General features: G+C 39.5%; 1 protein-coding gene and 1 long non-coding RNA gene across 4 annotated transcripts; both read left to right on the top strand.

The window, feature by feature from the left end:
• The first annotated feature begins 6,400 nt into the window (after nt 1-6,400).
• LOC148337949 (pro-neuregulin-2, membrane-bound isoform-like) lies at nt 6,401-57,299 on the top strand. Of its 3 annotated transcripts, XM_088294786.1 has the most exons (13): nt 6,401-7,376; nt 7,463-7,790; nt 29,388-29,550; nt 30,624-30,742; nt 32,630-32,753; nt 38,387-38,445; nt 43,000-43,023; nt 45,582-45,684; nt 46,923-47,052; nt 47,733-47,860; nt 49,674-49,886; nt 52,187-52,370; nt 54,500-57,299. In XM_088294786.1, the coding sequence occupies exons 1-13, from the start codon at nt 7,218-7,220 to the stop codon at nt 54,974-54,976; spliced, it is 2,211 nt and encodes a 736-aa protein (XP_088150912.1). In that variant the 5' UTR covers nt 6,401-7,217; the 3' UTR covers nt 54,977-57,299. The 3 variants fall into 3 exon arrangements, with proteins under 3 accessions (XP_088150912.1, XP_088150910.1, XP_088150911.1); XM_088294784.1 differs by having other exon boundaries at nt 7,219-7,790; XM_088294785.1 differs by lacking the exon at nt 43,000-43,023 and having other exon boundaries at nt 7,219-7,790.
• Nucleotides 57,300-65,615: 8,316 nt separating this feature from the next.
• LOC148337950 (uncharacterized) lies at nt 65,616-68,095 on the top strand. The gene is made up of 3 exons (XR_015842786.1): nt 65,616-65,693; nt 66,233-66,291; nt 67,583-68,095. It is a non-coding gene; the product is annotated as an uncharacterized LOC148337950 (long non-coding RNA).
• Nucleotides 68,096-72,089: the final 3,994 nt, after the last annotated feature.

The raw sequence follows: 72,089 nt of genomic DNA on the forward strand, positions 1-72,089 counted from the left end.
AATAATAACAATAATATTAAACATTGCACAGAAAGAAAAAGTAAATAGCCTCCTATGTTCAAGTTGACGAACAAGACTGGTTGAAATATATATAATTGCGTCAATAGATAGATAGATAGATAGATAGATAAGGTAAACCTGGCAAATTGCCCAATCCTATATGGGCATCTGTGTTGAGTGTTTCAGCACCGCGGACAGCGACCGTGGCAGACTACGTGGAGCACGTGTGCGTGTGGTTCTGAGCTTGAGTGTGGTGGGGGTGTCAGAAGAAAATTTCTGAATGACGAGCTGAGTGGGAGTCTGCAGGAGTGGGTGGTGAAACTCCACGAATCATTGCACTGTGATTGGACTTGTGTGTGACTCTTTTATCAATGGGAAATTATTAATGGCCTCATAGGGATGAATTGGCACAAAGGGAAAGACTATGAGTGATGTGTGGGGAAAAAAACAAACAAACCCTTTCATATCGTCATCAGAATGCCATGTTCCAACAAGTGGGCCTGCAGAGAACATATTCTAATGAAGAACAGTTTTGGGTTGACTTCCCCTTTAATCCAATCAAAGACCAAGTGTGATGTAAACTTGACCCATTGTGAGTAATGAATCTATTTTAGAATAATTAAGAATTATTATTTTTTTCAACACAAACGTCCTAGATTCACAGTTAGACCCATAGCAACGCCCTAACAATAAAAATGCTTTTGTTTGGAAATCATTTACAGAATTATGGGTCGCCATTCGCCATTAAAATGCATTGTGGATTGTCTGGTGAATTGCTCAACTGCCATTGTTGTTGCATTATTTGGCAAAAAGCCTCAGCGCCATGTAGCGACAAATTGTTCACATTCTGGGAAGCATCTGTTTGAGTGGCCAAAACAAAAAAATAGGGCATGTAAATCGACAAAATTCGTTCTGGCAAAGAGAGGGAATTTCAATGAAAGTTCTTTGCAAAAAGCACTTTGAAGATGTCTATTTTCTCAATCGTTTTGCTTATGATAAAGGGTTTGCAAAAAGGTAGGTAGAATTTACAATCCATTTTGAAAAATGTGTGGTGTGTTGTGTGTATTGTGACAGCTCGTGTGTGACTGACGGCTGTGATGCATACTGAGTGCGCTGAAGAAGAACGGTGAGAAAGGTGGAAAAAAGTGTGTGAACAAGAGTTGAAGAGAACGAGTGGGCGCTTGGTGAGTCTAACAGCAAGTGTGCATATATATCTTAAATACCTATAGCAATGACAAATGTAGGAAACCAACCCACTATAACATGTAGCATAGCATCCTATAACTATTATCATTCTTCCAGTCTTAATGAGTCTAGTCTCCACTCCATGTCAAGTGCTCTCCCAAAATGTCCTGCCCGTGCAAATCGTCCTACCAGAGGCCGATTTGAGAGCCGCAAAATATTTTTGGTCTTCTGAGCATCTGCCTCATACATGTGTGGTCCAACCAACATAAGTCCAACAAGCTTCTCTTCTCCCAACTCTTCAACTACCTGGATGCCCTCAAATACGTTTGAGATTTCGCTTTGTGAGTCAATTTCTGACATGCTCATTACACTTTCTATGTTGAGCTGTGCCATAGTTGTTTTGGAATGATGTTACACTGCAGCGGGCAACCCGAACTGCGAGCACACTGGTTTTTAAATAGCGGGTGGCAGCAGCAGGACGTAATCCGCTGGAACAGGCACTGGTGGCCTCTCCTCATAGGAAATAATTGGAAGGTTTTTTTTTTTTTTTTGTTTGTTTTTTTAATATTAGTCTTTTTTGTTGGTATTATATGAAACAAGGAATGTAATTGGTTATCTCCTCAGTGTTCCACTATGAAATGCTATTGCTCGAAATGAATCATTAAATAAAATAATTAACCTATGTTCAGTCAGGTTGCTGATTGCGTGTTTGTTGTCATTTGCAGTGGTGTGAAATTGCAGTTCATCCATTTATACTTCCCCCCCAAAAAAGTGCTGCATTTGCCTTCATAAGAATAAAGCAGGAGAAGTCAAGCCCCACATTTTCTTTACAAAAATATGTTCTATGCAGGTCCACTAATCCAAACATGGCATTCAGATTAATATTGCATTTGTGGCTCAGGTAACACGTTTCTCCTGTTTTCTGAAGATGAGATATGATTGTTATCTCAGCCCTGAGCAACTGTTATGTCATTTTCAGTTGACGCGAGTAACAAAATGGAAATACGAGTGGATCTCAAATTCCAGAAACACAATATTAATCAGAATGACATGTTTAGACTAGGGAAAGTGCGTAGAACGTTTTATTGCAAATAATTTGTGGGGGTTGATGTCCTCTTTAAGCAACAATTCAGCTTTTATTTTCAGGTATTTACATATGCATATGGTACACGGATTATATAATTGGTAACAAAACAATAGAAAATGGTGATTAAGACTTGATACTTAGCAGCAATTATTTCATTGGGCCTGTGACCCATAGATATTACCAATTTGTATTCATCTTCTGCTTAGAGGATTTTCTGGAGCCTTTTAAATTGGTATTTTTTGGGGGTGGTTTCTCCTGTCAGTTAAATACAGTCCATGTATGGTCTAAATCTAGAGATTAACTTGTCTGAAACTTTCCTCGAATTGGTTTTTTCTTCATTAGGTTTTATAATTGTTCTCTAAATTGGCAGTCAATATATTTCTGGAGACTTATGATTTCATCTTTCTCATTATGTCATAATTTAGCATTTAAGATTAACGAGCCAATCTATAGAAGAAGGCATGCAAGCCCAAGCCATGACATTAACTCAAATGTTTCACACTTGAGCAGATGTAATTCTTCTCCAAAGCCATGTATCTAAGTGTGCATATGTACGCTGCAAATCTGGTGTTATTTTTAACACTGGCAACACGTCTTTATGCATCCATACTACTCTGTGCTAAACATTTCCTAAAGTGTCAAATGTTTAGAACCCAAAAGTGTGTTACATCAACAAAATGTGTATAGTGCAGCAATGAGGACAGTATAAGTGTTTAGATTAACCCTAATGAGTGATCATACCAACACTATCCAGTGTGGGGTAAAATACCCCATGCCTCACTCCCTTGAATAAAACACCTTACACAATTTACGCATTACACAATCACAATTTCAATTCAAAACACTTTTCTTTTATTAAATCCAATTCAGGCAGCTCATATAAAACAGCAGTAGGGCACAATGTATGTTCTTTCATGCTTTCATGATGCCAATAAAATAAGGTCAGACACTCTAATAACAGTGAACAAATCCTCCATTTTAAATCAAAACCCAGAGTAATAACATTTGTGGTCAAAAGAAATGTCATGAAGATATTACCCGTTTTCCTGAGCGTAGGGAATTCATTTTTAGTTCTCACACATACAAACATTCCATTGTGGTATTCAATTCCATAGTTTTTCCATCCAGGAGGTAGTGGCAACACTCGACATTACATATTTGACAAGACCCTTACACCTGGTCGGATAGTAGCATCTCTCATTGTGTGAACATTGCCTTCATTTTGACACTCAGACATGGCTTGTTCGCCAAATATTTGGCCTGGGACACATTTCAATCATCTGACAGCTGATAAAGAGATTAAATACCTAGTGTGACGTAAGTTCGGAAAATGTCAAATAAATCAAGTAATTACACCTAATACAAATAATAAAGGATGAAAACAATTTTTTATTTGGTATATTTGACATAATAATCTTTTTTCCAAAGTGAGATTCTGCCGAGCGACAAACCCATGGACTCGCCTCTCGTTGGTCGCCTCTCACTCCCTCAGCCCTCCTTCTGAACGAGGAACGTTCCTGGCACTTAAGATCCCTCATCCTCAACTCTTTCCCCATTCATTTGTGCAACTTCTATCGGGATTCCTTCATAAAATGGTTAGGGCACCGTATTTTCAGTTGCTATGGTCCTTTAATGTGTCACGTCTATTTTGTCATATAAGATTGGGTGTGGCCTGTCTCTCAGTATTTATAATTGAGTCGCTCAGTTACACGTCAGAGTATCAACCTTTTTTTTCATGCCTTCTGCACCCAGACCTGATCTTTGTTGTTTCTTCGCATTTTTGGATATAAAGACTCTCTGCTCTTCCAAGTCCATGTCCTGTCTGCTTGTGGCTCCAAATTCTGCTCCTCACATGATATTAGACACACTTTTAAAAAATGAAAACTCATTTAAACAATTATGGTTTCGTGTATTGAAAGAACAAGCACAAGTGATACAAATATTGCACAAAAAGTATGAAAAAATTAAAAAATAAATTTTTTAAAAATCAAAATGCAAATCCAATCTGACACAGTTGTCAAATCCGGGATGTAAAGACTGCCACACATTTTCTTTAGCTACAGGTGCTTCTACATAACAGCTTTTTTACCTACCAGTTGAAATAAATACAAACTGTGGCAGTCTTCACATTATGGACCTGGATTTGACTATTGTTAGAGAGGAAGATTTGTATTTCTGCCGTCAAAATTTGCAATACCTGGTATTTGAAAAGTGAACTGCAATCTGGGGTCGGGTTACTCTACTGAAAGATAATAAAGCGAGTTAGAAAGAACAATCAGTTCGAATAATCTGAAATGCAGGCTCACTGGAGTTTGATTTAATTTTATGATCGGGTGCACTGTTTTCATAGACACTAAACATACTGATCCAATTAAGACTTGTGTGTTCATGCATCACACTTTTCATCAGAACAAATTATTTTGACATGCGCAGCTTGACTAAATACCGGAAATAGTAGTAGTAGAAGAAGAAGATGCAACAAATTCCGCGTTAACAAAACATTGCTCCGTCCAATTTCCTCTTTAAACATGAGCGTTATTTGTAATATTTTTCCAGTTCGCGCAGTTACATTGAATTCATATTTCTGAATGGAGCTGCAAATTTACCATTTCAGTCTTGTGCCCACCATGTCCATGGCTGATCAGTTTAGCAATCACTATAAACCACCCCTCTCGTTCGGAATAAAATCTTGATCAGGTGGGAATAGGGTGTGTACATGAAGCATTCTAATTCCCATCAGGCATTTAATCAGAATAAATGACTCCATAGAAAAATAGCCACTGTGAAGCACTTCACCTTCTTACCGCTTTTCCTTCTGAAATGTATTGATCCCACAAATTAAAGTTATAGTCAACCCACCATGTTTACCAGTAATGGGCTGATATGAATCATTTGTTTAAAATAAAAAAAAAAAAAAAAATACAACTGTTTTTTGGGGAGGTTGGCATCAGCCTGTCCATCCATCCATCCATCCATCCATTTAGTACAGCACCTGTCCTCATTGAGGTGACTGCTGAACTGGCGCACACCTCAGGTGACTTTTGGGTGAGAGGCGGGGTATGCACTTGACTGGCCGCCAGCCAATTACAGGGCATGTATAGATTAACCATTCACACACCTATGGGCATATACAGAGTATTCTTTCCCTTTAATCATCTGGGAGAATAATCCAAAATGACCAAATCTACACTGGCAAACTGGGGAGGTTTGCACAGAATGTATCACAGACTATATTGATGAAGAAGAATGATTTGTGAATGAGTAGACAGTTGGGTGGAAAGCGGAGGGGGGGGGGGTCACTGAAGTAATTCCTGGAATTGGAGCAGCAATCCCAGTAATGTGGCTTTTGTTTAATTAATTGCGATTTGGTCGCATTTTAGGAGGATTGGTAACACCTTTTACTGAAAGCGCTTTATTAATTGGATCTTAAGGAGGGCACACAGACCTTCAACTCAATGATTTTCCTAAGGCCTGATACTGTATGTGATTGGGGTGTTGGTGCAGAGTACTAAACCTGTCAAGCCCTTTCAGAACCCTGGCATCCTGCTCTGATGTGAACCTCTTAATGGTGATCAGATGGAGGAGGCTGCTATGTTTGTGAACACGCATGATATGACCTTTCCTGCAATTTCCTTATTGTGTCCCCTGAATGACAGTATATTCATCTCTCTCAGGGTGGACATGGAGAGGCTTTCTGACCTCTAGCGAAGGGCGCTCTGGACAGTGTTAAGGCTATATGTCATATTTGATGGAGGCAAAACGATACTTGTGGCCACCGTACACATCCTGAATATATGGCTTAAAATACATTGTTTTGAAAGAATGTTATTGTTACATTTTTTGCATGAGCATGAGTTGTGTTTTCAACATATAAATTCATCCTAAAAGAGCAAATTGTGCCTGAGCTGCTGCTGTGTCTCTCTCTGTACATCACATCCTGAAACCGAGGACCCCATAGGAAGCATTTCGCAGCGTTACTCATCGCAACCGCAGTGTAGCAGGGAGCATCGAGAGCCACATTGGTCACCTACACAAGAGGCTTGGCAGCACGCTATTGTGTCTGTGCACTGCGTGATTCCTACTGCAACTATAGGCTCGAGGAGGGGGGTAGGGTGGGGGTGATGATTGACCACGCTGGTTACACATGAATCAGAGGTGCAGCTTCGTAGCCGTTTGTCCGGATTCTAGCGTGTTTGCGCAGGAAGCGGCAACTCTACTCCAGTGACCGGGCAGGTGATGCTTGCTCACGTAAGGCGCACGCGTGTGATGAGGGGCGCAGGGGACGCGACTGGAGGGTGCGCGCTACTGTTGCACCGCCTCACCGGATAACCGCTATCTCATCCTGTCTGGTCTTCCCCGGGTTCCTTTCTACTGACTAACGGATTTACCGGACAGAGAATTTTCTTCCTCTCATTTTTTCCCCACGCCAGAAGTGGATCAAGGGCCTGAGCTAGCGTGGAGTGTTTATCATTTATTGTGATTCCCCTCTGTAAGCGCACAAGCTTTTTTTCCCCACCTGGAGAGGCGATGCGCCCACCCATGCGATGCTAGCCTATTAGCTGGAGAGAGAGAGAGCGCGCGCGGGAGGTGGGGGGAGAGAGGGAGAGGTTTCAGTCGTGGATTCAAGCGAAGACTAATTTACGAGTCTTGCTTTGCCTTTCAGGAAAGAGAAGACGAGGCGGAGGGTGGTTGGTAAAGGAGAATGCAGCAGTCACATTTTTTAAGAATGCAGGCGAAGCGGGCCGTTTCCGGTTCTTAGACTGGTGTGCGAGAGCGTGTGTGCGTGCGTGTGTGTGTGTGGTGTGCGTGCGCGTGTGCGTGCGTGTGCGTGCGTGCATGTCTGCGCGCGTGTGTGTGAAAGAGCGTGTGTGCGCGCGCGTGCGTGTGTGTGAGTGTATGTGAGTGTGTTATTGAGTGTGTGCCCCCATCCGAGGCCAGCAGCCGTATGGGGAAAGCGGCAGCGCACACAGATGGCATGGACACTTCCACAAGGTCTGCCGCTCTGCCTCTGCCCAGCCTCCCTTGCCGGAGCGCGTTCGCCGCCGTCTCTCTCTCGCAGCTCCCTCCGCCGCCCAGCAGCACTGCACCACAGCACAGGCTGACGGTATGAGGCTTGATCCAGTGCATTTCTCCATGCTGGTCATCGGGGTCTCGTTCGCCTGTTACGCCCCGAGTCTCAACTCGCTCCAGGACCAGGCGTACCGATCAGCTGTGGTCATTGAGGGCGAGGTGCGCTCCTCCCCGGAGAACGTCTCCTCCCGCGAGCCCTACAGTGTGAATGTCAAAGTGCTGGACGTGTGGCCCGTCAACAGTGGCGGCCTCGAGAGGGAGCAGCTCGTCACCGTCGGGGACTTTAGTTCCGAGGCCCCATGCACCATGGTGGAGAAGGACCACAGATATATCTTTTTCATGGACCCGACCGGGGAACCCGACGTATTCAAGGCGTCGTACGCACCCGTGGACGCCAGTGAGCCGGAGCTCAAGAAGGATGTGGAGAGAGTGTTGTGCGAGGACTGCGGTAAGTTCCAGGTGCACATGGAACTGATGTAAAGGAGACAGGCTCACGCGTGCAAATGTGGAGTCTATACAGTGTCTGCGCGTGCGCATGCGCGAGCCGATTGACACTTCAATCCGCCATAACCCGGTCACCCATAATCAAATGAGAAGCATGGTAGAAAATGTGCGTGCGCGTGTGTGTGTGTGTGTGTGTGTGTGTCCTGTCGATGTGTGTGTGCTAGTAGAAACTAAAACGCCCCCTCCCTTCCTTCCATCTACTGCAGACTCCTGCTGACTGGTGATCAGTGCATTCTGACTCTTTGAGCATAGCCAGCAAGATCTGCACCATCACAGATTAGAGTGGAGCTCCTGTTTGTGTGTACGCGTGCGTGTGCGTGTGGACAGCAAGCTTGTGTTGAGGTGACCTTTGTGTCTGTTGCTGAGGATTGTTGCCAGGGGCCAGTATATCAGATGTCAAATCATGACATGTCTCACAGTTGTGACTGCAGTGACCTGTGAGTGGAGGGTTCAGATCGGCCATGCCGTTCCCCGGGTATCTGAAATAGTATTAACGGTCAGTAAAGTGCACCACACATGCATATCTGTTGCACTTTAAGCTTTTATCATTTTCAATTACACCTGAGTTGGGTGACACCTTAGGACTGCATCTTAAACATAACAAGACATGCTGTATATAAGTAACAGTTTTATGCTTCTAACTTTGTGGGAACATTTTGGGGAAATTCCTTTTCTGTTCTGAGTGCTCTGATAGTTGGAGGTTTACCTCTTCGTGCTTCTCAAACGTTTGACACAAAGTACCACTTGTCTGACCAACATGATTGAAATGATTAAACAAGTAGTCAAATGTTTTATTCCTAAAATGAAAAAAAGGGGAAAAAAATCAGATTTGTGTTTGATACTGTAATATTATGCACAGTTTGAATATAAACAGTGCACTGTAAATGCGCAAAAGTAGAATTCACTTGAAAAAACTCATTGCCACATCATTTCTTAGTAATGACAATCATTTTAAGTGCACTGTAAAACTGGGTAAGTAGACTCTACTTACTTTTACTTATCAGTTTGCCAAATTCATGTAAACCTTGAATTCATAGACTTTGCTTGCAAAAGTTCAATTAAGTTGTTGCAGCTTGTTAAATACGCATTACCAGGGTTACTCGAGAACAAGCTCCTTTGGGAGTAGCGACTCATCTTTGACCTTTTTTAAAATTTTATTTCATAACAGCCACGTTTTAGTGAAAATGTTTTCTTGAGCCATCACAAACTATCAAAGCGGCATAACTGCATGATAATGTCATGAGAGAGAATTGACAAGTTTCTCAACCACGGTGCTTCTCTCAGGCACATATTTCTTTTTCATTGTAAAGTAATAGTTAATGAATAATAAAATACTGGAGGCCACCTGATTCCTAACACTATCGTACTCACTAAAGTCACTAAGCAAATCACTATACATTATAGAACACATAAGAAAGGGAAACTCTGGTATTGAACAGAGTGAAATACATTATCGGAGTATTCAAATTAACATTCACATCGTTTTTATTGCATTGAGACTCATGCGTCCATAAACAGCGAGAGGAAGGAGCGAGATTTGCAAGATGGAAGAACAGTTACTATTTTGAGTTGGTGTCAGCTAAATACATAAAATATTCAAGTTTGTTGCTCATTCGGTTCAGTCGACAGTCTGACTGTCGCTATGTAGATTTAACCAGACTACACACAATAAAAACAATGTTTGTAATCACAGTCACACCAGATTGTGTGACTGGAGGAGGTGCTGAAATTGAATGTTTATATTGATAAACGGTGTACATTCTAAATGTTAAATGTTGCCGTTACATCATTGACAGTTAATTATGTCAAGTAAATAAAACTGCCTTTATTTAGAGATGATTAAAAATTTAGTTTTGTTCAGTGAAATCCTGAAATGACTCATTGCTTTTTAAAATTTTTTTTAATAATTATGTTAAATTGTAAAGGTTACTGTCTATATTTAAATTTTCATAAAAACAATCTTTGTCCTTAAACGTCACACTTAAAAACACACTTTCAATTAACGGCAAAACCGAATCTGATTTTTACACTTAGCATGGTGGTTGGTATATGCTGAATGTAACTCGAAAAGTATCTTGTAATGAAACTCATTTACTTTTAAACCAAGTAATCAATAAAGTAACAAAGTTAAATTTTCTTGATAATTGCGGCCACACTGTTTGCCACACAGAATCAGATTTTATCAATTGAATCCACTCTGTCAAAACGGGCATCATCGAGGTTTTGGTTGGTACTGTTTATGGGCGGGGCCAGTTCATTTCACATCGTCAGCAAAAGTTGACAAATGATTACAGTAATATTGGGATATTAGGATTGATTGAATTTGAAAACCCAATTACAATAAGAAATCATATGAAAAAGTTCAAATCAAGCAGAATTGGTAGATAATGCCAACAAATTAAACACAAGTCTCGGACAAACCTTTCCTACAAGACGAGACGTGTCATAACTCCAAAGAAGGGACTTAATTGTACTTTGCACGTTGTACCCCGAAACAATGCGTAGTTTATATCTAGTATAGTCTATCTGTGATTTACTTCAAGTAGCTTGCTTACTAGCAATACCACTTACCATCTCTCTATAAAACCTTTCTTTTAATTTGTCTTTATCCACTCAGCTCGATCACCGTGATTTATACTGTGCAGTATAGTTTATCGTCTCTCAGGTGGATATGTGTGTTCTTGTACCAGTGTTCTCATTTTGTAAAAAGTATTACTCCTAAGCACTGATATTATCATTACCAAATCAGCATAATGCCCGTGCCCACAAAACTGTCGCGTGAAAACCTGTTCTAAATGGCAAGTGCCTCGTGATGACTTTTTTTTTTGGGTGTTGAATACACACTGTATGAATCAAATAGAATTGAATTAAATCCTTAGAGGAAGTAGGAACAGGAAGGAAGTCAAACGTCTGGAGAAAGAGCTCATCTAACAGCCCAGCTAACGACGTGATGTTCTATTTTTAGCCCTGTGACATGCTAAAATGATCAAGTCATTTATTTATGATACGGATGTTGTAATCAGGCTTCAGTGTGGAACATATTTTCAGGCAGGGATACGCACACACAGGCAAGCGGAAACACAATCAAAAGTGGGAGATGTTCGAAAACCAGTGTTAACATTATAGATGTATGAGAGCAATAGAGTAATCCGTGGATGTCCAAATATCAGGCACAAGGACACAAATATTTTTCAGGTTCAAATCGATGGTGTTTTCTTTTTGACAAGGAAGGAGTGTTTGTTCGCGGGGTTAGTTCACATAACATTTATCAATACTATATGTGCAAAACAAGTAAAATCCACGTGTGGCTGGGTTTTCATTCTATGCCTGAGACGAATAGCAGCAGCCAGTCACAGCCGCCCTCCTGGAACACACACTGTAGTCAACAAGCACCAGTTTTAATCTAACTGCTCAACACTCCGGCGGCGCCTTTGGCATTAGGGATCGATTTGTGCTTGATGATTTGAATGTGTTCATGAGACTTCAAGAAAGGTGCGTAATGTAGTCAAGTAAACAAAACCCATGCCACCAACATTTGCCCTCTCTGTGAATTTGATGTCTCTTGAATGGAGTCCAATCTAAAACACGAGCGAAGCAAATCATTTGCCTGCAAATTGTAATAATTTGTCGCTGCAAATCCTTCCTGAGCACTTGTAAAAATATTTCTTTCTTTCTTATTATGTAGCGTCATGAAGGCTTGGCTACTGCCTATTAAATGTTGACATTTTCATTATTTGCGGAAAGCTCTGAGGTGCAGACCACTTGCGGTGACAAAGTCATGAAACGGCCCATCAGGAATTGAACATTTGTACGTATACAAGTCTATCTATCTATTTATCTATCTATCTATCCATCCATCCGTCCGTCCGTCCGTCCGTCCCTCCATCCACTAAAACTAAAACAGGTTCCAATCCGTTGCAATTAGAGAAGCGTCGAATGATACACGTCTTGATAAAAGTCAGTTGGTATAGCCAAGCCAGGCCTCTGAATGATGAAAGAATTGGTCAAGCAGTGTGTCTGAAACTATAAGTTCATATAGTTGGCGTGCAAACCACTCACAAATCCCATCTTACAGGCAGCAACTTGACAGAGCTCTCCTCTAATCGTTGTTGTTGACATTCCTTTTTGAGGTACATTGACAGAATCTTCCTAAAATAGCTTATCTGATTGCCAAATCCTCCCGTCACTGATTCTGTATCTGTAAGTGCTTCTGCGTTTCTCCACTCTGAAGCGTTCTCCCCACTTTTCCTGCCCCTCTCCCCTTGCTACTTCTGGAGTGTGTTTCAAATTAAAACTGTTAGTCAGGAAAATTGAGGAGTGGAATATTACAAGTATGAGGAAAAAATGTTGCTTTGACGTGACAAACAGATGGAGCTATGATTAATGTTATCAAGCAGATATTTTCCAAGATTGTATAAAGACGCAGGATAAATAGCATTACTCTCGTGCTAAAACATGCTGCCATTACCACAAAGCAGATGTGACTTCTTGTTAATGCTTGGCCCAAATTTTGGCCAGCTCTTCATGAGCAAACCGCTCCAATTGTCTCAGGTGTGAATGGTACTTTCTCTAGACAACATTCAGTTCCTTCCACAGACTTTCAATAGGATTTGGACCAGGATTAATCGAATAGCCCAAGGCTTTGCTCTTAGCCATCATTAGGTGTTTTTCTCTGCGTTTTGGATCAATATCCTTTTGTAAGACCCACGACCTGCGATTGAGACCAAACTTTCTGACACTGGGCAGCACATTCCTCCCTAGATTACCATGATTGCCTTGAGATTTCATTGTGTCCTGCACAGATTCAAAATACCCAAGGCAAGATGTAGCAAGGCAGCCACAAAACAGAAACTCCATTATGTTTCACAGTACGGACATTGCTTCGGTTTTGCCTCTGTCAACATAGAGCTGATGTGTCTTGCCAAAAAGTTCCTCTTTTGTCTTTTCTGTCCATTTGACATTCTCCATGTCAACATCCATTTTCTCATTTTTTTCTAAATAATTCTTTTCAACAGTGGTGACCTCCTTGGTTATCTCCAATGAAGTCCACTTTGGCTCAAACAAAGATGGATGGTGTGATCAAACACGTATGTACTGTAATCTTGGAGTTCACCTTTAATTTCTATGGATGTTCCCATTTGTATTATCCGTCTCTTCAATTTCTCATTAATTTCCCTCCTGTGGCCATGTCCAGGGTGGTTGGCTACAGTCCCATGGATCGTGAATTTTTGAATCACATGTGTAACTGCTTTTTATTTATTTATTTTTTTTCAAAGGAGCCTGGCTTACAAGATGTCAGTCAAGCTTCCAGAGCGTGCACATATTCAGAGCAGGTCTTTATGATAGGAGGTAGAGCTCTCTTAGCTCAATCTTGCATCAGTGTACATATCACCTGTAGGGCAGAATCACTTTGGCATTGATCTGAGAATTAGGAGAACTCTGCTATGTTGCAGCAGCATGTCAAGATAATTCTTGCAACGGGAGTTGTATCCAAGGCCACACCCTTGACTGGCTTTCATTCGTATTTTCTCTTCGCACTGACACATTTTTTGAGAACTGTTCTCTATTTCAGACTGCTCGGAGAGAGTAGTAATCGTGACAATGTAAGTTTCAGTCTGAGTTTCGAATGCATTAATAATGAACTCGTTACAACAATAAAATCTGAAATATGTTGCGAAGGTGGCACTCAGTTTGATGGACGTACTGAACATCAATGGGAATAAATATCCCTGAGGACTTTGACTTGTCTGTGAGCATGTATATGTGCGCACATCTGAGAGGTGTCACATCGGCCTCATTGTTGCGTTATCTGTGCCTATTTCAGACAGATTCTTTCTCTTCCTTCTCTATCTCCTTCTGTCTCTCACACTGCCCTTGCTCCAGCAGAGCACAATATCCCCACCCCACGTACACACAACTGTGCCAGTCAGCTGTTGCTGCTGTGCTGCAGATGCCCTAGTGTTCTGTCATTAGCGGGGGAGATCTGGGGCTGCTATGAATTATGCACACGGAATAACAGAATGCTCAAGATTTCTCCCCTCTGTTGTGTGTTTGTGTGTGTTTGTCTGCAAGACAATGTGAACACTTTGTAAAGTGTGTCTGCGCTAATATTCCCTGTGACATTATGCCGATCACTTTACATTAGCACAATTCTCTGTTGGTCATTTCGCTGATGACTGCCTATAACTGGTGTTCTTGTCCTTGGTTATATTGCGTGTAAGGCTGTGTGTGTATCTGCATGTGTGTGTCCTTGGTGGTGAATAATGTATCGGCACTCATGTTTTTCCAAGAGTCAGCCTCGGTCGACGCTCATGCCTCTTAAAGGGGCCGACTCACTGGCACATGGCTTAGTTTGTGAATGAGGGAGGTCTTTTTGAAAACATGAGTGCATGCACACACATACACACCGGTGCCGGTGCACTCTACACGCCACCCACACACTGATGCGGCAGGTGCCTCACTATATCAGCAAAGTGCATCTTTCCAGCCAAGATGGATTTGCTGCTCGCTCCTCAATTTGGATGATTTTTTTTCCCATAGTGGAAGTGCGCACTACATTTAAAATTTTATAAACAGACGTTTAAAATGAAAGTGAATATTTTTGGCAGAGCATTTTAAAAAAATGCATTAAATGTACTCATTGTTTGGCTTATCCCACGTGGAACACAATAAATTTGACTTGGAGCAAACTATGGTAGCACTTGATACCTAGTATGAAGTTGTAAAGAAACATTTTCAGCTGTCATCACACCACCACGTACTGTTTTGTGCTGTGGAGCAAAGCCTTTAACTAATGCAATATGCGTCAGGGGTGATCATCGTTTTCACCTCCTTTTGGCCTATATTACTTGGAAAAAAAAAAAAAACTTAAATGATTATTATTTTTTTCTTTGTCCCGGAACCTTCGGCACAGAAAACGTGGGCTTTTCTTTAATCTCTGTCCCTCTTGAGCAGGGGTTGGCAAACTTTTTGATTGACAGGCATCAATGGGTTCTAAAATTTGACAGAGGGGCCGGACCAGGAGCAGATGGATGAAGTGTTTTGGTAACCTCACCCCATCGGAGAAAATTAAATACATTTAATTTGAAATGAAACTGAATAAAACCATTACATCAATATATATGTATTTGAAAAACCACAGTATTTAGAAAATAAAACATGAACAAGGTTTATTCACTTTTTTTCAAGCTCGGCGGGCCGAATTAAAACGTTTAACGGGCCGCATGTGGCCCCCAGGCCGTAGTTTGCCCACATCTGCTCTTGAGTATTGGCGTTGGTGTGACAGGTTGTGTATATTCTCTAAGACGAAATGTCAAAAAGACATGTCAAGCAAGCCGTCATTCTTCAACGTGGGCCAACTTCCAAATAAAAGTCTACTCAGGCTATTGCATAAATTTATTTATTCTATTTATTTTTACTTATTATTTGAAGTTAGCCTTTGTGTTGGCAGAGTGTTACCTGTACATTAGGAGTATGTTTGCAGCTACCTTGACATGTCTGAATGATGGCACAAACCCCAAATAATCTGTCAGTGGAGGCAGAAAGAAATCCTCTATATTTTTTTTTTTTTAATTTGAAAAGTCCCAGTATTATAATTGAGAAGTGTTGGTACTCCTTACTCCTTTAATGTGTGAAGTTGTGCTGAATTGGCATTTTGTATTTTTATATATATGTATATTACTTTAATTTTACCTTGTCTTGGGTCCTGTGTAGCATCTTTAATATAACTTATCAATATGACTTTATCACCGCGGAAGGCTTGGTCTCTACTGTGGTGGCTTGTTTATTACCATGGTGAAAAGTACAGCTCTGCACTAACTCGTTATGTCCGCATTTTTCTGGATATTTAAAAAAAAAAAAAAACAATAACAATATGGGTCAGATTGCTCATATAGGTTGAAAACAAACAAAAATAGGCCCATTTCGAGTTATCGATGGGCAAAACGGAGCAATGTTGTACCCATAAATATCTAGTGATGCCAACCTTTGTGTCTCACTAAAACAGCGCCCCTGCAATCTCCCAAGTTAATTTTAATGCCAGGTGCCGGCGCCAATGTACTAACAGATTTGATATATGAATAAAGTTGTATTGTATTGAAATGTCATTGGCAGGGCCTTCCCTTGCTACTGATTGATACTCAAGATCCTTGTTGTCATATTGCCTTTCAACGACGTTACGTCACGGCTTGTATTTCTGCATGACAAGAAGTAGCAAGTACGTCTGAGCGAGCGCATTAGCTGCCACCGCATCTCGTGTGTTCCCCAATGCATGAACGTGAGAATACATCAGTACAATTGAAACACATTACCACAATGCACAGTATGTATGATCAGCTGATGGCCAACATGTCCTGCAATTCACATGGGTTCTTGCAAATCTCAGATGCCTTGTGTCATCTATGCTCGAGACTCAAATGACATCAGTCCAGGGCCGTTGCTTGTCTGGTTGCCCACGGCAAACATACTCAGCGTTTGAGGGGTCATTGTTTGGTTTGCGAACCCATTGGCGGAGCAGCTGTGGATTTTGAGCAGTTTCAGTTACATTTCCACAAAGTTGGGTTAATTATTTTGACCCAGCAGATTGGGTTGAAGATTGGGTTGGGGTGGGCTCATGGAAATATACGCTATTTGCAGCTTCCCAGCAGTTCCCTAATCCCAACTCTGGATAAAAGTGAGTGGGCTGAGTCAGGAAGGAGATCCACTGCAAAAAATGCGCCAGACATATCGTGACTCACTGTGGCAAATCTGCTAGCAGGACATTGCTTTTTCTTCTTAGAAAATATTGGAAATTAAATTATTATTTTTAACTACAGCTACATAGTAACCAATTTCTTGGTAGTGTTAACTCATCACAATAGGTAGATTTTACAACATTCTAAATATATAAGCCAGCATTGGCGGCACGGTGGTTAGCAGGATGGCCTCACAGTGCAGAGGTCGCGGGATCAATTCCTGCTGCGGTCTTCCTGTGTGGAGTTTGCCTGTTGTGGTACTCTGTTCTCTTCCCACATTTCAAAGACAAGCATGGTAGGTTGATTGAACACTCTAAATTGTTCCTAGGTATGAGTGTGAGTGCGTATGATTCTTTGTCTTTGTATGCCGTGCGATTGGATGGCACCCAATTCAGGCTATACCCCGCCTACTGCCTAAAGACAGCTGAGATATACTCCTGCACTGTGGCCCTTGTGAGAAAAAGCGGCACAGATAATGTATAGATGGATGAACCCAGCATTTGCTTGGTCGCATTGCTGGGTTAGCCATTTTACCAGATTTGGTTATTTTTAACTCAGCAGTTTTAAGGCTGTACAAGCCAAGGATGGTGCTACATCGGGGCTTAAATCTGTGTAGCCCCAGTTAAGCCCTCCAACATTTTATTTGATATTACAAAATAGATTTAGAAATTATTTTCTCAGCCCCCCAATATATCCGTCAAGACATTCTAATGGAGATTAAAAAAATCCTGGAGTTGTGCCTGGTATAAGCATGGTGTTTTGTTTGCTGTTTCACACTTTTCTGGCACCGTATTATTATTCTAACCTGATATGCATAGTGAGAAGATTGGAATGAAAACAAGAATTTAACAAATATTTAATCTTTGCTCTCTAATGTGCCATTGCATTTGAAATCATTTACAACGGAAAAGAAGGCAACACCGTACAGGACACTGAGGTGCATCAAAAAATTCTTATGGCCTCTTTAAGGCACCAGGATAATCCACTCTCAATAGCATACTTTTTGGCTTTGCAAAAGGGCAATTTGGCATTTAGTTATCCAACCATTTACCCCTGATGGAGGACAGATGTGATCAACACCTCTCTGAGTATGTTAGCCTGCTTTATACATCTGCAGCTAATGGTGTGTGCATGTGTGTGGGTCAGGTGGCGGTGGAGGAGGTAGTGGGGGGTGAAAATGCGAGGTGAGAGATGGCTGGGTGAGAGGTGGATAAGTGTTGCACAAGGGTGCGGTGGTGGGGGGGGTTCAAGAGAGCAGGATGGATGTCATGAGAAAAGGAGGAAAAAACAAGGGATCAGAAGGGGGAGTCAGATTTAAAAGTGTGAGTGCATGACAAGAGGGAGTGGGGCCAGGATGTGGAAAAAGGCTGGCATGAGATAATTTCAAGACAGGTGGGAACCGGAACCACTTCAACACGACTCCAAAAAAGTCAAAGATTAATATCTATTGATTGTTTGATTGGTTGTATGGCTTGCTCCTTAAGACTTCAAGATTCATACGTGTCAGTTTGAGGATTTCAGTCAGAATACTTGTGAGATTACGTGTAAATATGGTAATGAATAAAAAGTGTGGGATTTAACGTTCATGCACAATTGTTATTGCATATCATGTGATGAAATTGAATTCAACCATTTTTGACAATCACCAGCTGTTTTAAAATGTGCTATATGAATAAAGTTGTAATGTATTTTTGCATTCTGGCAAGCATGAGCATTTAACCAATATGGTACAAAATGGCTTGACGTTTTGATGAACTGTGGTAGTGATTACAAATAGTGTCGCTAAACAACATACACACTCATCTACCACGAGGAGGGCAACTCTTCTGCTCGTGTTGCTGCTGTGCAGAGGTTAGATCCGGGCTATACTGCATGCAGGGCTTCTGTGGCTGTTATCCAACAACTGACACATACACGCACACACACACCCTCCTCTCTCTTTCTCTCTCTCGCTCATTCTCAATCTCATTTTGCCTTTTCTTTCTGCCGTACATCCTCTATCTCCGGCTCCCTCCCTGGTTTCCATGGTGACAGCTGTGCGCTGCAGAAATCACACTGATCGGAGAATGAGATAGAAGAGGCTTCTCTCTTTTATACACGAGGAGAGACACAGGCGTGCTCACATACTTCGACACATATTTGAGAGGTGCAGGGCAAAACAACTAATCAGGCTCTCCGAGAAGTGAAATACATGACTATAGAAACACCAGTGACTAGTATATTGTATGTTTTCAGTATGTCACAATTGTAGTAATGCACATTTAACCCAAAGTCTCACACACACACGCACGCACACCCCTACACTTCGAAATAAACCCTTGTCACTGTATAATACTTTGCAAGAAATTGCACCATGATATCACTTTTTTTTAATGTCCTCTTTGTTGTATGGAGACTGGGGTGGTAGTGGTGGGAGGGGGGTACAAACATCAGCTGACCTTGAGAAAAGGACCTCTTGATTGATGGCTGTTGGGACTGCTGGTTATGTGTGATTGGCTAGCGTGGAAGGCCACTCACAGGCTATTGGCCACACTCTGCTGTCCATTTCAGTCTCTCCGCAACCCCCCGGTGCTCTTGCTGAGGAAACCTCCTATCACTCAGTGTTACAGAAGGCTTGGATCAGCAATTTAGAGTGCTTCAATGCACACACTCACACACACACACACACACGCATGGATACAGACAATAAAATGCATACCTGGGCAAATTAAATGTACGTAGATGCATAACAAACATTCTTCTTACACTTTGAGCAGTGTCTGTCTGTTTGTCAGTTAAAGCTGCAGAATGAACGTGGCCTTGGTTCAGATTCTAAACGTCCCATGCAGTTTTTTTTTCAATATTAAGCCTCAGCAAAATGTTTTCAGTCTAATCCGCCTAATATTTCTCAGTACACCTTAGCAATCGTGTGCCAAAAATAGATTGTTTAGCAAGTCCTTTGGAGATCTTTTGACAGGGTTCACAAGATGGATGTTCTTTTTCCTAATCACTTGGTGTGGGCTGAGACTGAAAATATATCTCCTCTAATGTTAATAGTATATTCATATTTAAAGGTCAGCATTATTCAGTAATTTATACTAGGGCCGCAATGTGGTCTTTGTAAATCAATTGAAATGCTTGTATTCGGGTGATTGATTCTCATTGACGTTAAACCAAACAAGTTCTATAAACAATAGTTTTTTTTTCAATTGAATGAGAAAAAGCAATAGGAAGATGTTTGCCAGTCCAAAAAAAAAAATCAATCAATTAATCCTAGTCTACTTGTTGTTCAAATGACTATTTTAAGAAGTTAATACTGTATTTTCGCTACAATACCAACATTCGAATGACATGAAACATAATCTCCCCAACAACTTAAATTACTGTGCTAATGTTTTCCATGTCATAGAAGATTTTATGCTTCACATAAATGTCACTTTTCTTCAGTAATTAGTTTTCTGATATTAGGGCATGTGGCAGATTTTATTGTCATTTTAATTCTATTGCATACAATTTTGAAGAATGGCACTAGCATTGATGTTTGTGGCACAACGATTGCAAGAGTTGAGTGGGACAGACTGTAACTAACTACAAGAGTTGGTCATATCAGATCACCAATGAGACAGATGCTCGTCACATTACTTAAATTACAAGATGGCCAGTTTTGGTTTGATGCTTTTTAATGTCAATCTAGTATTTACATTGATGTACAACTTGTCTGGTGTCTGTTGCAGCGTCATAATGTGTTTCATTTGGCCAAACTATATTTACTTGGATTATTGTTTTAATATACAACTTGTGTGAAAAACTGCAGATGATGCGCAGCAGGTATCCCACTTGCTTTTGGCGCGTATCACTGCAGGGGTTTGTGCATTGGCAGGAAGTTGTAAAAGCTGTATGAATGTTGAGCTGTGAACAAAATACTGAACTTTTTGTCTCACAGTCTACCAAAGTCAAGATGACATAAAAGGATTAATTAGATTTGTCATGGTGTGTGTTTGTTTATTTGGTTTAGTATTTTGTTTGTTCATGTTTTTCCTTGTGTTCCTTTGGTGTGTCTCTCGTTAAATCTTATTTTGTCCACCTGTGCTTGTTGTTGTTTGTTCCTCAGCGTGTTTCAGTTTTCATAGTTATTTTGCTAGTGTCAGCTGGGATAGGCTCCAGCAATCCCGCGACCCTTGTGAGGATAATGGATGGATTGATGGATTGAACTTTTTTTTTTTGCTTTGATCCTTGTTTTGTACTTTGACGTTTTAGTTTTTCCACCCATTAGTTTTCTTCAATTCAATACTCTTTAAGTAACCCCTGCCTTGCTTCCCTACATTTGGGTCCTCCGCCATGCCAAAACCTGGCAGGGTTCTGACAAAACTAATATTAACACCAACACAAACTACCTATTACTACAACTTGCATATTTTCAAATGTTTTTTCTCTCAAAAAATTCCAATGCTGTTTTTCTTTACGGAAAACTTTTCTCAATGTTCTTTCCCTGCTGGGTGAGGTATAGGATCCCTCTGACCGACGTTTCCAAGAAATTAACGTAGATATTTTATTATTTGACTTTGAGATAAATTCATTCTGAAAATCAAAAAATGTGCCGATTCACGAAGTGGGCGGCAGGAAAAAATACAAGCCTTTCTGTAGACATATTTCTGAGACTGCCAATGACTTAGTGTTTGAGATGAGGTGCGAAGATTTTTTTTAAAAGAATCACATGCACATGTATTGAATTACTATATGTTGTCAGCTGCGTGCTTTTGTCCATTGCCATTGTTAGTGAACTAAAAATAAAAATCAGACCAGAGATAGCAATGTTTAGTTTTTCTGGTGGTAAAATGCCAGTGTTTCTCCTTCAAAAGAATTATATGCTGTATTTCATGTTTCTGGGAATACAGAAGCAGCGTTGAATACATGCTTGATGCCTCACTGGCTTTTTTTTTTTTTTTTGCTCTCTGAATAAAACATATTTGCTTCACAAAAACTCAAGACACCCCTATCTGAATTATGACATTGGCTCTCCAAGGCATACATAGATTATTTATCAGTGTCAGATTATTTTCTTGAAATTTGCAATGCTTCCGTTCTTTTCCAAGGCATAGGAGTACTGTCTTCCATACTTTCAGCAATAACAATGTTAAAAGGGAGTAAAAATGAGAGAATTGTACAAAATGACTCCATATCCATGAATTTTGGATGTGATATCCATGAGAGGTAATTTCCTCCTGATTTCCAGCTAACATTTGCCATCTGACAAAAGCATCACGGTGCCTGAGGACATGTATCGCAGCAAAGGATGAGCTCATTTGTAACCAGGTTCACCTCCTTTTCCAGATGCTTTAGTCATTTTACTATTCATTTCCACACCCATAAAGACATACAAATCTCATCTGAATGACTGCTTAGGCTAGCTTCAGCATTATAGGCCAAGATGCCAGAAAATACTGCATGTACCTGCGAAATGTAATCTATGAGCCTGTTGCAGAGTGAAGTAGCATTTATTGTCTAATGATGACATATAATCAATTAGATTAACTTGGCCAAGATTGGTCATCACTATACAGAAAAACATTGTCATATCAAATGATATTGTTGTTGTTTTTTTTTTTTTTTACAGTTATGGCCAAATGATGTTTTGTTTAAGGGAGAATTAGGCAGTGAAATCTTGGGTCTTTAGTACATAGGAGTGTGAGTGTGTGTGTGTGTGTGTTTTCTCTGCTATTTCACTCTTACAATGCTATTGGAAACTTAAAACTGCTGCTTGACTATTAAAAACAGTTATGCTTTTGCTATTATAGAGTTATTATACAGAGTATGCATAGTTAATTTTCTGTAATTTGCTCATAAAATGTGATCCAATCTAAGTCAGAAGAACAGAGTAACACAATTTTCAGGAAGTACTGGAAATACCACACTTACAATTTTCCATGTTTTTACTGAATGGAGAATGTGAAAACGTCACAGTGTGGGCTGGCATTTGTAAATTTATGACTCTTCGGATTTAAAAACTGTTTGAACTTATTTTGGAGGCAATAAACTCAACCAAACATTTTCCCTGGCTGCAGATCAGACCTTGGTAGGTATGGTGCGAGCTTCTCAATTGGGTTGAGTTCAGGAATCTGACTGGGTGACTGCAAAAAGACATATTTTCTTCTGCTGAAGCCATTAAATTGTCGATTTAATTTATTGCATGTCTATGGGTCGCTTGCCCGTTGCATCATCCATCTCCTTTAGAGCTTTAGGCCTAACTGGTAGAAAGATGATCTTACATTCTCATGCAACGTTCCTTGATAAACTTGGGCATTCATCTTTCCATCAATTATAGCAACCTGTCTAGGCCCAAACCATGACAATCTCCTCCACCATACTCCCCTTGGATGAAGTTTTGATGTCGTTGGTGTGACTGTGCCGTTTTTTTCCCCACCAACCAGCGTTTTCTTTGCTTCCAAGCAAATCAACTATCGGGCCATCTTTTCATCTTATAGATTGCGAGCTGTGTTGTGCAATAACCAGGTCACTTTATTGTAATCAAAAAACTTTTTTGGGGGTTAGCAGTGGTTTCCACTTTGACATCCATTCTTGTTAAATGTTTAACTTATTTTTGGTTCGTCAAAGAGATCTTAGCATGTGCCAGAGATTGTTTTCTATTCCCTTCTTTCGAGAGTATTTTTATGAATTAATATACACGGTTTTGACATGAAACTATTTAACAAATATTTTCCTTAATTAATTTCAGAGGGTAGCAATGTAATCACTTAAGTCATTTTTCTATATTTGAACTTTTAGCGTGTATCATAATAAATGAAACATCAATTCATCCATTTTCTACCATTTTGTGGCGTACTCAGAGGGTCCTAAATTGGGGCTTGGTTGGAGCTGATCGCAGCCGGGTCAAGCAGGCTCCAAGTTGGGCAGGTCACTAGTCCAGCAAAGGGCACATTAATTCATCAGTGAAGGAATAACATTATTTTCATCTTCCATACAAACATTTTATTGGAATGACAAACATTATTTGAAACATAAATTAAACAAAAAGACAAAAAAATACTTCAGTCTTTACGGGTAGACTCTCTGCTTAAAAAGCATGAAAAAGAAATGCAAAGGAAGAACAGCTTACCTCAACAGATGGTTTCTTTGATTGGAAACAACAAAGTACAGCGAGTATTTTTTTTTTATTTATTTATTTTTTTTTTGCAATAAACATTTACAAAGTACAAAAACATGTAATGTTGTGAGGTACACAGTAAAGGGGCATCTCTCAAGGTAGACTCTGCTTTGAAAGCATAAAAAACAACTGAATCAAGAAAAGACTACATGCTGTTCTTTTTAAAGGGATAGGTTACAAGATTACATAAAAGAATATTCATTTTTTTAGATTTATTTACACTGTGCTGTAAACACAGCGGAGCAGATTTAGACATGCCTTTGTCTCACTTTTTTGGGGGGCTTGAATAGGGTGTGGCTGGTATATCAATTTTTGTCCTTACTCCGTAGTCAGAACTATCGGTTTCGCCCAATGTTTTGCGTTACCTTCGCCTGGAGGGCAGCTGATGGAGATGGGAGAGGAACATGAGAAAAGGGTAGATGGGAAAGAATGTTACATATTTTTAAACATGCAATTGAATTATATATTTATACAAGCATTCCTTATGCGTTTCCCACAGGAAATAATTTGGAGGTCCGTCATTTGACTGTTTGTGTTTGACTCAAGATTAATCTGTTAGTCCGTAACATCATGCATCTTATTTGTTTATATATTTCCCTTACTTTATTTGTTGACATTTTCCTTATCTTGAAATGAATTATGATAATATCTAATGTAGTTAGCGACTTTCTAATTCACATTTGAAAAGTGCAATACAAACAAAGATGATCATTCTCTGAGGTATTTTGTCACTGGGCTGTCTAAATGTCACGTCCATACCCACAATGAAATCTCATCTCATCCCTGCATATGGTACGTTGTTATTAGATTTCAGTCTCGATGATGCCGTTATTATGTCCTGCCAAATATCCAAGCAAAACATGAGATGAAAGCATCAGACAGACAGTTCGTCATTTACAGAACAATTTGTCATGACAGGATACTCACAACTAATGTTATAACATATAAAGTATTGCGAACATATAAATAGTTCATATGCCTTAGAGTCATAATTATTGGAATATTTTTGGGTTACTTAAAAAGAAGGAGGTTCTCTTAAAAAAAAAAAAAAAAAAAAAAAAAATATATATATATATATATATATATATATATATATATATATATATATATAAGTAAGTCAACATAATCTCGAATCAGCTGTTTATTGTGTGATATTCAGGTCAGATTGGAAGTGATAAGTAGGTGCAAAGGTTCTAGATGGTCATGCAAGAAAAAAAAAATACCCAACTCCCCCTCACCTATTATAAACGTAGTTTACTTGTAGCATCCTTTGAGACATAAAGTATCACTGCATCAATTAACGAGATTGGTTTGACGAGTTCTCAGTATATCTCCAGGACATTTTCCATCCCCTAATTATTTCATTTCGAGCAATAACAGCGTGTTTGGGCGTCCTTTTTAAGCGGCACTCTCATTTTGGAGCAATGGTGTTGTTTGTCCTAATTAAGGGGGGACTGAAGCCTCCTAGAAACATTCTTTAGCTCCCCTAAATGATTTGGTTACATTTCTTATTTATTCTATTGTACCACAGGCCCTCTACTACAGTGGGCCCACAACCCAGTACTGGTTTACAAGCCACACAGATATATTTTAACGCCAGATATGAAATATTTGTAGTGGAGCATTTAAGCCTCAAATCTATGTTATCACCATGGGAGGAATGTAACGGACGGCTGCCAGTTGACAAAATATCAGTCAGATCAAAAAGTGGACCATAGTCCAGAAAAGGGAATTACTGCCATACTATATCCTCTTCGTCCCACACACTGCCCCAAACTCAGCTGCTGCACTATTAAAAACTACTTGAGATGTTAATGGCTTTACCGATACATATTGATGTTCTAAAATAAGTTTAACAACGATGAACACTTTGAACACTACAACAAAGGCATAGCGAATCTGTTTTTGTGTCACGTTACCAGACCTCAAAGTCCATTTTGCGCTCAATTTTCTGCACCCCCGGGGAAAGCTGTGTGGGTGGGTGCACTGGCAGTGCTAGCACCGATGGTGCCCTGCATCTGTACAAAAGTCGGAATTTGATGAGAAGAAGGTCCTAAAAACTTTATTGCACCTTGAAGAAAGGAGAGAAGAGTGTGCTTTCTGTCATTGGAGTTTGGGTTTTCCGCATTTTCCAATTGAAATACTGAGGTCTGCATAGAATAATGAATCAGCAGTCATTTGCAGTAACAACTCAAATGCTTCATGGTAACAATAGAATTTAGCTCATACCAGCATATTCCAGGAGATCTATCATTTATTTTAATTTACATGTGCTATGAATGTATTTTCGGCAAGCTTCTTGGTAGGGGCCTCTCCGATATCGTGGGGCCCACCTGCCAGCACCGCTTGATACACAACAAGTGGGGGTGGTTGAGCATCCGTCGTAATCGGCTCGCAAGTTAATCAATATATGGAAACACCCCAGGAGTCTGTGACGTATTCACAGCTGTGTAGCTATGTTTTTTCCTCTCACTGCAGCGTACAGGTCAGTACGATGGCTGTCCAAACCTGATACTGGGACGCACCTCATCAATACTGGGGCATGCACCCCACTAAAAGGGGTCTGCTTACGCCTCTGCTCCTACCTATCAGCAGAAAGTCCAGTGCTATTACAGTACTAACGAGCTTGTGAATTTCAGGTACTCGGAAAAGCTGCTGGCTATTTACATGTACCACCTTCTATTTCCATCTATGGTGTGAGAATGCGAAAAGTCACACCATGAAACAACAACAACCCTTATGATTGTCATCAGTCGATAATAATAATAATAATAATAATAATAATAATGATGGACTATCTTATCCCTCATCAGGACATGCTGACAGCTGCAAGGGCAACAAGGAAAGGGACTTGTAAAGAATTTCACCGAATAAATCCTTAAATAAAAATTTGTGATGCCGAAAGTCAAGAAACCATATCGAATTCAACATGAATCTGATATTTGAAACATTTCAAGCAAGTGCATTATATGGGTATGACTGATTATAAGACTTATTTTACATGACATTTTATTAAGGAAAGTAATGATTAGAAAGTGGAGAGAGCCAAAAGATAAACATTAGGTAAATTATCCTGTCTCACGTCCTCTATTTTCAAGACGACTTTAAGATTATTCATATGATGTGAATGTCATTAAGTTGAGCAAATGGTTCATGTGTTGTGAGCCCTGTCATGTCAATAGCCTCCGTACACAACAGAGTGGTGTGCCGATTTACTACCCTTTAACACGGAAACATTCTTTGATACTTCCACCAATCAAATAGCTTTTAGTAGGATAGTAACAGGATAATAACAGGCGAAAAATCATTTTCAAGCCAAGGCAAGTCTATTCTAACTTGTTTGGGACCGTATTGCCCTCTCACTTGGTGTTCCTGCACATGGAGCTGCTGCACCTCTGACCCAACCTGACCATTTGGTCATAGAAAATAAACCGACACATCTTCATTTTAGTGCGCAGGCAAGTGCAGTTTAGTTTGTATATTTGATAGACCACGCAGCTCATCTATAGGCGTGCCCTCAGCCTGAGGACATTCGCTTTTACACTCACACCAAATTGGTGTCAAAAAAATAAATGACATTTTTAGACTATGGAAAAGCAGGTCTAAATGGTGGTGTAACACGATTTTGGTATATTTGATTGAGGCACAGGCAGACACATTTTTTCGTGTGTAATGGATGTCATCGTATTTCATTCATATATATGACAACTGCGTGGGCCATCAACTCAACTCATCAGACAGTGAGAGACAGTGACTGGTCTTAGCCACAAGCTTGTGTTTATGTTTGAATTTTAAAATTCACTTGATAATTAATTACCATGAATGGACGATTGCCACTTTGTTCCCCTAACATTATAACTTTGTTCTTGTCATTTAACAGGCTATTGCTATCATATTATGACATGTGTACCTCTAATCATGTTTGATTGAAATAGTTAAATGAGTAAATCCAAACAGAAAGGCAACGGATCCTGCCTTCACAATGACATCGTGGATTTCGTAGAATGCATTTTACTCCAAAAAGATCCCAGTAAACAGAGTAAAATTGATTGTAAAATATTCTGTGTGAAATTCTGCAGAAAATTTACTTTTTTTGCTGAATATTTTGATCTCAAATTTTACTCAGATTTTTTTTTTTTTTTTTTACAAGGACCCCATATATCTTTTTTAGAGTGCAATGTACTCCACAAAATTTACTGTGCAGTTAGCAATACCACAATAACACATGAGCATCTGGACTTACCTTCAAGTAAATATTAAAACAGCATACAAATCACTCACTGCCCGAGCCTCCTTCTAATGTGACAGCAATCATGTTCTCTTCTATGATACAGCTCATTTCAAGGCACAAGCCATAAAGAGACGCAGCATCTGCTCATATTGAAATGATTTACTTTGGCTTTGGTCTGGGAATTTTACATCGCTACATTTTTCTGGATGTAACGATGTGTTACAAGTTTGAAAAATATTGTGAAGTCCTATAATTATGGTTGGCAGTTGCTTTTTGTTACCTGTGATGATATCTCCATTGCAAACAAAAACAAGACCAGACATGACATGACAAAATGATAATGATAAACTCTATTATGTTATTTTCCTTACTGCTTCAGACCAAATTGTTTTGTGGACACACACATGCATGCACACACCTGCGCACACACCCCCACCCAGCTGCACACACGCAATGTTTTTAAAATTGAATATTTGACATTTCTTTTTTAAAGATAGGGCATAAAAGATTTTCTCCCGGCAGCCATCAGCAAACTTCAAAAAGAAGCTCTCAACTGAGTCAGTATTGGGATTTACGAGAGATTCTATTCTGTTACAGCAGCCTTCTTTTTTGACTTTGGTGTTAATCTGTGGGACAAAATATACTTGCAGTAAACGGCCTTAAACTGTTTATGTTCTTTTGTCATAATTATAAACACTGTTTATTTATTTTTTTACTATCAAGAAAAGACATTTGAATGTGTGGTGAAAAACTGTAACATAGGTTTGATGCCGACCGTTCATTTAGTACATGGACCTTCAGAACATTTGGGTGTCTGAATGGATCAGTGAGTAGCACCCTTGACTGGGCACCACTTGGGATCAAATCACATCAGGACGAATGGTATCATCCAGTTGGGTTCTTCGACAAGATCCTGAGTTTTGTTTGTCAAAGTTGGCCTTAACAAGTTTTGGAAAAATGCTGACATCATCCAGGGTCAAGGCGCGAGCCTTGTGAGGACAAATTTGAAATGCGATTGGTTTAAGCAGCAGTCCTTTTGCTAATATAGTTTAAGTAACATTCGCCAGCACTATTGATTCTGAAGGCCCTGGGCAGATTAGATTCACATGGCAGCGCAAAGAGGCTGAAATCTGATTCGACTAAAAAAATAAATAAATAAATCTTACATCCATATTGACCGGAAGCATTGTGGCCAAGAGAAACACTACAAAGTGAACAGAATAGATTGTTGGGGAAAAATAAATAAAATTTGATCTCATGAATATTTGTATTTAGTTTGTATATGTGGTCAGTGCTTCTGATTGTGTTTGGTCCCCTGTGAAACATACTCCCACACGTGGACACTCACGCTCATAAACATTAACACTCATGCAACCGAATGAGAACTTTTAGTGTGTTGTTAATTCAATAAAACAAAATGTTTCTCTTTTTGCCCAGCCTCTGTTCCTAAGCTGCGACTGATGCGAGGCCAGTCTCTGATAGAAGGGGACAAACTGTACTTGAAGTGTGAGGCGTCAGGGAATCCAAGTCCAGCCTTCCGCTGGTATAAGGATGGACACGAGCTTCAGCGAGGGAGAGACCTCAAAATAAAAACCAACAAGTAAGTACAGTCATTTTAACTGATTGTGATATATTCGTATTTTACATTACAACTCCTTTTTTTTTAATTAATCACAACCTTAAATTCAGAGTGCAAACCTCAACCAAGGCCAAACAACAAAGCCAGAAAGTAGTAATTGATAGTAGATTCCTCCTTATTTCCTGAGATTGATGCAATGATGTGCGCAAGAGAAACAAAATAAAATGCCACAATAAAAGAAGAAAATGCAAACGTGTTCAGCTCGAGATTTCTTACCTTACCGTGATGTGCATTTTCAAGTGGTTGGCAACTAACAAGCAGCAAAAGCATACCTTGTGCGGCTGTGTTGTTTTTAAATCGTAACTCATCCTACCCAAGTACATCGCCTGTGATGGAAAGTCAAATCTGACAAATGAAATGCTTGTCAGTGAATTTTTCACAGTGTACAGTTCAAAAATAGCTCCCTAATGATGGGACACTGTGATTTACTAGGGATATAGCAGAAGTCATCATTTGAAATACTGGTAGAGCTTTCTAAAAATAAATTGTTGCCTTTTGATAATCTGCTTTTTGCTAGAAATCATTCACATGATCACTGTTTTTTCAATAAAATTAATTAATAATAATAATGTAAAATATGAGCATTATTTGAACAAATTTGTTATTTCAGAAGTTTGAATCAAGTTGGTTGCCCCTTTCAGAAATCCGCCCCCACACTTTGGAATTCACTCCTGAAAGGCAGCCGTGGGTCTATTTTCGAAAGCAAATTCAATTCACAACTGCTTTTAACTCATCTTCTGCTTCACTTACATGATATAAAGAATAAAAAAAACAGTCCTTAACATATTCAGTAACGGCTGCTTTCTTTCTTGTCTGTTTAAATCACAAAAAAGAGTTGATATTTTTTTCTGATTTAAACTGACAACAATGGAAGGCTGTAAAAAAACCTATAGTGATAATGATGTATAAATGCATCAAACTGCAACATTATGATAATTTAAGTTGCAACAATACTCAGGAGTGTTAATATGAGTTTCAGATTGCATTTTGGGTGAGCAAAATATGCATTTATACCTTTTTTTTTTTTTTTCCAGAAAAAATTCCAAGGTGCTGATCAGTCGAGTGCGTGTGGAAGACTCTGGAAACTACACTTGTGTGGCGGAAAACTCAGTTGGACAAGAAAACGTCACAAGTATTATCAGCGTACACATCTGTGAGCATTTAACAATTTTAACTTCTTTTTTCCCCTTTTTCTTGAACCATGGTACAATTATGTCCTCAAACTTTTTCTCATCCTGCTCTCTTTACTAACAGATCATTTAGTTTAAAGTCACTCTTATATCTAAAATATTCCACCCATTGGTGTTGCTGAGCAACTGCATCTGTATAATAATCCATAATGTTAGTGTAATTTATTATTATTTTTTTTAAATGATCTATGCATCATTTTCATATTTGGATATGAAGGCGAGATAACTTCCGGTCGCTAGTCTAAAATATACTCGCAGTTTGCTAAAATGATGTCAAGTTACCGTAAAGGATGTATTACCTTATGATTTGCTCTAGTTATCCAGGTATTAGTGAAGCGATCAAGTCATTTGCTGTTTCACAGTCCATACAGGTCCATGTGAACATAAACTTGCATGGCTTATTTGAGACGCTCAACCCAACTTTGTTGAGAGGGCACAAAAACAACCACAAAATAGAATAGAAAGCCTTTATTGCAATGAACTTGAGAAAAAAGAGACAACCAATAATCATAATGATAAGCATATACTACAAACTGCTGGAAGATAAATGTTCCCACACAGCTTCATGACGGGGTGGCTGATATAATTGCCTCAGTATAGCCGAATGCCTCGCATGGAATGCTGAGAGTAAGGGGGAGTGAGAGCGCACAGTTTTGTGAGTCGCCAAGGAGTCGACCATTGAGAAACGAAGAGAATGATGGACAGACTACCGTTGTCGATTAGATGTTGCTTCTTGGGGCTTAGGCGGAAGGGACGTATGATCTGCCTTGCCAATGTGACAGTAATGCATTTTTTTAATTTGATCTTTTTTACACCTGCACGCCACAAAGTTGGCTGGAGGAGCTCTTCTTTCGTCTTTAAAAGGTCACTACTTCTGAGGACATTTCCATCTTGAGAAGCACCAGCTCCTAGGTGTAAAATATATCGATTACAAAATCCCATATTAAGACAATCTTAAAGAATGATGTTAGTTGTCCTCCATCCAGATGGCGTCCTGCTAGTGTGAAATGAACAAAAAACAGATACTTGTATGCCTAAAAATCTTTCCAAAAGATATTGATCATGAGCTATTGGGTATACAGTCCCATTTTGCCACTGTCAACGCGCTATTAATCTAAAACACAGGTGTCAAACTCCGGTCCTAGAGGAGCGCTATCATGCATGCTTTCCATGTCTCCCTGCTGCAACACACCTGATCCAAATGATCAGGATCGTTATCAATGTTCTTCTGAGCTTTGCTAATTAGCTGTTGTTGCAGCAGGGAGAGATGGAATACATGCATGAAAGTGGCCCTCGAGGACCGGAGTTTGACACCTATGACCTACACAAAGGTTGCTCGGCCAATAATGCAAAAACCTTACCTGTTATATGACGAGCAAATCAAATTAGAATTAAAAAAATAAGCACTAGAGACATCCATTTGGCTTCTTTTCCAACCCATGCTGCTGCATTCTGAGAGTTTAACTTTTTCATGGTCTAAGTCTACAATGGAGTGTGTGGGGATGCTACATCTTGATATTTCCCCTTTGACCAACTAACAAGCGCAAACTTCATCTTCACTTTTCTCCTTTCCTCCATCGCGTCGATAGACTGTTGCTCCTGGCGTCAATTTTACCGTCCCATAAACCATTGTGGCTCAAGTCATGGCAACAACTAACTCCGCCAATCAGAAATGTTGCCTTTGCCACTATAGGATTCTGGGTAGTGTTTTTTTTTCCTTAATTCATTTATGGCAATAAGCTTTTCACATAAATAGTTACACTGGTTGTAGGATAAGCAACAAAGTAACTTTCTTTTCAAAGAAAAGACCACTTCATTGACAAAACATCCATTTGTTGTATTTATAATAGTAACCACCACCACCTTATCCCTGGGTGTGAGTCATGTGAGGCACTGCAACGACACGGAAAAGGCCTACTGCATCAACGGTGGAGACTGTTTCTTCATACATGGTATTAACAAGCTTTTTTGCAAGTAAGTTGACTTGTCTTCCATTCTCTCCACGATCACAGTGCAGTCACTCCTCTGATCTCGTTTTTTTACTGTCCTATGATGTTTTCGTGTTGGGGTTCAGACTTCTTCTGTGTAGTTCTTTTCGTTGTTTTCTGTGCAATAGTTTAATACAAATACACGACAAATCAGTGCAGCGGGCCAATGACACTGATTCAATTAAATACAGCGATGTCTTAAGATACTTTATAAGTTCTAAGTTGTGCCACTTATGTTTTTTTTTCAGATATGAGGCAACATTTTTCAGATTTTTTTTGCCTGGACTTGTAACTGCAAACTTGAGATACAACCACTTTTTGGTGACAGTGACCTCAACTTAAGTTATAAGCAGAAGTACCAGGGGACTCCAAGTCCAGTCGTCTGGAGCCCCTATCCAGCCTGTTTTCAATGTTGCTGCTACAACACACCTGTTTCAAATGATCAGCTCATTGGCAAACTTTGCACATGCCTGTTTGTGACCTCCCATTTGAATTAGGTGTGTTGGATAAAATTAATGTTTTGCAACTGATGCATTGTGTTCAAAGAGCATATTGGTGACTTAACCATTACTGAAACACAATACATGATGGTAATGACCAATTCTGTTATTTAAGGCAGTTGTGGCAAAAACCTAACTGCTGGCGGTCAAATACATTTGTATTGTGCAAATTTTCAAAGTAGCGAGATCAGTTACTAATGACGATAGATTTGATGTTGGGTACTCCCGCACAATCCAACAAGAACCTTTGCACAGATTTGATTGAGAATCATAATAATCATAATAATAACAATACAATTTGACAGATTCTTCATCATTTTAAGTATTATTATTTTTTTAGTCCAGATTTCCAAAAGTCAACAGTATGAATTGTCACTTCATATATTTCAAGTCAAAGTCTGCATAAGATTTAGCCAATCAATTCACAAGGCCTAAAATTGGTAATTTGAGCCTGATTAGAGTCTTCCATCTCTTCTATATACTGTGTAGTATGTTTTCATATCTTGCCACGCCAAAACTTCACCCATTTTTGGTTAGGCAGTATAATTTGATTCCTAAAAGTATCGGTCCAGCCAAGATGGCCCAATATATTGTAATATATAACGTATATTTTTGATCATGAAACTGAAATTAGTATCATTTTCTTTTTTGTCCATTAATTTTGGCTACTTTTAAAATGGAATATGGCCACATTCCTCTCCACTCTGAACAGGTTTCTCTCGAGTCACTGAAGAGACCGATAATGAACTCTCCATTGGAAAGCATTGTTCTTTCATTGTTACTTTCACAGATTGAAGTGGACAAGAGTAGTAATGTGCATTTGCATTTTGGTGTTGATCGGTCGCCATTTTAGACAATAGAACTCCCAATTTGAGTAATATTCACTCGCTTGCCTCCCTGCTGTGACGTGGACCACTGAAACGGAAAAAAAATCAAAAGCCAAACTCCAAAAGGGAGCGTGCCGATTTGTTGTAAATCTCATCCCCCAAAAATTTAAATCACTACAAAGTCATTTAGGGGCGGGCATTCTAGTACTCAAGTAAGTGTCCCTTTAAGGAACAGTGAGGAACCAACTGGTATTCTTGAAGGATGTGGTTCACTGTTTGTGTTTCTCCACATGGACAGGCAGGGCTTGTGTCGAGCCCCCAGTTGTAAAAACTGCCCCAACCTTTGTCCTTGATTTGTTTAGAGTTACCCGGTTTCTTCTGTTGGAGTTTGATCCTGGCGACAGTATTTCATCATTCTTGGGTAGCACTTCATTGTGATGCTATCTGTCTTGCATTCCAACTGCAGAAAGTGGCTTGACATGGGTCAATTTCCTATACAGTTAGAAAGCGTCAGGGAGACTTAAGTTGTAACGCAAGGTGGTGTGAGCTTCGTTGCAAGAACATTTAAAGGGACAAATTAGAACAGTTCTTAAACTGCTAAAGTGTTTTCACGTTTTCAATAAAATCTAACGAGGGAGGCATCTTGACTTGAGAATAAAACAAATTAAGTGATGGTAATGAGGATGGTAGAGGATCTGAGTATACGTGCTGCTCAGAGATAGCAAGATTACAAAGTGATTTTGATGCAGTATTATAATGCGATGCAATCTAACTGTTGGAGAACAGGTGTGATGTGTTTTTGGCCTGCGTGTGAAACAATCTTTGTTTCTCTGAAAGAAAAATCATGCAGGACAGTTTAGCAGACGGGTCTCAGCCAAACTGGGCGGGCCAGTGCAAAAGGGGATGCACCTTGTGACATATTGGAGGCAGAACATCAATCTAGACCAGGGCTGTCCAAACGCGGTTGTCGAGGGCCGCTGTCTTCTGTCTTTTGTTCAGCATGTCTCCGTGTCGTTATCAGGCTTCCTCAGAGCTTGCAGATGAGCTGATCATTTCAATCAGTTGTGTTGGAATATAGCGAGACATATAAAACACACACGACAGGACAGCGGACCAGAACTGGACATGCCTGATCTAAACCTCACTTGTGCACTGGCCACAACTAACACTGACACAGGGTGGTCCAATGAGATTCATTTCATTCATAAATATGTAAACAAAGACCATCAAACCCTTTGCATTATATTTTCTTAAATGATCGCAGTGAGCAGCAAAACAATGGGGGGAGGACACAAATAATCAGGGGTCAAGACTCTAATTCACAATTAATGCAACACATTCAAAGGGAATGAAAGGAGCTGTCATTATGTCAATTGGATTTGACGTCCCCCACAGCGGCGCAGCCCTCCCTTTCGCAGATCCACTGACCTGCACTTGTTTGCAAAATTACCGACAGCACGCAGGATTTACGTTAGTCATAGAAGCCCAAGGCTTTTAGAGACATTCATGTAGTGCTTTCTATTTTAATGGAAGTCAACATTTTTTTTATTGCAAGTCTTGTGAGAGCCCTTTTGTGTGACTCATGATTCACATCAGGGAATGTGTCTTGAGAATGGCAAATTCACTATTTTTATGTGTTTTTTTTTTGTTTTGTTTTTTTCTGTTTAGGGCATGTCAGGTTAAACCAACAATTCCAATCTCATCACATTGCTTAGCCTCCTGGTTTTGGTTGAGTCTTGATTAGCTCTTATTATTATATAATTAATAAAAAAAATCTCTGAAATAGAAATATTGTACATCTGTACTTTATGTTGTGGCGGCTATGTATTTTAATAATTCAAGATGGATGGATTCTCCACCAGACATTATAAGTATTTATTCTATTCCCGAATAGAGTATGCTGTGTATCAGTGTCGGTCATGTCAGGTCTTTTGTTTGTTTTTGTCACGTCCCGTTTCAGTCATGCCATGTCTTTGTTTTGTTCTCCCAGCTGAGTGGGGGCGTTTCCTCCAGCGCTCGTTCCCGTCCCGTGTCATCATGGCTGGAGAGACGCGCCCACCAGCCACACACCGGTTCCACGTCAGTCACGCAGCTGACTCTCATTGAACTTCTGATTAACTGCCTATTTATGCGCTCAGGACCGACTGCTTGATGTCGGAACATTGCTTCCTTAGCGTGAATGTCACGGTCGCTCCCCGATCTCGATCTCGATCTCGATCTCGATCTCGATCTCGATCTCGATCTCAATCTCAATCTCGTTCTCGTTCTCGTTCTTGTTCTCGTTCTCGTTCACGCCCTCGCTCCTAGAGATCTGTCACTGTCCATGTTTCCTCGTCATTTTGTTCTGTTTAGTCACGTTTAGTTCCTCTTTGTTATTTTGCACTTTGTCACGTTTGTTTGTTTCTCCCAGCACCTTGTTGCCCTGTTAAGTTCACTATTAAATTCCCTCTAAGTTACACTTTGCCTGGCTTCCCTGCATTTCGGGTCCTCCCCCAACCTCGCTACAAGCGACCCTGACACTCACAATGATGTTCACATTTTGACATCAGGAGACCAAGATGACCAACAAAACAGTTGATCAACAATACCTTGCCCCTGTTCTCAGAGGGATGGAATTGGACATTGTGATGGATCAAACAACTGCTTTGAATTTTGCCATTCAGCTCCTTGTTATAGAAGTTGTGCAAAATGATCCAAAATATTAGACAGTTGGAGATTTGCATTCACAAGTTTAGATAAGTTTATCCGTAAAGGTTATTGCATATACTTTAGGTTTATCATGAATTTTCACCCAAAAACTGGAATAGCCTTTTAATGAATGATGACATATAAGCTTTAAAAAGGTAGATTTGTTTTTGTTTCTGTTTTTCCTAGTGCAGTGTGTGTAATGCAATATTAATTATTTCCATTTCCATCAATTTGCTATTAGTCTCAGTAGTCACATGATTATAGAAAAACACAAGACTGTGAAGTGGGAGATCGCAATCTGTTATGAGTTGGCAATGTTATTATTCTCAGCCAGACACCAAACCTTGAGACTGCTTCCTACACAAGAGTCAGATCAACAAACATGCTTTATCCATTGTTGTTGTTAAGACACTTTTTTAGCATAGATATTTTTCAGCTGATGTCCGAGAACCAAAGAGAAAGAAAATGACAGCTAATCGGCAGACAGACACTTCCACAGTTGTGCATTGCCAATAAAAACTCTTCAATCATTTTCGAACAAAACAATAGAAGCTGACGGGGATGTTGTTGGATCTTTGCTGCTGACTTTGATGACATCGGCAAAATTAAGTATCCATTGACTGCAGCGTTAGTCGAAATGCAGCACTGGACTCACACAGCAGGCAAAAGCCTGCCCGAACTGTATGACACACTTCTGATACAATGATATAAAATGAGTTTAAAATTTGACAGTTTGAAAGTTTTCTTTTCACCTCTAATTTTGCCAACACCTTCTTGTCATGGTTTCGCACAGCAAAGCTGTTCACACCTGCCTCTCAGACGAGCTATTTAAAGATCCAAAATCAGCCAACACCTTTCGTCTCAGGTTTGCAGAATCACATTGCAGATCTTCGCGCCCGTTTTTGCACCCACAAACCTTTCGTAAATCCGGCCCTTGGTGTCTGATTGATTTTCATTTTTGTTTGAAGGCTACCTTTTAGAGAATGGAAAAAGAAAATAAATTCCATATCCAACACTTTTATTCAGATCTAGTAATAATGCTTCTATTCAGCTGCTGAAAAGTATTGATTCAGAAATGTTCTTATTATTGCGCTTGTAGCTTGCAGTGGAGTCGAAATGCACTGTCAGATATGAGTTACATCGTATAATCAGCGTCTTTCCTACACTTTACCTTAGTTAGTGTTTATGTTCGTTTTACTCATTATGTCGCACAAATGTACCCAATGAAGTGCCCGGTAAATGTCTGTACATGTTTATGTGTGTGTATGGGTTGGGTGTTTGCCAACCTTACTTCCCAGACTACCATCACATGACCTTCATTACCGTGATGATGCCCTTACTGTATCACTGTTTCATGAATTGATGGCAGTGATGTGACAGTATGCGGGACATCTTTTTTCTGTATTTGGTAGATTGTGTTGTTTCTAATTCAACATTCTTTGTGCTTTCTTGTGTCTCCTTCCTCCCCTTTCTCTCCTCTCTTTTCTGTCTCTGTGTTTGGGTTTTACCCCTAAAAATTCCCAATATCCCCCCTCTCCTGTCCCTGTAATCTTTAACCCAAAATCCTTCTCTTTCCCCTTTGTGTCTTGTTTTCCCTCCATCAGGTGTCCCAATGACTATACGGGGGACCGCTGTGAAAACTCCGTCATGGCCGGTTTCTACAGTATGTCCATTTGCTCTTGTCTGTCTCCTCCCACTGACATGCCGCATGCTACATTAGAGGGCTTGCACTCTACATAATGTATATACAGCATACGTGTGTCTGCATGCTGTGTGCTCACTCGTTTTTTCGCTACTCCTCTGGTCAACACTGTCATTTGTTACATTTTAGATACATATGCTCTTTCAAACTATTCCAAAAGTTTATATTGCATACTAGAGAGGATTGCATTTATTGGTAACTGTCATTAAAGATAGTTGACCCATTGATGTTGCTGAACCATTCAAGACAAAACTGCAACTCAAAAGCATAATAATGTATATGGTTTCCTTATATAGTGGCCAGGGGCATTTGATTTATTCAAGTACAGAGCATACAAAAGTCTCCCACATAACATACGGAGTCAACTGCATTATCCGCAAGGGGAGATCTTGCATTATATGCACTTTGCGCACGCCAATGTCCTGCACAGACTCCAGTGTGTCTAGTTTCTACCTGTATAAAGTGTCGGAAAAACAAAACAAAAGAAATGAAAACTCCACCCAAGCGCCCAGTTAGAATGCACTTTGTGCTAGAAATAGGACATATGTTTGCTCAGACCCTCCGATGTTAAGACAAGGGGATGGGTTAAACTCTAAATTACCCCTAGGTGTTAATGTGCAGGATAATAATTTTTCCATGAGTGCCCTGGGATTTACTGGCAACCATTCCAGGGTGTATCCAGCTTGTATCCGATGTAAGCAAAAAAGGAAATCTGTATAGGGGGGGCGGTCCTTTTTTGTTTAAGTAGACGATGCACATGGCAATAAACTGAGGCTTATAGTCTTCCAGAATGGAGGCCACTAAATGAGAAAATACAATAGTACTGCCTCAACCTGTGCAATTGGACCAGAAGTGTCAATTAACGTCTTTATATGGTGAACAATACTTTGTCTTTCTGACAGTGTTTTGAATACTAGCCAACCACAATTGCTGTGGGTGCAGAATCTCATATATTAGTAAGTGAATTAAACTAAAGTGGAGCGCTTTAACAAGCCAAGTAAGGTAATGAGACAAAGAAACATCATCCATTGTTAGTGAGGAGGGCTTTCCCCTTTGTGATTATGTTTCTTGAATTGAGGCTATAGAATGGGGATAAAGCATACCCCAATGACTGTTGTTTTTATTCTCTACATCAATGGGTCATCTATAACATGATGTCATATTTGCATGACGCTAACTTGTAGGATAATGCTGTGTGGTTGAATTAAAGCAGTGGTTATAGAAAAATGAGAAGACAAATCGTCCAGCTGAGAGATGAAATTTATCGTTTCATAAGCAGCATAAGCAAGTCTGGCTCTGTCTCAAGCATCAAAATATTTTCAGTACGTACAGCAGTATATCGAGACTGCTTCTGTATTTGTATGTTAAAATCGATAGGCAGATACAACGCAAATCAATGAAAATGACTAACAACAATTTACTCTGATCTACGTATAGCATTATCCTTGGACTGCATATACAGTCTGACAAATCACTGATGGAATCAGACTGCTTTGCAATCAGCATTTTCTGAATACCTGATTACCACTTATTCCAACATGTGTGCTTCACATTGTGTTTAAATCCCGTAAGCATTGTCAAAACCAAGTGCAGCCGAGCTAGTCTGCTTGTATCCTCTAGACCAGGGGTCACCAACTCCAGTCTTCAGCTCACCAGCAAGCTCAGCAGAAGCCTGATAATGATCTTGATCATTTTGATCAGGTGTGTTGGAGGAGAAAAAAAGTCTAAAATATTCAGGGCAGGGACCATCAAGGACTGGAGATGGTGACCCCTGCTCTTAGCAAAACCGTGTTCACTGTCTCCTGGCTGGTAACTCTTAATGAAAATCATTTTTACTCGAGCAAACTACAAATTGGTTTGTCTCTGCTTTGCAATTTCATGAGGAATATGAATATCACACATGAATCTGATACTGACATCAGCACCAGACGCAATGATTTCAATGATCATGTAATTTTGCCTAAAGACCACCAAGGATATAAATGGTGGAGGTGGTCATGCTTGTTGTTGTTGCATGTACTCCTTGCACTGTTGCAAAGTACTCACTCCCTAAGCAATGAGTAAAATTGATTGGAAAGTGCTAAAAATTTAATTTATAATAATTTTATTTATAACCCTTTTTTAAATAGTTTATAACTTAATAAATATATATATACATACACACAGAGTAAAATGTACTCTACAAATTGCAGCTATTGAATGTTTCTGAATAATGAACAACCATTTTGTTTCCTTATTTTTTATAAAACCAACTGATTTTATTTCCTATGTGCATGGCAGCAAACTGTACCTTATTGTTTAGAAACATTTTCGGAAGGGCGATTTCAAGTAAATATAACTATCAGCCTAAACTTTGCATTAGGTCTATCAAAAATATGAGGAATTAAATAGTCTTTAACAGCCTTTGTGCAACTTCACTTTAGCCGTTAGCATTTTAGTATGCAACAAAATAATACAGTTGCTTCTTTTGTGCATTTATGAGCTTAGACAGTCGAACTAGGAAGATGATAGTATATCCAGTAGTAAAAGTTTTGGTAGTGTGAAAAGCCCTAAAATTATGCTATGCACCTGTGTGACGTGGTCCCTTAATTCCATTCACGACGCTGTTTGGCCGACTTGGTGGGCCTGAAATACTGACTCACAGCCAGACTAAAGCACTGAGGAATGCCCACCTCTGGTCAAAGCGCTGTTGTGCATCTCACACCCTTTTGTTTTGTAGTTTCCCCTCAAAGCCACAGACGTACTCAGCGCACGCATCCCATTTTAATGACGTAGTTGCCGTACGATTGTTGGTGGCTCAGGTTGCCAAATTATGCCCATTTCCATCAATTTGAGACTTATTTACAGTGTGTTTAGTCAGGTTCTCTCTTTGTGGTCTAACAAGAGAAAACATGGGAAAACATTGGCCCCTGTGAATGAGTTTGTTCACAGAAATGCTCAAAAACGAATACACTCCGTTCAGTTCACGTTTCCCATACTAGGAACAAATTTATGAACTTTTGTTCATTGAATTCTTTCAGGTTCAACACTCGGCCCCAAAACAAAACACATCAATGACAATAATTCCAAAAGACTATGTAGCAGCTTTAGCGGACACAAACCAAGTTTAGAAGGCAAAGTCGACAGATTGGAGGCCGAAATGCCCAAATGGGAGATGCTAGACTAGAATTGCACTGGCACCAAAAGGAAACGTTACCCCCATTATTACGTTGAGCGCAAATATGGCCTCTGGAATTTGACTTGGCCTCTCTAACACTTGCATAAGTTTAATTTTGAACCACGTCATTGTAGATTTTGTTTTGTTTAGAATCTTTTGGTTTGTTGGGATAAACCATCCCAGTCAATCTAACTCGGATAACTTTTTATAAAGTAACATATTTAGATAATTTTCTTCATTATGAAGGATGCTCTACGCCAATTGATTTTTTTTTCAGTCCGGTGAAAAAATACAATTCTCGCACATTTTTAATTGGTAAACAATTGTATCGTTCCAACGGCAAAAATGTATTCAAAGTCCAAACCAATTAAGGGACAAATCTTTAATTTCTCAATGTTTTTGTAAGAGCACTAAAGTCAAAAGTTTCATTTTAGGTGATAGTTCTCACGACTAATTTGTGACCACTTTGTAAGGACAACACACTGTTAATTCTGTGTTCTGAATCGTGTATTTGATTTCATCCTCAAGCTTTGTCTTGTTCATGCTTAATTCCTTTTTCCTTCTTTTGCATGGTTGCATTCTTTCAATGTGTTTAAAAGAACACTTTTGTCTGTTTGAAGTTCTTATTGATGCCCTGCTTGTGTTCAGAATGGAAAGCCTTCTCAAAATGCAGATCGGGCTTCGGTGGAAAAGAGCATTTTTTTTCAATTTGGATTTATTTATTTATTTTTTTGTACTGATGCATGCAAAGCAACAGAAACTCATATGTACGGTTCTAACAGCTCCGGAAAAGGCCATGAGTGGAGTAGAACTGCTTAACTAGGGTTGTCATTTGTCAAATGAGATATAGCATTATCGTCATTGTCTGTACGTCGTCACCTGTCGTCAGCATTTATGTTAGATACCATCTTCAAGCTTTTTTTTTTCCTCTTTTTTTTTTTTTTTTTGGTGTTGTATTTTTTTCGTCTAAATGTTCTATAAATAGGCTGTAAGTTAGGTGGCTTCTTGTCCGTTTGTCTCAGCATGCACTTTCCCTGCCTGCTGACTTCTCTTTTGTTCTTGATTCGTTTCATTTTCTCCCTTTTGCATTGAAGTTGTTTTCGTCAGTTTTTTTTTTTCTGACATTTTTGGGGTTCACAGAGCTGAGGCTGTGTGACTTGTCTGTCTGTTACTGGACAGCATGTCTGTCAGTCAGCCTGACTGACAGATTACAAAGCACTAATGAATTTCCTGGTTCAGCCTGTACAGGGAAGGAACATAATATACTGCAGATCCTCTCCAAAGTGAACATTACAGCTGACCCTTGTCTGTCTCTTTCCTTTTTTTTTTTTTACCACAACAACATTCTGCGCTGGCAGAGCTTCTCAGAATTGAATTTATGGGTATGGAACATTATTATTTATTTTGCTGTGCTTTAAACGTTTGCCAAGATTGTGTCACAGTCACACATTATTGTGCCACCTTCTTTTTAAAACCAACAAACCAGTCCTTCCTTTTCTTCCGCCCACTAACCTGATTTTAAGACTGGCAATCCCTCTTCCCCCTTCTCTGCATGCACTCTTCTTTATAGAATAATCTGGTTAAGGAGGAAGAAAAATGATAATTGGGATGAATACCTTAAAGCTAGAAAGGGCAGAGGCAAGTTTAAGAGAATGTAAAGGGCCTAGAATGGAGTGGATCATGTAGAAGGCTCAACATGTGGGAATCTGAAAAAAATGCCACTGACAAATAGTTTTGCAAAGTATTGCCGAGGGCTAGAAAAGCCATGACCACATTGTTTGTCCTAATTATTGTATCCTTGATTGAGTCAGTGTCAGAGATAAGGCAAAGCGAGGGCTTGTCCTAAATCACAAATGCAGTTGGCTCTGCTGTGCAGGCGAGCTTTGCCATTCCAATTCCCTTGGCTTTCGGTATCAGTGCACAGTGAGACACACGCAATGTGGGGCCAAGGCTCCCGTTGGCTTGTCAATTCCCACTCAGGCCCTTTATTTAGAAACCATAGCCCATGTCCTGAAGGCGAAAGCATAAGTTAGGTAAAGATACTTGAACTTGTACTGACCAGCCACAACATTATAACAAAAAAGAAATTGTTTGGCTTGAAAAACAAAAGCAAAAATCATTACCTTAATTGTAGTGTTCAGTGCTGTGGAATCATACTCATACAATTAATTGATCTAACAAAAATATTCGTCAAAGATACTGCTTTTGCTTTGGATAACATACTGTGCAAGTGGTCATGATGTTGTGGCTGGTCAATGTATTTGTTAAGTTCTAACATTTTTTTTGTTTGAGTGTGCTAATTTGGACAAATTAACAGTAAGTTTGTTTTAGTTTGTATATGACATTGAAATCTAACAAACTAGGGCATGACTGACAAGCTTTTGAAATCCACTTATAGTTAATGAAAGCACAGTCTTAAGTTATAGCTTCTGGGGAACAATTTCACCCCCTCGGATTCTCCTATTTCCCTATCAGCCCTATCCCACTCCTATTCCCATCATGTTTCCTCCCAATGCTCTTTTTGATATTCCCCCCGCCCCTTTTGCCCTTCTTTGTTCCCCCGTTATAATGTAGTTGCTTTTGCATTCTTCAGTTTTCAGTGTTACACCACAGTAGGGCAATTTAAAATATACATTAAATGGGATCAATCTCAGTGATCTACAGGAGCCCTGTTAAAGTATAAGATAACATATTTCCCATAATAGGGCTGTAAAACTATTGCATACGAATTATGTAACATTTTTACAACCCTTTTATAGTTTTTTTTTAATAGTCTACGACTACATGAATTTTTTTCCTTAGGTTCACCATGTCCCAGTGCTTTCTTCTTAACGATGATGTATTGGCCTCACTTCCCGAATGATATTCTGCCAACTTGCAAGGATAATTTTCCAAGTCAAGGCAATAGCAAAAGACAAAAGGTAGCTTGTTCAAATGCACAAATTAGTACATATTACATATTACATGCACAGATTTTCTGATTTTCTCCAAACCTTTCATGTATGATTTATCGTTTGTCTGAGCAATTGTATTACTATTTATCCTTTTAATCCCCCAAAATATAATTGTTAACAAGGAAATATATTTATTATTGTAGTACTGGTACCTTAAAAATTGCCACAATGCACACATGTGTGTGACCCACTTATTAAGAGTTGGGATAATAGGTAAGAAGATTAAAAATCACTATTGTCAATATTGGTAAAAATCAATTTCCTCAAATTGGAATTAAACAAAAGCAAAATGTATTTCACAAAAATTATTTGGGATTTATAACTTTGGCAGCGCTCTGAATCTGGCAATTAACTAAATAATTTCAACGTTATATTAAAAGATGAAATAATAAAAGTTCTGATTCTCATTAGAGCTCAGAATTCAGTCGGCTTTGAGTATCAGAACATTCAATGCTATTATTGTGGTGTAAACACGTTTGAATTTTTTTTGTATATTTAATTTTATTTTCGGTTTGCATTGTGTTCAAATGTCTGTTGCCTCTCATAATGTTACGTAAAATGTTGTCCTAAGTGTGATAGAAGCATTATGTATGACTGAAATGCATCTATTACTAACAGCACAGTTTTGCACACGTTGCATTTAATAGAATTACCGTAAGTAGGTTCAGTCACATGTGTGTTAAAGCTGAGTTTATTTGTAAAGTTTAGTTGGATCAATTAACTAATAAGCAGACACTGTGGAAGCAGAATTAATCAGAAGAAAATATGCCAGCTATTCAAAATTGTTTACATTACGGCAATGTATTTTAATTAAGAGCAAATTATCAGATGTTGCAGCGCATAATGTGATTACATGCAGTATTGTTTGTATGTTCTTGTGTGGATGTGTGTTGCGCATGTTTTGTGATCCTTTTCTGTGCTTTTATGTCTGCAATGCATAAACGCGTGTGTTGTGTGTATTTGTACACGTGCGTTTTCTGTCACAGAGGCCGAGGAGCTCTACCAAAGGCGGGTGCTGACGATCACAGGAATCTGTGTGGCCTTGTTGGTGGTCGGCATTGTTTGTGTGGTGGCCTATTGCAAAACCAAGTACGTCCTTTTGAATATACCTCACAAATAATACCCACTTTTGAAAGTTGTCAAAACCAAAACATGGTATCGTCATCATCTCTCTGACCTTATACATAAAATTGTCCTCGTCCTTTTTAAGTGTTTGCGACCTTTCATTTCAACCCATCCGTCCCCGCCCCCCCAAAAAATGACTGTGCTAACAGCAGAGGTTTCATAATTCATAAACATTATTTAAAGCTCAGTAGTTATCTAATATCCTATTCACATCCACTTATCGTCATTTCCGGACTACAAAAAACACTTGATTAAAAGCCAAAATAGCTGCATTTATCCTTGAAACTGGATGAATTGCCGCGGGTTTCCACGTTATTAAATGGTGCATTATCTATATTGTGGACATTTTTTTTCCCCCAAAATGATGCCAATTGCAGCTATAGTTGAAGAGCGTACCGGAACCTTACTCAGACTCTTGTTGTCACACGAGACAAATTCACAGTTGATGTCAGACCAGAGTCACATTGTAGAGATGGCTGTATTTATTGCAATTCATGCTTTTGCTCAAATTAAAGGCAATTTAAGATGAGTAGTTTGGCTCTCAATTGCTTCATCACATAGCCGCGATTATCACTTCGTGTTTTTGTCAAGTTTCATTCTGTCTCTCTCGCTTGCTTGCTTGCTCTCTCTCTCTCACTCTATCTCTCGTTCACTCTCTCTCCGTTGAACTTTCAGTTAAAGGGTCAGTACGAATAACAGCATTGCAGGATTTCATTCTGCTCCAAGTGCAAATATTTGAATTCTCTACACAAGGGACATGATCCGGTTTGGGATGATTAAGGGGACGGACAAAATCCAATTCTGTCCTGGCTTAGTTTGTCCTTTTTAAAAAACTATACTTCTTCCCGTCCTCCATTCCCAAAATGGCCGTCCGTCCGGGGTGGGAGGACGGAACATTACGTCTGTGGGATGGAATGCCCTTCTCTGCTTAAACTTGTACAATGCAAACAAACATGAGAAAAAGTTACGGTGGACCGAAAGGATAAAAAAAAAAAAAAAAAATTAAAAATACTCATCCTGAGGACTTGTAACCTATGCCATACGTTTAAGCTAAGAATGAATAATAAAATGCAATTTTCATTTATTAGGTGTTTTGTTTCAGCATTCACAGCTTTTTTTCTCACACTCAGTGAGCTGCAAAGGCATATTTACTGAACCATTTTGCCCAACTAGTTATTGTTTCCCCATTATGTAACTTACAGGAAGCACAGGAAGAAGATGCAACATCACCTACATCAGAACCAGAATCAATGCATGGAGCAACCCAACCGCATGCTGGCCAACGGGCCCAACCACCCTGGACCTGGTCCCGAGGAAATTCCCATGGTTGATGTGAGTCCAAACAGTAGAAACATACAGCAGAGACAGGTACAGGTAATTTTGATGTCAGAATTAGCATGATAATAAACAAATGGGCACTTTTGACACAATACTTCCAACTTAGTATTTAGTTCCACTTCCCCGTCAAGTGGTTTCGTTCGCAAAACCATGTCGAACCATTATGCTTCTTTCCTTGCTCAATACGCAATATGCGACAAGCCCACACCATTTACCATTGCAGTGGAGTGCTTTTAGGTCAACTTCACTAATCTAAGCGCGGGATGTGTTACACACTGCATGACAGAATACTGCTAAAGATGCATACACATTAAGTGCTGATTGTGGAAGGGGGTGTCTATTGAAGATACTGTATGATGAGGGCAGACCACCTTGCAAGAGAAGTTTTCCAAAATGCGCAGGGATTAGTATTAAAATCTTAAACCTCTTTTACGTTACACAAATGGAAGTAAAGCCCATTCGCAAATTTCTTTTTGAATGTTTTGTTGACTCCTATTCTCCTTAAAAAGGACCAGCATTGAAGTATTTATCTAATTGACCTAACACATTTTTCCCTTTTATCCGTCCAATTACACTGATGAAAAAAAAAATGGAATGGCTTGGACAACTTCAAAAGCCTCCAAATATCAATCTTCCATTTTGCTTACTAATATCTGCGTGTACATGATTTACAGTACATCTCCAAGAGTGTCCCTACCACAGAATGTGTCATCAGCCACGGAGCAGAAGGTGCTGGCAACTACGCAGGCAGCAGAATGTCTACCCGCTCACATCATTCGACCACTGCTTCACATGCATCCAGGTAGCTCGTACACACGCGACTGGGAATTTAATAACCAATAAAATGAAGGAACAGTTCTTAAACTGCGCAGTTCATTTCAGCCTTTATCTGTAAATACGAATATAGTAAATAGTATGGTTCGTGCGTAATACCGACATGAACGATGTCTGTGATTTTCACATTAACTCACAGTAAGTCTACAAAAGCACATAAACACAGAGTGACTCTCTTGGTGGGTAAAAGAAAATGTCACCTCAACAGAAAGAAAGCACTCTCTTGGATGGGATGGTGTATCATTGTAAAATGTAGACTCGAAGGATGCGTTCATGAATGATGAGGCATTGACACAAAACATTTAAAAAAAGAAAAGTCTCTTTGTTTTTGAATTAGGTTATTCAGAGAGAAAAATTGAGGTCAATTTGTATTGGAATGCGAATAATCCAGAGTATACTACATCATACATGGTAGATTTATGGTGCAGAAAAGGAGGGAATAAGGAGAAGGATTCTAGGGGTCCATGATCGACAGGGGCCCAGAAGGCAGGAATTTTAATTGTTTTTCCTCAGATTATAATTGCAGTTTATTTTAATGAAAGAGGTTATTTAGTGTTAAAGTTTTGCATTTTCAGGTGATTAATCTAAAGGATTTTATGTTCAATTACTTCAAGAAAAAGATGGTTTTAGGATATAGGGTCTCAGTCTTCCAGCAAATAATTGAATCTACATGAATTTCAGTGATTAACGCTACCCAGTAACTGTCACATTGTTTTCACAAATCTGGGAATAGTAAAAAATATCAATAAAATGCATAGATTAATTTTTTTTTAAAAAACGGCATCAAAATTTTCCGCGGGCCTAATGGCTGGCTGCGGGGTGTCCCACGAAAATTTCTTTTCATGGGGCCCAAAATCCCTGGCAGTGCCTCTGGATGTGACAAGATACAATATTAACTAAAACTACAAAAAAAAATCAAAACTAGATATTAAGAGTAATAAAGGAATTTTGTTGATTAAAATGATGTTCTATCTTTGAATATAAAGGATGTCATTACCCCTCTAGTCCAGTGCGGCTCTCTCACTGCGTACCGGTCAGCTGTTATAAAATATATTAGTTTGGTGCCATGGGAAAGGAGACGCGTGTCGCAAAAGACTTTATTACACCTCAGGGGAAATAAATGGGATGTACAACACACAAAACAACACAGCGGAATTATATCCACATGTCAACGAGCACCACATAAGCTCATTTTTTATTGATTTCGACTGTCTGGCATGTACTGCCTACAATGTCATGACTATCACATCGAATATAAATATTTTACCACAGCGAGACGGCTCCTCTTGGCTGGGGCAGGTCGACTTTTTTCTCTGACTCGCTGTGTCAGACGAGCTATTCATCCTCAGACTCGTCAATATTTAGAAGCAGATGTAATGCAGAGCTAGAAGACTTTTTTTTTTATCGATTAAGATAATAGGTGAAGAGCAGAATTCCTTAATGCAGCTGCTGGTTGTTACGGAAACCCAGCGCAACGTGAGTAAGATTAAATGGAGACGAGATAGTTAAAGTTGTAATGACTCATAACTATTTTTATTTTGTTTAATACCATAAAAGTCGATTCAATATGTTTTTTCATGTATTTGTAAATGTAACTATTTCATTCCGGTCAATTCAATGCACTCACATCTTTTAAATCAAATCAGTTTTTGCCACAATCCTAACAAGTAATTCACTTTTTAAAACTTTTCTGTAACGTGTTCCTTAACCTTCCTCTCTGTCCTTTTGCCTCAGCAGTCCTCCTGTAACCTCTGAAAGTAGTTTTGTACTTAAATCTGCAGACATGAGGAGCAGACATGGAGCATGGAGCGAACAGACAGCATGAATTCAGACTGCCCGTCCGGTGGCCTGTCCAGCTCTGTTGGAACCAGTAAATGCAGTAGTCCAGCTTGTATGGCAAGAAGAGCCCACTGGGGCTGTATGGAGGTCTCCAGTCCAGGAATGCAGTACGGAGAATCCTACGACTCACTAAGGGATTCACCTCACAGTGACAGGTAGCAAAGTTTTTTTTTATGACACCAGTTCCTGTGTTTGTGTTGATCGTAGTTGAGCGATGTGTCTGGTCTTTTTAGAAACTTTTTTTCCCATACTACAATGTGCCCATAAATGTTCATTTCAAGAGGTTATATTATAAACCAAAATTGCTTTGATCGTGTACATTCATTGACTTGGCTTCTTTAGGTTTTTGACAATGTCTTGGCTCTTTTTTCCCATGTTTGATGAGTCGTTTACAAATGCCAGAAAATACTTTTGACAAATAGATCACAGGGGGCAAAATGGGTAGCATGATTACCTCACAGTCAAGCGTTTCGAAGTTTGAATCCTGTCCGGCCCTCCTCTGTGGATGTTCTCCACATGCTTGCCTGGGTTTGTCCAGATACTCCAGCTTCATCGTTCATTATAAATATATGCTTTTTTTGGTTAATGGAGACGTTAAATTGTTGATGGGTGTAATTGCGAGTGTGAATAGTTATATAACTATTCCACATATGTCCTCAGATTGACTGGCATTAAGTCCTTTTCTTTCACCCAAAGTCAGGCTTCCCTGATACGGAACAGGATAAGTGGCATAGAAAATGAATAGTTGATAAAAAAAAAAAAATAATTCCCACAGTCTTAAAGTAGAAGTGGCAAACTGTGACTTTACGATAACGGGAGCACGGTTAAAATAATGATTATGGATTGACAGACTGACCGACTGGTGAGCGGCCTGCTGGCAAAGGCCGAATGATGGATGTAATACTCATCCACAGATTAATATTATTAATAGACATACTTGCAACCAGGAAAACTTTTGTCTGTTAATTTGTGGTGTGAAAGTGGGGAACAGTAAGATTGATGAATTAAAACAATCTCCAAATATAATCCACTTCAAAAGAAAGTATACAAATATTTTGCACATTGCCTATGTTGGGAAGGGCGGATACATGTGCAGTCTGTAAAATTATGTACATAGACAAGAACAATTGGATTTGAAGGGGGTGTAGGCATAAGTGTATGTACGATATAGGTATTTTGGGTATGTATTTTACAATATTTTGGTCAGCAAATTTTTTAAGCATTTTTTTTAGGCCTTTACCTCAGTCAGCCTGTCAAAACAATTCTCATTTGTTTTTAACTGTTGAGCAGTGGACTCCAAAGCACTAGGGGGAGCCATGGCGTATGAAACTGCACTCATTCTGTAGGCCTACTGTCTCTTTAAATCGTTTACCTCATTGAGTCAGAGGTTGCACAAACTCTATTTAGTTTCTTGGCGACATCAAGTGGCAGAAAATGTGTACAGATTTCTTTTTTATTCTGCATGAGAAGGAGCTGGCAAGTTGATGATTTGTTTCGAGACGTTCACGTTTTAGCACCAGCACCACAATCACAACATGATAGAGTGATACAATGACAACTGAAAGGTTTGCAAGATGAGAAGTGCAAATAGTTTTTTGGTGTACTGTTGACATTTTTCTGGTGTGTCAATTTTGTTGATTGCTTTTTAATTTTACGCCCTAAATTTGAAAATAAATATATGCACTTTCTATCCCTTTGTCATAAATAGTTTATTCCTTTTTTGACCTCTTCAGTTGATGACACAAATTTAAAGAAAGTACCGTAAATAGAATTGAGAGAGGTAAAATTAAACATTGAGGTTCGATTGATAGAGGTCAGCAGAGACACTGAAGAACTGGATGAAAGAGTCAGATTTGAAGAAGTAAGATATTGACCATCCGTTGCCTTATTTAACATAACTTTTTGATGTTTTCAACTCCAAGACTGGCTGAATGAGGCAAATGCATCGTGTCTCATGCAGCCTAAAAAAACTTTTGAGTTTCTTCTTTCCCCGATCTGATTTACTTTCACAACTTGCTAGTGATGGGAACAGCAGTCAGTTTCATTGTATTGAATCCCCTGTGTCCAGGGGCGTGGTGGCCATCGAAAATTTTGGGAGTTTCCCGAATGGCCTGTCCATTTCTGGACGAAATTGGCACACATCAGAGCCCTCCTCCTTCAATGAATAAGTTTCAACTTTCTGGACATGTAGGACGTCGCTGAACAAACTCAGAAGTTAAATCAGTGTTTTAATAGAGTTTTTAATTTTTTTATTTTAAGTTATGTATCTGTACTTCTACTTTCGTATCTGAACAGACTCTACGTTTGCCACCTCTCAAGGTTTTACAACATGGAAAAGAGAGGGGGAATAAGAAACAACTTGCATGCCATTCTTTTTTTCTGGATATATCTAGTTAAAGTTAAAAGAGTGAATCTTGTGAAGGAGTAAGCACTGCGTCTGTCCATCCCCACGCAGATATGTGTCCGCGCTGACCACACCAGCTCGCTTGTCTCCGGTGGAGTTCCACTACCCGTCGCTGCCGCCCCAGGTTCCCACCTTCCACATCACATCACCCAACACAAGCCACGCCCTCTCCCTACCACCTGCCGCAGCAGCCTACCACAGAGATGATGACCAGCCGCTGCTAAGATGCCCTGATGTATGTACACAAGCCTTCAACATCATTTTACAGGATACTACCCTTTTATTTCTTTTTTTTATTCATGGTTGAATGTTGTTTTTAATCAACTATTATTCAGTTTTCGCACGAACACGCCATCTGTGGTCATATTAACCCTTGGATGCAAGGGCTACCAATACATACACTCTTCCATGAGTGGGGTCAAAAATGACCAATTAAAATCAATGTGTTTTTGCAATAAACTTAATACTACTACTACTACTACTACTACTACTAATAATAATAATAATAATAATAAAAGTGAGGAACAGCAGATTTTTTAAGAAAAAGCAAATGGTTAGTTACATTTTTGATTTTGCAAGAAAGGAGATCATCTTGAAAGGACGATTGCTGGCGACCGGAGAAGGTACTGCGAAAGACCAAAAAAGTGTTGTTGCCTTATTCAGACAAGAACTCTTTTTGAAAAAGAATACTTAAATATTTTGCAAAATCATTTACTATTACATACGGTTCTTCGACATACGAAACAATCACAGCTGCAGATTAATTCTACGTGAGAATATACAACTTTAATACTTCTAATATTGTTGCGATACACTAACCACCATTTTATTCTGATAATAACCTAAGTTGGGAAAACTATTTGTACAATATTCAGAAAACTGGCCTGCTCTGATAAGATTGTTTTTTTCTACTTTTTGTAATCAGTAGAGCTGAATTGGTTTTAAAATGAACTTCATTGAAAAAGAAAAAAAAACACGATAGTCTATTTCCAGCGAGCTTTAATTTGTATAGGTTTCTTTTCACAAAAGATATTGTTATTGTATGGAAATTGTATCAAAATCCCCTCATCTTATCAAATTTTATCGGCTAATAAAAACGATATATCGCTGTGTCGACTCCTCAGGCGTTATATCGATGCATATCGCGTCGGTAAAACAACATGTCACTCACTAATTGTCCTTCGTGCTTGTCTTTACTCATCCTTTTAAAGCCTTTCTGTCCTTACTTTTTCCAGTAGACACCCCGAGGGGCGGAATGCCCATCTGTGAAAAATAGTATATTAAAACATCAGCAAAAGCAAAGACCATTAAATGTGATGTAAACAGAGTACATAGGCTGTAAAACATGGACAAATGATTGCCAAAGGAGTTTCCCTGCAAAGTATGGAGAAAAGAGTCATCAGTAAAGCATCCTTGGGTACCCTGTACTAAATGTAATTGATTATGATTCTTCTTCTTGTGATTGTTCCTGGCTAACTTAAAGGTGTGAAATTACAAACAATTGTGTAATAGATTTATTGTTGTTTACTAGACACGTTAGTCAAGTACATGAAAATAGGCAGTGAAAAATGGATACCGTAAAGGCACTAAATCGGAATTGGGCATTTGCGCCTACAGTTTTACACCAGTCGGAGTGATGACGCAAGGTACATTTCGAACACTCAATTGCATTATAGCAATAAACATACCTTTTTGTCTTTTCTTTTTCTTGACACAAAAATAAGTGCTGAGCCATATGTCGGAGATAATGATGTGTGACCTACAGCGAGTTGCACATATACTGATAAATGGGCCGAATTTAAGCATTTTACTGACTCCCCTATCGATTTATGTGAGCAAACGTTGATTATTATAGGGTGTGTATTTTTTCAGATTTTTTTTTTCCTCGTCTTGGAAAATCGGTTAAAATGTTAAGAACTTGGGTTTTAAATTGGGCAGTGATGTACTTTAGAGTTAAGATACTTCGGTTTTTCTTCAAAGCTTTAAATGACCTCGCCCCAGCGTACCTTTCCAGGCACCTCCACCCTTACGCACCTGCCCACTGCCTCAGGTCTGCAGACCAAATGCTGCTGGAATAAGCGCAGCCTCGGGAGGATCATGCCTTTTTTGTTGCCGATCCTTCTCGCTGGCATGACCTTCCATTGATTGTTAGGCAAGCCCCCTCTCTGTACACTTTTAAAACTCTTTTGAAGCTTTCGACTCATCATGAGACTGTCGCTGTTCTGCTGTTCTTCTGGTATCTACTGTATGTGTTTCAAATTTCCTGCTAATTTATATTACGCCATATGGAAAGCGCTTTGTCACAGCTCCAGCTGTTGTGAAATGTGCTATATGAATAAAGTTGTCTTGTATTGTATGTTTCAGGATCGCAGCTTGTACAGGCAGCCTCGACGACCGCGTCGACCGTACCTGACAGAGAGCACAGGAAGTCTCCCATCCAGCCCCTACCGTCTCCCCGATGAAGAGGCCTATGAGACCACGCAGGAGTACGCCTCCTCCAGGGAGCCCATCCGGAGTCGGCGCCGCCCGCGACGGAATCGCGTCAACGGACACGTATCTCAGAGGTCAACGGGCCTACGGGACTACAGGTCACAGAGCTTCAGCCAATCAGAGGAGGAAGAGGAAGAGGAGGAGGAAGACGAAGCTCAAGGGGAGCGCACGCCTTTCCTCAGTATGCAGAACATGAACATGGACCTGCCTTTAGCCGTGCCAGGTTTCCATTCGTCGTCAGGGGCCGACACACGGACTCACCGCGGGTTGAGTCGGCCAGGGAATCGGAGCAACGGGCAGAGTCGCGGCTCACAGTCGCAGCGCTTCAAGTCAGACAACATGCCCCTTTAAGACTAACCCAGCCTCGCCCCCCTCGCCCTCTCATGCAGCCCTAATGCCCCCCCCCCACACCACTCCACCTCCTCCCACACACCTCTTCCTCCTTCTGGACTAGAGACCTGCACCAAGGAGAAATATTTTTATTTTGTATAACAGACAGATATTGTAAACAAATGAAATATTTATTTTCATTTCAGCAAAGATTGTCTACTAGCTAACAGCAAAGACTTTTTTTATAATGGGGGGAAAAATTTATATGTAAAGGTTTTTTGATTTACAGCAGTATGAGAGATGAAAATATGAGAATTACGTGCCAATTTTTTCACAAGTTAAATAGAATAATATTGTGGTGCCTTTTGCTGTATGCTGAAGTCGGAGGTCCCATTGAGTTTTGTAGCCTTTCTTATAAAGACTTCTCATTTTTATATAGACTGATCCTCTTCCTTACTTTTGCTTTATTTTTTTTTCTGATTTGGGATCCTCCTCTTTTTGAACTGTGATCTGATTATGTCATCATGCAATATTGAGTCCTTCTGTGTAAAAGGTGTCTGTTTACATAGTTTTGATTCACGCAACGCGCTCGTCTCAGACATTCGTCACTGACGCATTTGGGTGTGCTGGGTGGTTTTGTCTTTTTGGATGAACATTCATCATTCATTTCCATCTCTGCTCACCCGCCTGATTTGTTTAATCTGTGAGAAGTGGAATTGTGAATCATCTCATTTTCATGGACGTGATCAGGGTGCTGCCATAACACGGGTTGGTTTTAAGTGTGTGTGTACAGTATGCGTGCACCTCATCAAGCCTCATATGGTTGGTGTCTTCTTTTACTCGCACGTTCTTTTCACCAATCCTCACGCTGCCAGAAGCTCCATTGCACTGACCCTTCCCTCGTGAGCAGTCATTGGCCAGGGAGCCACCCACCGAAACCCACCAGTTGAAATCCAGCCTGATTCTGGCCTCCCGTGGACTGCCAAGACCACATATTTCCTATGCCAGCAGCTTAGAGCCGCACTGTTGTCTCAGGACTTCCCCATCACATTACAGCCAAAAGACTTGAGCGGAGAGAGTTTGTCATCTCAGCGATCTCTCAGTTCGCAGGCCAGAATCACACCCCTCACTCTCCTTGACCAAGTCTGATGCGTTCAGGTCAGGGCTGCGGTTTAGAACGTGTGCAGAGAAAATGGAAGAGATATGGTTTTGTTTTGTTTTTTTACATCCAAAGGCTGTCTCTGTGTGAAAGTGGCTATGCATGTTGCAAATGAGACCACATCTGTTCACTTCTGATGCAGGGGCGTAGCACATAATTCCAGGCTCACTCTGGGTTCATTTATTTTTGCGCTAACTGGAATGCTTGTGAAAATCTGAGAAAGGTCATCATCCTTTCACTGCTCATGGGAAAGAAAATTATTCACATTAAGGCTGGTTTTACTTTTCTTGAAACTCAGAGCCAATCACCCACCGGTGTAACACTAATTACTGCATTCTTGATATGTATTTCAATATTTTTATTGGTAAACTTGTGTTGCTTGGTCATATTGACTGAATGCGCCTATGTCTCCGCCCGCTCCTTCCTCCATCCCCACACATTCATGTGTTTCTTTACCCCTTTGAGACCTTCAGAAGCATTTGTGAATCAAGGCCCCATCTTCTGCACACTATTACAGTAGGGTGACGATGCCAGAAACTCTTAACATTTCAATTATGTACAGTGCATTGGGTCAAGCGAGCCCTCCAGGGTCAATGTGTCGAATACAATAATCTTCACACTCTTCTATCTTTTTTTTTTGCATGCATCACGGCAAAAAATAAATAAAAAGAGGAACCCCTTCAATTCAGGGGTATCATATTAGAATTCTATATATACAAACATTAATTGGCTTCATGGCTCTGAGGTCTGCCTAGTTTTGTCTTATCACTGTATTCAATCTGGGATTTGCAACGTGGAAATACTGCAAGTGAGGGTAGTGAGCTTCTAGAGCTAGTTGAATTGTTAACACTCCCACCCTCTTTGTCCTCACCCTTTACCCCTCCAACCTTGACGTATAGGTTACACACATTTAATACACTAAGCACACACTTACATGCACGAGGACACACACACACGCATACATGCAATGCCCTTTCATATCTGTGTATGTCACGCAGTTTGGCTCTATCATGTTTTTGTTTTTTTTTTTAACCAACTCCCTTTCTTCTCCTCCCCCCTGCATGTCCTAGTGGTACTGGTAGTTGGGTGCATGGATTAAGCAGTCAGCAAACTGTTTTTTTTTCCACTTGGCGAAAAAAAATGTGTATTCATTTTAACATTCAGCAATAAATCCCCTTATCTTCATGTCCATCGTTCTTGGAATATGCTAGACTTTTTGCAAGTTTTATCAAGAAAGAAAAACATGTAAAAGACAAAAAAATTAATAAATAAAATAAAGTCCAAAATCACACTATTCATATGAAAAATAAAACTTTAATCCTACCATTTACAAAAAGAGAGCAGTCATCTTTATGAAAAAATAAAGATGATTGTTTCTTTTGCTCACTGAGGTTCCTCCAGTCACATCCAGTGAAGTCAAGTCCACTACATTTGAAGACGGTCACTTCATGAAAGGATCTGGTCCAAGATGAGGTCAACAGTACATTCTGGTAGTAATATAATTTTAAAAATACAGCGCACACAAACTCGTGATGGGCAGTCAGTTGTGTGCAATTAATCACTATTTTTAAGCAACTGAAACAAAATAAGAGTGGCTTACTTGGCTGCAACCAGCACCAGTCTCATCTAGTTTGCAGTCTTAAGAACAACATGACGTCAGCTCGGGGAAGTTGAGCTACGTCCATGCAGGCATCGGCTTCGGAACATCTCTTCTAGGACCCATAATTTAGCTTTATACGACACTGGCATGGAAACATTTGTTCACATCATTCAGAGCGATTCTCCCATCCTGATTCGATGTATTTACAAATTGTTAAATAGATTTTCCACATAGTCGCTTAAGGGAATTAAGTGGGAGAAAAAAAAAAGGCCCACGCATGACATCAACGTCATTTGAGCAAACGAGCTGCACCACAGATAAGCTACTCAAGTGGTCAGTAATGTCACCGTAAACAGAATACATTTCCACGTTGGTCGAGATCGTAAAAGACAATACGTTTACCACAGCAGTTGGGTTAAAATAAAAAAACAAAACAAAAAAAAACTGAGTTTACATCAACGTCTTGGGCATATTTTTGCAAATGGAGGTATGTTTTGAGTCCTCATAAACGGAAGGAAGATTGTCCGGCCGGGCTTTGCGACCTATTGGATCTTCGTTGCACATGCACCTTCAAGCAGTAACAATAAAATGCTTTTCTTCATCCAGGAGAATAAACGTTTGATACAGTGCATACCCCTCGTCTTTGAAGGGTGTCTGTTCCTCATATGTGGGTACGACGTCGAAGCAGCAACACATCGGCAGCCCAGTTTGCTGCATTTCATGGGGGTCTGGTTGGTGACTGCTTTTAGGGCCCGATGAAGTCCCTGAGAAAAGCTGAGGTGGGAGCTGTTGTAGATGTAGCTTCTAGTGATGAATGGATGCTTGAGAATTTTGCTGGGTGTAATTCTCTCTCTCTGATCCCACTTGAACATTGCTTTTAACAGCTCAAAAAAACTGTCAACCTCATTGTCTCTCTCTGGAAACATCTAGTTTATAAAAATATTGAATCAGTCAGATGAATGGAACGCTTAATAAAAGCATTTAATTTGGATGCGATCTTGCTCTCTTAATGACCCACCTTGATCATTTCTTCCATAGAGCGTATCTTGAAGCTCACGGTGTCGTTGGATTCAACTGAATACTCTTGTCGTGTCTATGAGGGAGAGGTAAATATGTAATGATGATCTAAAGATACTGAAGAACCAAACATTTTGCAAGGGAAAGAGTGGCAAATTCTTTTCAACGTGTCTTCAATTTACGACACTACAAAGACAAGGTCAATGTTCAAACTGATGAATGCGATTGTTTTTTGTACAAAGCATATCTTTAAATAAATAAATAATTAAAAATAAAGTCAATACAATTTAAAAAGGGGGGACTCAGTGGCGGACGAGCACATGCATCTTCTCTCAGAATCAGATTTGAGCTCCTTAGAGAGTAATGTAACTGAAACTAAGGAGTTAGTTGTTTCCAAAAAGAACTTTGTACAGCCCCTACAAATTAGACAAGAGACTGTAGAGCTAGTAAGTATTTTAAAATAGCACTTAAATACAGAGCAACCTTTCGTTAAGTGATAACACTGACCGCATTTTTAAATCTTGTAACCAACGCCTCCACCTACTTCAGAGTGAGCAAGCACAATATGGAAACAGTTTGTAAGAACCTCGTAGAGGGAATCTTGGCCTTTAAAATGACAATGTGGTATGTTCATCTTAACTTTAAAGGAAGAAGTAAGTTGCAAAAATAGTGAACTTCGCCTCATCAATCATTCTGAAGACACAAAAACAATTAAATGCAAATTTACGAGAAAGTTTTGATGGAAAAAATTTTTTTCTCACCCACTTTGCATGGAGTTCCAACTCCTCCCTTTTGATAGACATAATAAACTACCAAAGGCAAACTAAAATATATTTCAATGCACCTTCATTCCAAATGCTACGTGTCGATAGATCTGTCTGTTAATATTACGTATTTCACTGTTGTCCTGCATTCTGATTCTGATTTGGCCTTTTAGACGTTTTGGCTCTAAGTGCTAGTCCTGTTGTTGTTTATCTGTTTTTTCAGTACTTATAGAAAAAGACAAATGTCCATTCTGTGGACAATAAATTAAACTAACTAACATAAATAGATACGATGACAATTTTGACTTGGCCATTTTATGACTTGCTTGCATCCTAAAAAAGTGTGGGCAAGCCTGAGGAAACGTTTCCATTGTTATGGGCATATAACATTCGAAAATAGCCTCCTGAGTGAAGCAGGGTGTGGTTGGAAGAAATAATTTAATACACATACACATCAAAACAAAAAAATATATACACTTAAAAAAATGTTTTGTTGAATCCCTCAAAGAACAAACTCTTCTTGTGCATAGTACATATTATCAGCAGTATCAATTCCAGGAATAACTTGGAATAAAGTAAATCAATTCAAAATGGAATGAAAGATTAAAATTATTCGTACACTATAAATAACATTTTACCTTGAACATCCAATGACCCAAATCGCTCTTGTTGAAAAACTGCGTTGTTCCCCTTCCAGCTATTAGAACATTGTCCGGCGGCAGCCCAAGGACACCAATCATGCATTCCAGCTACAGAGACCACATCAAAAACATTAGAAGACATACACAACCTAGAACTCAAGTAGATCCCGTGGTTGTAAAAAGTTGGGAGTTCCTTGATCAGCCTTGTCATACCTTTCCACCAAAGTTTGTGGACATCAGTTAACTTTATTTTGCATTATGCTGGTAACATGCAAATTCAGCCTCAAAAAAGAACACAGAGCAACTTCGAACCTTCACATGTCCGTGGCACAGTTAAATGCTGTATTTCCTCAATAAAAGGCCTACAATTTCAGAGTATTTCAATTCAATCGCGGGATGCGTTATCCACTTGAACAAATAAACGCTCATGTTTTCTAGGTGGTGCCACACAGAATGAGTGTAATTAACGTATTTTCATGACCAGAAGGCGCGCCATATAAAAAGGCGCAGTCTCAGTTATGGGTGCTAGTTCTATATTAAACACATACATACGACACGCCGAATTATTGGGCGCAGGTATGGAAAAACATGTTGGCTTGAAACACACAGGAGCTTGCATGCATGGTAGAACATACACTAGTATGCGTCTTTTTAAAAAAGGCACTTGGAGCAAAACTGCACAGGGTTGGGCTAGACTTCAATTTTGTTATTTTCACAAACCCGTGCAAGCCAATACAGCATGCCACATTTCAAAAAGGATGTCTTGCACCATTGTGGATACAGCGAAGCTGTTTCAACACCAATCAAAGTGACTCCTATCATACTCTATAAATTACATGTGCAAGAGGTGCGCCCATAGTCCTTGGTCTAAGTTGTATGGTATAGTATTGCAAGTATAGTAACACGAGCATACTTACTAAGTCATAGTCTGTGTTTCCCATGAAGGGGAAAATACCAAGCACCATCTTTACTAGTACAACACCCAGTGACCAGATGTCTATGGCCTCTGCGTAAGGGAGTCCAAGGATGATTTCTGGGGCTCTTTTGAAACAAAAATGTATTGGTTTCAACAACATTAATAAATAGAATAAGACACAGAGAAAAATAAAATGGCAACAAACATGACAAATAAGCTACCTGAAATATGCAACCTGTCTCATTATGATCTTCTGGGCTTCATGACGACTAAGAGCCACACTGAAGTCAATCAGCTTCACTGTGAACGGCTTCTTTACTTGATCCACAAGCATGATGTTGTCCGGTTTCACATCACCATGGATCACTCCCACAGCTTTTAGTGCATCAAACGCTGTGGCGAGCTGTACATTTATACAAAGCAACACAGAGTCTATCAGTGATGACTGAAATTGGAAACAAAAAATATTCTTCATCCTCACTTGCTGAATGATGGGTCTGATGTCCTTTAGATGCATGCGGCCATTTGCCTGAAAATATTGAGACAGGCTGATATCCAACATTTCGAAGACCAGATACTTGTCACCGGAGGAGGCACCATAGTACTTAACAATGTTGTCCCGATCCAGTCTAATGTCCATCAACATCTGTAGGATGGATGCCTGGAATCACAAGTTTGATGATGTATCACATGAGCCGGTGTAGAGCACAATGCAGAAGCCAGAGTATGAAAACAGTTGCACAGCAGACACATCTTTTACCAAGGAACTGTGATGTACATTACACAAACCATTTCCTCAATTAACACTCAAACGTGAATGAGCACAAAGTCTACTAGTGCCTGACATGCATTGTAACATTGCTGTTCTAATCTACTGCACTTTCTGAAAAACAATTCAATCAAACCTGCATCCATCAATTTTCTATTGCACACAATGGGCTGGGGCCTAATCCAAGCTGATATTGGGGAAGGAGCTCAAGTTAAATCTCAGGAAAAGAGACACATTGGTGTTTGTAGATCAAAACAAACAAAGCAGTCTTAAGAGAAAAAGAAAAATGATGCTCACTTGCACCAAACCTATAAAAAGTCTGCGGAAATAAAAGTCCCAATTCTTCATAGAATTGACATGAGACCGCATGTGCACAAAGCAATAGAAACCCACAAGCTGAACTCAGAGGAGGCAAAGCTATGACAATTACATTTCTAATTAAAAAGTTCACCATTTCAACTAGAAAACTATTATTTGAGCCTTTATTTACTTCAGGTAAAACCTGTAAAATATCTACTTAAGCAGAGAGTGAATATTAACATTTTTGCAATCCAATATTTTTATCATAGCGTCACCCACTTTCTCGGCAACATCGCATACATACATCCACTGTCTTTAAGAAAAATAACCAAAAACTGCATTTTAAGAGCCGTTCAAGGCAAACTGAAAAATGATGTTCCAGTGTCATTAGAATCATCATCACTTTTTTCTTGTATGGCAGCTATTCACTGGAAGCAAAAATGAACAGTTACACACCTCACGACTGATGTTCCTCCCTGGCCTGGCAATCTTTACAGCCATGCTTTCTTTTGATTCACGGTCCAAACACTTGAGTACAACTCCATAACTGCCCTTTCCCAATACTTTGATTGTCTTATACTTTTGAGGAAGGATTTCTGAAATGAAGGACGAACACAGAAGTAAGTTAGAAAAATTCCTGTTGCAAACTTACTGAATTGTTCTGCCGCATTCTATTATTATAGTGACCCTTTGACTTATATAATCAAATTTTAAAAAGGTGGGTATATTAAACTGCATACCTTTAAGTTTCAAAGTAATTGCGTTTTTTTGGGTCATGTTGAATTTGTACTGGTCATTTTAATTTCGGTACGTTCATTACATTTGTTTTTGCATTTTTCTTCACTGAACAAGCTACATGTTTGGAAGCATGCAAGTTTGAAATGGAGTCTATAAGTGATGTCTAACCTTTAATTGACTTTGGTTACAAAGTAATGTGACGAGGTCATCAAACATGATGTTCATGATGTCAATTGGATGACACCTTGTTTGGCGTGTGATCACCTTTAGAGTGAATATTGTGTATTATTTAAATCTGGAAAAAAAATCTTTTAATCACTTAAATATCAAAATTATAATTTATTAGGTGTTATTTACACTGTATTCAGTAAGTATTCACAGATTCACTTTTTCCAGCTTTGAAATTTTTGCTAACTTATTGAAACATAAAACTAAGAGGGCGGCACGGCCAACTGGTAAGCACGATGACCTCACAGTTCAGAGGTGCAGGGTTCCATTCAGGCTCAGGCCTTCCTGTTTGGACTTTGCATGTTTCTCCGTACCTGTGTGGGTTTCCTCCGAGTATTCCGGTTCCCTCCCACATTTCAAAGACATGCATGGCAGGTTAATTGGACACCCTGAATTTCCCCTAGGTGTGATTGATAGCGTGGATGGTTTTTCGTCTTTGTGTGACCTGTGATTGTCTAGCAACCATACTAGGGTGTAGCCCGCCTACTGCCCGAAGACAGCTGGGATAGGCGACAGCACGCCTTCGACCCTTGTGAGGAAAAGCGACTCAGATAATGGATGGATGGCTCGATAAAACTAAGACATTGCATGTACAAGTATTCACAGCCTTTCCCACAAAGCGCAAGTCTGAGCTCAGGCACATCATGCTTCCACTCCTTGATAGGTTCTTACAGCTTAATTGAAGTCCACCTGTGGTATATTCAGTTCATTGGACCTCGTATAGTAGATAAGGTCCCACAAGTGACGGTGAATGTCAGAGCACAATCCACGCATGAAGTCAAAGGAATTCCGAGACAAGGTTGTTTCTCTTTTCTGGATGCACTGTGGTGATAGTTCATGAAGTCCACTTCCTCTGGCCAGAACAAAGAAGGATAGTTGTCACTTTTACAGTATGACATATGTCATATCAGCGCTTCCTGTACCACAACATCAGGAAATATAGAATTAGGTCAATATAAGGCCCTGATGAACATGCAGCACTGACATTGTAAGAATGGTGGCCATGCCACTATAATACCGGTTCTGCTTTCACAAATCAAAGTCAATTTGAAGGCTCTGTGCATTCCCATTGCTAGGTGGTCTTATATTATCTGTTATCAAGGTAAGCCTTTGCGGTCAAAACGTACATCAGATTCAGGATTCAGTGCACATTAATTAACTAACCGTAGCCGCATTCCAAAAATGGGAACAATATCACAAAATCTCCCTGAGTGAAATGAGAGGTATTTGAAATCAAGACTGACTGAAAAGTTAAATCAAAGCTGTGCTTTTAGAATACATTTTCAGTAACAGAATATTCACATTCAGTGTCAGTCAACTACAAATCCATCTTTATTTGTAAACTACTGTTTGAATTTTTTATGATGGTGTACTGTGATTGTTTCACCACTGGATGACAGTAGAGCATCACAAAGATGAACTAAGTGTTAAGGTAGAGCAATTTCCATCAGCACTATAAAATGGCCTTATTGCACACATGAGCCAAGCAGGGACTACTCGGCGTGGGTTCGATTCAAAGGAAGACTGACTGACAGAGAACCAAGAAAAAAACATTTTCAAATCAGCATTGAAGTGGTGGCATGCAAAGTGATTTTTTGTTTGTTTTGTTTTTGATGGAAGCCTAATTTTGTGGTTTTATTCCTGTCTCTATGCATGCATATTACTTAAGTGGCACATCCCTGGCCTCGTTATCAAACAAGGTTGAGTTCACATGAGGCAAACCTTGATATTGTCAGCCAATCACTGGATGTTCCGTTACAATGTGGGAAGTACTAATGGATTTTAAAAAATCATGTTCCCTCTTTTCTGCCTGCACTCAAAGCTCCCCTGGCTATTTTCTTAATGAACATGTCATTCAATACAGCACCTTCTTGTAGGGATTATACTATTTAGCAAGCACAATTCTAATTCAGAGTGACTGTTCCATAAATTCAATTATTTTTCAATAATTTCCCTTGTGGTAAATGAAGTTCATCCATCCATGAGGCTACGGTGAAACTATGAGAATAGTCCTTTCAAGTAGCTCTGAGGTCACAAAAAAAAAAAAATACGAGCGCAAGGTGTGGTAGCATGGGGGGAATAAAAAAGATGAAGTGGTAAGAGACGTACAGGGGATGCATTATTAAGTTAATAACCGATGGAAGAAAGCAAATCAATACTCCTACCAAGTCTTACAAAACGGCAGCAAAAGCAGAGAACACTTGCACAACCAAGAAAGCTCTGAAAGCTCAGCTAAACTCAACGGACAATGCAAGAAACACTTAAGGGCTGCGTAATTTTTTTAGTATTATCACGACCTCTTTTCACATCAGTCAACATTTATATGGAGCCAGAGTCTCTAAAAAATAAGGAACAATAAAGGTGCACATACAGGAATTGAATTCATCATGCGACACAATTGCAATAATGGAACTATCCAGCTGTCATGTTTTGGCTTGCTGGTTATGTTCTGTTGGGCGGAGTCCCCGAGCCGCACCTGCGTGCAATTAACTATCTGCACCTGTTGGTATTGATGCACGGCTCCAGGAGAAGGAAGGTGCTGAAGTATTGTGTGTGCTTGCAGTTTTGCTTGTTGCCAATCCACTTCACTCCAAGGGTACTTTAAGGTTCATTTTCTTTTCAGTAGTCCTGTGATTTGTTTAAGACTCGGCGTTCCAGAAGTACTTAAGTTTGTGTCTAAGTACTTCTGTGGTTATTAGTTTTCCACTTTCTTGCTTGTGCGGATACATTTTGGCTCTCCTTTTTTATTTTTTGCACGATGCTTGCAGTTTTCAATGCTCGTTGGTTGTCATTGTTTTTGTTGCATTTGTGTAGTTCTGTTGTATCACTCAACATGAGCAGTTTGTGTTTAAATAAACACTGTGTTACTTTTTAAACTGTTGTCGTCCATTCAACGGCCTAGGCCAGTCATCACACCCTCCACCATCGAAAGTCATGCTAAACAAAAGCAAGACTTTTTTTTTTTTTTTTATCCGCAATGTCCTGAGTGGCAATTTTGTAAAATATGGTCATGATAGCATTGCTAAGCAACAAAGCTTACATACATTTTGCTATTTGTTACAGCGCCATATATAATCAATCATGCCTGAAGCTTTGATGTTGAAGATGATGCATTACCGTATTGTTTTTATTTCCACCGCCAAAGGATCTATCAAAGAACTGCAATGAAATGTTAAAGGTGAAGATTAAAGCAGCAGAGATCAGGTACAAACTGCTGCTTTAATTAGCAGTCCAAGAAATGCTCTTGGCTTTGTGTGTGCATGCGCATGAGTGTATTTGATGGCTTTAATTAGCTGAGGAGTCAGACGAAACAGAAATATCCACAAAGTGGCATTTCGATAAAGGTTCCCGACACCCTCTATATGTCTCACTGCTTCTACTTTAGTCAATGTCCTCTCTTCATTTTCTTATTGTTTCTCTTCTGTGTTGCTCTTTAAAAGATAATGACATAGGACTTGAAGGTAGCATTGATAACCATATCCTTAGTTAAGAGGCCATTTGTTGAAACAAAGCACAGTGGGGACGGATTTTCTTGTGTTGCAATACAAATAATCAGTCTAAGTATGATCACAAATGATCAATATTTTTTCTACCACCTTTATTGCTGTGGCTGTTGGCTCAAGAACTTGTACAGTGACAACAATTTGGAGCTTAAGCTAAATTTTATACATATAGGCCTTAACTCCACCAGATATTGTCTATGTCATCAACGTACTTGTGAGATGGCTCACTGGACACATGGGGTCAACACATTTTTTTTTTTTTTGGTAATTTTGTTATGCCTACATAAAAAAAATATTTTAAGAGGAACAATGCACAGATAACTGAAATGGAAATTAGGAATGGAGCTTACTCTCCGATGACACAAAAAAGCAGCCGCTGGCCAGTACAACAGCAGCAGTATAATAGTACAGTAATGGTCAACGCTCAAACAGTTTTTGGAACGCTTGTGTGTCCTTATAGAATCAATATATTTTCTGTTATAATTAAGATAAAAAAATACCCCCGCTAATGTGGACCACAGATTGCAAATTACATTTCTCAAAATCCACACACACACATGCACACACGTGTAATATTTATAGCATATTAACTCAACTATGCTAATAATGATTTAATCGGAACTTGATTAAAAAAAAGCTTACTTACACACTGGGTGCAGCCATTTATGGCGAAGGTAGGAGGCAAGCACTGGCCCAGTTCTTACTGGGTAGCCATACTCATGTCCACTTGACCCTGTGAAAATATAAAAGCAAATTAGCTCAATGTATGAGATTGGCTGCCAGGATGGCCGAGTGGTCTAAGGCGCCGCGTTCAGGACCCAGTCTCCCCAGGAGGCCTGGGTTCGAATCTCGAATTTCCCCATTGTGGGACTAATAAAGGGAATATTATTATTATTATTATTATTAAAATGAGCTCATATGAGGAAAAGCCATGAACATCGCCACAAAATCAAAAAAAATATATTGTATTAATCATATTTATATTTTTACAGGTGAAAGTGGACAAGAATGGAGATGTGCAAATGAATTTTGGTGGTGATTGGTCCTAATGGAGTTTCGTTAGACTCAATTGGCAGGCAGCCAGCTTTGGCAGCTCGTCACCACATCTTACGAGCTAACACCACTTTCGGAATCAGCATTCGGACACTGATCCAGCTAAAGTTAGAAGTGCAAAATTGTCTTCTTACCAGCCAGAAATGGAGCTCCAGGTCGTGTGGTGGATATATATGGTCGATATAACAAAAGCATGTCACAGACAATTAAAAACACCTGGCAACTGTTACTGAAAATCACATTAGGGAGACAATTGCTTTTAATTATTTTATTTAAAAGTTTTTAAGTACATTATTTTTTTTGTATGTTAGGTATGTCAAAAATTACCTCAAATATTATCTCAAATTATATCATGGAGACAGTTCAAAACATGTTAACGTTGAATTCATTTTGCATTATGAGATTTTTTTTTTAATTATTAAAAGTTAATCTCTACTTCTGGCAAAATAAATCCCTCGATCCATTATCGGAGCCACCTTTATCACCCAGAAAATGTAAAATTTTTTATTGAACACTATACAAATATCACAAATTCCCCACTGACATGCATTGAAAACTAAAAAACAAATATTATTCTAAAATCATTTCAGTATTCCTGAAATTATTCATCAAACATTTTGTTTATAAATGAAAACAGCGTCTGTAAATAGGACATAATTATGCCCTTTTCATCGAAAATGTTCTTAAATCCTCATGAGCGCAAAAGCATGAGAGTTGTACTTCTCCACATACTCACACTCGTTGGACACTGTCTAATAATGTAGGTGACAAAACCGACTCATTGAACATTTATGAACAGAATGGCATTTTAACAAAGTTGACATGTGCCAAAAGAGCAGAGTTAGTTACCGGTAGAAGAATATTAGAAGGATGTTTTGCAATTATTAGTTTTTTTAGCATTTAGACAAATTAGCACTGACGATCCTTTAAATGATGCCTGTTTTGTTTCTTCCGTAAGTGTGCGTGTGTGTGTTTGTGGGCGTGTGTCTGTGCGCGTGGTGAAATCGGTGATGAGTGTCTGAGAAGTGACCAGAGGTTGTTTTCATCTCAGCAATTTGACCCTTGTCTCTGTAGACAAGCTTTCCTGACACTGACATAAACACACTGACAGCTTGCTACCTACTTTAGAAATATTTGTATCTGCTTGTTGTACATTTCATAAATCTGCAATGTTTCTGGGTCATGCTGCAATAAAATATTGTCATTTTCTTTAAACAGAAGAGATCAAGACTTCCATTGGGCATATATAGTTTTTCAAAAGCAAAACATATGGGCTGAAAGGCTCAGTCTGAGGGACACTAACAGCATTTGGACATTTGCTATATGTTGGCCGATATCTACTCAATGCTTCGACATAATAAATCACAAATTGTCATTTTTACACAAACTGTTCTATATGTGTGGCAAACCCAAATCGCACTACTTGAGTGGCCTCCATCGGCTGAGCATGATTAGAGATTTACTGCCAGTGTGGGATAATAAATAAAACTGAATGAAATAGCAAACTGGGATGAAACCAGTACTGTAATTCTTTTACTGAAAAGCTCTAGGAAAGATACATGGAAGTAAGAAAGGTAATGTGGCTGTAGAAGTAAAACAAGGACAAGGCAAAAGTTGAATTGAGTGAAGTGTGAAGACTTTTGGTGTGTTTGCGTGTGATTGTGTGTGTGTGTTTGTGATGAGGGGAAAGGTTGACAGGATTATGATGTCATCAGTTGACATTTAGTTGACAGGGGCCATGCAACAGATGGCCCGCCAAGATGAGAAATGGAAGTTGCTATGTCTTTACCTCATTGAAATGTGTACGTGAGTGTGCGTCAGTAGTCAGGGACACCTTTTGTTTCAGAAGTGATGTGACGCTAATTGGTCCAAAAGGTCCAAGGATCAAGTTAACACACAATCAGGTGGTGAACAATCACATTTTTCAGTCTTCCTCTGCTTGCTGTTACAAGACTGCCCTTGAGTGTTTCTGCTCTGAATATGAATGAGAAAGACTATTTTGAAGGATGTGGAACTAGACAACCAGAAGTTTAGCATCACGAGGATGATTATTACTTAGATTGACGGCATTTCTCATTTCCTTTCATTACCAATATGCCAAAATGACACATTGGATGAATATGCAAAGAATGAGATGGCAATATATCAACCATGAAGAGTCAGTATATTCTTTAAGTTTTAGTTTAGAGCACATTTTAATCTTTATACAATTATATCAATCTAAAAAAAAGTAAGCTGTATAAGTGGATATAAGCGTTATCAAGGTCTATTACCATCCAATCGCCTGCGTTGGGTAAGTAACCTAACGGTGTATGTACCCTCCAGATTAGATGTCTGGATAGTAAATGACTTCAATAAGGTGGAGGATGGAAACGGTAGGCGAGGGTATGTTTAGCAACTAAGATGCATTGTGACACACAAGGTTGTGGCTTTAAACTGTCAGTCTAATTTGATCTGCTTCCACTCGGACACTTATATGGGCAAATATGCCCTGAGAGGAAGGGACATTTCTGGTGCCCGTGATTCCCTTTGCAAGTGCTTTGACCAGACTCTCTCATTTGGTTTCCATTCAAGAGGTTACGCGTGTGGCCTTTTTCCACCTCCATAAAATTGCAAAGATCCTTCCGGCGAATGATCCACAGGCTCCAATTTAAGATTTTGTGTCATCTAGATTGGATTATTGCAATGCTCATTTATTTGCTTCGCCCAAAGAACGTCTTGAGGTCTGCAGCTTGTCCAAAATATTTCAGTTCAGGTTGTAGCTGGTCATTACTGGCCTCCTTCCCTGGCTTCTAATGCCTCCGCAACTGGACAAATAAATACCTTAATTGGGCTTTGTCTGATTGATTATTGTTTGTGCCACTGCAGTGTGCGTTCAACTTCATTCATCAGAGAACCATCTTCAACATTAATGTGAAAACCTGCCTGTGCAGTTATTTACATTATATAACGGAACTGACAAAATGGAGTAATGTTCCGTTAAGGAGACATGTTTCTTGCTCATCTGACTGAAGGAACATTTCATTTCGTTCAGTTTAATTCAGATTTTCCTGGAGTTTACTCTGTCCATCCGTATATAATGGAGTTTGCTTTTCCACTGTCTTACTGCAATTGCAGTCAGAACATTGTGGTAGGCACTGAAACTTTTACAATAATTAAAGGCAGGCTCTAATCTTGTGACCTTTTGGATGTGTAGAAGAACATGAATGATCTTGAACCTAATTGAACGTGTGAGGATGAGAGCAGCTTGTATTCTAATGGTCACGCGCTGCAGCAAGGGCTGCTAGTGGGCATTAATAAATCTGCTTTGGCCGTTGAAGTCAACAGTTGCTTATAAAGTAAATAATTATACAGGGTTGTGTATGCCAATTACAGACACGTAATTGACAAATCTATATTTCTGAAATAGTTGTTGTTGGGGGACACAGCAGTCCTGATTGATAGAAATGGTGCACTGTGGGATTTTGGATTCCCCCTACATATTCGGTTGGACAGGACTGCTGATTCCCGGGGTCTCAATGACCCTGACATTTTGGGTCACGGTTTTCCACAGGTCTACCTGAGGGTTCCCTCGCAGCCCACCACATTCTGATGGGATCGCTCTCACATTTGTCACGGTCTGCCAAGGCTTTCTACGGATAAATAAATGGATGCCGGGTGGCTTTGGAGTACATTGAGAGCCCTGGCAGAGTCTGTCTACTCAATAAACTTTAATAATATTAATTTTATGCCGATAAATAATTCACTTATCCAGTCATTCCCAACCAGGGTGCTGCCATGGCACTCTTGTGCAATGAGAGATCATTAGTGGTGCCGCGGGAATTTTCAGGGACGTATAGTGACAGGCAGAACAATTAAACGCGCCTCCATTAGATGGCAGAAGGTGCAATAAACATGTGCATCCAGTTGTTGCCAGTCCAACATTAGAATAAGCCATACTGTAGCTTCCTGTAGGTTGGTAGGTTGATTATGCACTCTAAATTATCCCTAGATGTGAGTGTGGATGGTTGTTCGTCTTTGTGTGCCCTGCAACTGGCTGGCAACCAGTCCAGGGTGTACCTCGCCTACTGGCTGAAGATGGGTTAGGCTCCAGCGCCTCCACGACCCTTGTGAGGAGAAGCAAAACAGATAATGGATAGATGGATACATTTATTTGTGAGTAAGTTGAGATAAGATCATCGTTACTACAGTTTTTATACTTTTTGTGGTATTTTGCTTTGTTGCCGTAAAAAAAAAAAAAAAATCTCATGTAAACAGGCTTCTTTGGCTCAACAAAGTTTTGGGAACACTGCACTAAATAAATTCTCGTATCAAAACATGTAAAAGAGCCACCTACAGACTGGCTTTGTGTCTCCCACTCATTGTCTTGCCGTTTAAAAGTTTTAACAAGGAGTCTATGGCAGGGCCACCAAGTATGCCTGGCACCCACAGCAAACACAGCCAGTC

The sequence above is a fragment of the Idiotropiscis lumnitzeri genome, chromosome 4, assembly GCF_059441095.1.
Source record: "Idiotropiscis lumnitzeri isolate Australia: NSW breed Sydney's pygmy pipehorse chromosome 4, RoL_Ilum_1.0, whole genome shotgun sequence".
In the NCBI taxonomy this organism is placed as follows: domain Eukaryota; kingdom Metazoa; phylum Chordata; class Actinopteri; order Syngnathiformes; family Syngnathidae; genus Idiotropiscis; species Idiotropiscis lumnitzeri.

Excerpts from the sequence above, each read along its gene's own strand:
- LOC148337949 (XM_088294786.1), top strand. The coding sequence starts at position 7,218 with ATGGGGAAAGCGGCAGCGCACACAGATGGCATGGACACTTCCACAAGG. Across the intron at positions 29,551-30,623 it reads CTCAAAATAAAAACCAACAA|AAAAAATTCCAAGGTGCTGA; the intron begins GTAAGTACAGTC and ends TTTTTTTTCCAG. Across the intron at positions 52,371-54,499 it reads CGCTGCTAAGATGCCCTGAT|GATCGCAGCTTGTACAGGCA; the intron begins GTATGTACACAA and ends TGTATGTTTCAG.